Source organism: Corylus avellana, chromosome 3, assembly GCF_965113065.1.
Source record: "Corylus avellana chromosome 3, dhCorAvel1.hap1.2, whole genome shotgun sequence".
In the NCBI taxonomy this organism is placed as follows: domain Eukaryota; kingdom Viridiplantae; phylum Streptophyta; class Magnoliopsida; order Fagales; family Betulaceae; genus Corylus; species Corylus avellana.
The window spans coordinates 19093729-19165817 of NC_142492.1; the positions used below are offsets into that span (position 1 = coordinate 19093729).

At 35.3% G+C, this 72089-nt stretch overlaps 2 protein-coding genes and 1 pseudogene across 3 annotated transcripts; 1 reads left to right on the plus strand and 2 right to left on the minus strand.

Moving 5' to 3' along the window:
* Positions 1 to 11802: 11802 nt before the first annotated feature.
* LOC148586884 (uncharacterized) lies at positions 11803 to 13121 on the minus strand (annotated as a pseudogene).
* Positions 13122 to 26551: 13430 nt separating this feature from the next.
* RECA1 (recA DNA recombination family protein) lies at positions 26552 to 42104 on the plus strand. 2 transcript variants are annotated; one of them, XM_059587885.2, is made up of 13 exons: positions 26552 to 26907; positions 28685 to 28776; positions 28960 to 29035; positions 34293 to 34355; positions 34474 to 34603; positions 34742 to 34827; positions 34910 to 35035; positions 35260 to 35364; positions 35469 to 35525; positions 36100 to 36162; positions 36242 to 36318; positions 40389 to 40461; positions 41412 to 42104. In XM_059587885.2, exons 1-13 carry the CDS (start codon positions 26665 to 26667, stop codon positions 41550 to 41552), a joined length of 1332 nt encoding a protein of 443 aa, XP_059443868.2. In that variant the 5' UTR covers positions 26552 to 26664; the 3' UTR covers positions 41553 to 42104. The 2 variants fall into 2 exon arrangements, with proteins under 2 accessions (XP_059443868.2, XP_059443869.2); XM_059587886.2 differs by having other exon boundaries at positions 41445 to 42104.
* Positions 42105 to 43656: 1552 nt separating this feature from the next.
* PSBR (photosystem II subunit R) lies at positions 43657 to 45808 on the minus strand. The gene is made up of 5 exons (XM_059586912.2): positions 45604 to 45808; positions 45411 to 45469; positions 44794 to 44849; positions 44005 to 44057; positions 43657 to 43910 (listed from the first exon to the last, which is right to left on the minus strand). The coding sequence occupies exons 1-5, from the start codon at positions 45758 to 45760 to the stop codon at positions 43816 to 43818; spliced, it is 420 nt and encodes a 139-aa protein (XP_059442895.1). The 5' UTR covers positions 45761 to 45808; the 3' UTR covers positions 43657 to 43815.
* Positions 45809 to 72089: the final 26281 nt, after the last annotated feature.

Sequence of the window (72089 nt, forward strand, 5' to 3'; positions counted from 1 at the left end):
TATTTTTATTTTTATTTTTAGTTCTTTTTGTTTTTCGTTGTTATTTTAGTATTTTGTTTTGCAGGGACAAGTGTGCTTAAATTCAGGTTTGGGGGTATGCTATAAGCCATGCTATTCCAGACAGTTTCGTCCATCTCCTGGGTAAGATCATTCCATGTTATACACAGATTGGGGACAATGTGCAATTTAATTTTAGGGGTATGGAAGATACTTTACACACACCTTGTCCCATTAAAAAAAAAGAAAAAAAAAAGAGAAAAAAATATATGCATGTTCATGTTTGTCTTAAAATTTTTGTTGATCTTAAAAATTGTGATTTGATTCTCATTGGTGAGCTTAAAATTTTGAACACATGATCTAATGATAGGATTTTTCAGTTTGGTTACTTGCTTTTGGCAATTGAGAATTCACATGTTTGATCTGATCTTACATAAGCACATTAGCACATAATTTGTGGGGTATGACATGAAAGTCTGATGTGTGTGTTTCTATGTCTTGGGTGAAACTGGATAACTTATTAGATAGATACTTTGGCATATATATATGATAAAAAGAAAAAAAAAATCATTGATAGGCTTTTCACTAAGTAACTGGACTTCTTGTCTCAAAGCGAGTGTTCATGTCAAAAGGTGAAGAATTTTGATTTGGTTGATGTCATGGTTAGTTGGTTTTGTAGCTTTTTTGGCTCGAGTTAGTAAGTCCTTAGCAGTGTTTTACACGTAATGCCCTAAAACCACTTGGTTTGGGAGTCATTGACCTAACACTCGCTACATGGGTCAATTAGAAAGCTTAAGGAAACCAAACATTACACAGCCTGACCAAAAGAAAAAAAAAGTTATGCCATAGATATTCATTCTAATAGGGATTTCAGTGGACTTTGAGATATTGAGTCATTGTACATTGGAAATAATTGGAAGATTCATATTTATGTGCTAGTTCACTTTACACTGTTTTGAACTTATGATGCCTTAGCTTGTCTTTTGTAAATAATTAGACTTTAAAATTCTGAATTTATTGTGAAGATGGAGTTTATCCTTTTAAGCTTGCTAATGAATGAAAATCATGATCTTGAGTGATACCTTAATTTTGGATAACATGAATTTGTGCATAATGTTTGTGGGAAACATTTCTGGAAAACTCTCACGAAACTTCACTCGTCCTCTAGGAAATTCATAGGGGTTTAAAAGGCATGTTGCATATGCTAAATGCAATCATACATCCCACGAAAAATATATTTATCTTTTTGTTTTCCATTTTTCCATTTTGTTTTTAGTTTCATATTGCTAAGGGACTAGCAAGATGTAAGTTTGGGGGTGCGTTAAGTGCCAAAATATTCATATTTTAGCCCTTAAACTTATATGTGTTAATTCCTTAGTGTTGTTAGTGTGTGCTATTTTACTTCCTTTTTGTATTTTCTTTGTTTTATAGGTTTTTGGAAGAAAAGAAAGCATTCCTGGAAGTATTAGGCTTAAAGGATAAAATTGGGAAAAAACTAGAAGACTTGAAACAAGCAAAAGCATTTTTGTAGTGCGATCGATCGTAGGAGACCTGCGATCGAGCACACTTCCATAGAGGTCCAGACGAGCGAGTGCAAGGCATGCGCTCATGCACACCAGAGAAGACTCGATCGCATTGCGATCGAGCGCAGAAGACATACGATCGATCATAGAGGTGCGATCGAGCGCACACGGGATGCGATCGAGCGCACCCGTGCGCTGGAGAATTCCAGAAGCTGCGGCCAGACTCTCTTTGCTTTCCATATTATGGTTTTTCTAGTCGTAGTTGCACTAGGACTAAATCCTACGAGCTTACTAGGGTTTCTAGGTTTTCTAGAGTATTCCTAAGTCTATAAATAGGCCTCTAAACCTTGAGAATAATCTTCTTTGAATAGACACAACTTTGGGGAGAGGAATTGGAGGCTACTTCTAGGAGCGGTTTTCGGTTCTTTTTTTACCTTTTCTTTTTAGTTTTATTTTAATTATGTGTAACTAACTCTTAAGGAGGGCTAGATTAAAGCCCTAATTATGTTTATTTAATATTTCAATATTGGCGCCTTTGTGATAATCATATTGTGTTGCTTAACTTGATTAATTCATATTTTATTGAATTCCTCATATGTATGTGATTGGCCATTATATGCATGTGGTATGGATTAGTTAATTAAATCAATTTGGATGATCAAGTCCTAGGTTTAATTAGAGTAACAAAAGAAATTCACACCGGGTTCTTGGGTTAATCAACATGGGAAACTGGGAGTAGACACTCATGTCCTAGGCCTCATGTGTTTGTCGATTTTCACAGATTTATGCTTTCTTAAAGAACAACTTAGTAGACAGTCATGCTAAATCCTTTAAGAAATAAAAGAATTAGAGTAGACACCCTTGCCTAATTCGTTGCTTAGGAAAATCAATAGCTTAAGGAGTAGACACCCATACCCTTAGGTTGGCAAACATTAAGTATTCATGATATGATTGGATCATTGGCATAGTGTTATATTATTTAAGTATGATTAGTGGTGGATATCAAAGCCCTACCTTTAGCTTATCTTTATCTTTATTTCTTTTCCTTAGTATCAATATCAATCTCGTGAAAATTTTGGTATTTTAATTACTTCTAAAACAAAATCAACAATCTCCGTGGGATCGATCTCGTACTTGATGCACTATACTGTCGTTTGATCTTGTGCACTTGCGAGTAAAATGTACTAAATATTATCTATTAATTTAGGTAGTATTTGGCACAACAGGAAGCCAAAGTCTTTTATGATATTCAAAATTGCATTCCGCAAGATATGTTCTAAGAACCGTCCAAGTGAGCAGAATGGCATTGTTGCACCTCAACAATTCCTCCCTCAACATGACAGTCCCGCGACTCGAACCCATGACCCTGGTTTTGATACCATTTGTTGGATCGAGCCTTGGACCATTTCATCTAAAAACCAATTGGTGTTCAGTGAGAGAAGCCAAAGCCTTTTACGGCATTAGAAATTGCACCCCGCAAGGCATGTTCTAAGAATCGTCTCAGTGAGCAGAGTGGAATTGTTGCACCTCAACAAAAGCATTACCTTTTTGCATTAAAATTTATAAGCGATTGTCGCTGGGATTACACCTACACATCTTTGAAACCAAAATTATGTTTTCACGGTGTAATAACAGAGGCAACACCTCAATTACTTACCAAAATAAATACATGGCTATTACTGCTTATAAATTGGAGCTCATTGCATAATCAATTGTAGGATTTACTTTCTAAGTTTTAGACTTACGCAGTGTTTTTGGCTTGTCATGTTATCTATTTTAAGAGGGCTTTTAAATGAAGGAAGGCTTGAGACTCTACCATGTTTGAGTATTTCAATTAGTAGCTCCCAGTCTGTGATTGATGATAGTATATACATGCCTTGTGATTATTTATTTAGATATTTCAGATCTGTCATTTTCATCTTCTGTTACAATTACTCTAAGTATGCTTGATGGCGATTCCTTCAGTTAGTTACTAGTTAACTAAGCTGGAAGAATTGCCAATAACCCTACTAAAATGGTCAATGCCAATTTTGGGGGCGTAACAATTTGAAGTACTTTCTAATAGGATTACAGGATTGACTGAGGAGGTCAGGGTGAGCACGCTCATCAGTGGGCTTATGGAGGAAGTTAGGATCATTGTTACTATGTTGAAACCCACAACCCTGCTAGCAGCTTTTGGGCTTGCTAGATTGCATGAAGAAGAACTAATGAGAAGAAGTCGAAGCCCAAGGGCCCTCCCTAGTCTTCTAATTCAAATTAACCAACCCATACGCCCTCATACACAAAGCTTGCTACCCCATCCACCATTTCCAACCCACCAAGTCCCAATTTTCCATCAAACACTCATGACACTACTCCCAACTATGCCAACTCTTACCTCAACCTAAACACTAATCACCTTATCTAAAAAATGTTACCCAAAGACCCAACCTACCAATTAAGAGCTTTTCTCTAGGCCAAATGAAAGAACAAAGGGAGAAGGGTCTATGTTACTACAGTGATGAAAATTTTCACCCATGTCATCGGCGCAACTACCCCAAAATCTATTTGCTTGAGGGATTGGAAGTGGAGGAAGCTGCCGCACCAAATGGGCAGGAGGTTCAGACTCAAGAAGTGGAAGAACTGGAAGCAAGAAGGGGAGAAGGAGAGTTGTTGGATATTTTTCTTCATACAAGGAGCACCAACACCTAGAATTATAAGATTGATTGGTTCAATAGACAACCAAATGGCAGTGATCCTTATTGACATAAGACTTACTCATAGTTTCCTAGATCCAAATGTAGCTAGGAAAACAAATTGGCAATACATGAAACAAGTAAACTAACATTTAAGGTGGCTAATGGAGATTCAGTCCCTTGCCAAAGTTGCTATTTGGTGTTCCAAGTATTCCTACAAGGTCACATTGTTACTCCTTCCCTTTATTTGCTAACCTTAGTGGTTGTGACATGGTGTTGGTGGTTTATTGGTTAAGCCTTTTGGATCCTATACTATGAGACTTTGTTGATCTTTCCATGAGATTCCAACACAAGGAGAAGGAAGTGGAACTTAAAAGGTCAAGACCGACTAAATCTACTATAGGCAACACTTGTTGGGATTATGCCTCAAATCCCAATGATTTTATATCCATGATGACATTCAATGTTTGTAATGAATATATGTTTATTCATTGATTAAATTATTTTGAGCATATGACATATAAAATGTATTTTACTATTGGAAATGGTGGCCAAAACTCCAATTAATTGGATAATCTTTTGATTAGAACAACATTCATAGACACTTAATCTTACATGGCATATATGTGTGATTGTGTATTGTCTGATTTGAGTGCTAGTAGCAGATACCCTATAGCCCATTCTCTTCTCTATATTTAGAGAAAATCTAAAAAAAAAAAAGAAATCATAAAAATCCATTCACATCAGATTCCCTAAGTTCAACCTACGCCCTTGGGTAGCTACAGTGTTTCCCAATGCATTGGGAAACATTGTAGCTTCTCAATGGAATATTGTACTCCAAGAGATGCATGACGCCAACATCATTAGACCCAGCGTCAGCCTTTATTCTTCCCCTGTGTCAATCGTCCAAAAGAAAAATGGGACTTAGCGAATGTGCGTGGATTATCGAGCTTTAAACGGCATCACTATTATAGAAAAGTATCTCATTCCTGTAATAGATTAATTACTTGATGAATTGGTCAGAGCACAACAGTTTTCTAAATTAGATCTTCGCTTGGGCTACCATCAAATTCGAGTCCATGATGAAGATATACCGAAGATAGCCTTTCGGACTCATGATGGCCACTATAAATTCCTGGTGATGCCCTTTGGCTTGACCAAAACACCATCAACATTCCAGAGTCTTATGAATGACATATGTCGGCCTTATTTATGTAAGTTTGTTTTAATATTTTTTGATGATATACTCATTTATAGTTCTTCTCTTGAGGATCATCTATGTCATCTACGAGCTGTACTTTCCTTGCTTCGGCAACATTCCCTTTTTGTGAAGAAGTCTAAGTGCAGTTTTGCAAGCTACGTAGTAGAATACCTTGGCCACATTGTGTCCAAAGACGGTGTACTGGTAGATCCCTCTAAGATTCAAGCCATGGTAGCATGGCCCATTCTGAAGACAATTAAAGCTCTACGGGGTTTCTTGGGTTTAACCGGTTATTACCGAAAGTTTGTTAGAGATTACGACAAGATTAGTGCCCCATTAACAACCTTGCTTAAGAAGGAGGCTTTCCAATGGTTTCCTGAGGCTAGTGATGCTTTTCCAAGCTCAAGCATGCCATGACAACGACACCAGTGCTTGCCTTGCCAGATTTCACTAAAACCTTCTTCATTTAGAGTGATGCTTCTGGTGTTGGCATAAGCGCAATACTTATGCAAGAGGGCCAACCATTAGCCTTTACTAGCAAGGCGTTGTCACCATTACACCTCAGCATGTCTGTCTATGACAAGGAGATGCTAGCTATCATCCATGATGTTACCAAATGGAGACCTTACATAATTGACTGTCGGTTCCAATTACGAACTAATCACCACAGCCTCGTATATTTGTTGGAACAACAGATCTCCTCTATGGAGCAACATAAGTGGGTAACCTAATGAGCTGTAACAACCCCGATGGGCAAATCAATTAACTAGTAATTGACCCCATGGTTCGTCTCCCAGCCCTATCCCTCGTGGGACAAGACTTAGGGATTTCAACCTTTCTCGTCGAAACGAGAAAATCTCAGTGGAAGACTTTCAAAAACTATAGGAAACAGAGAGCAGTAAATTTAACATCCACACAACATGCACCAGAGTAAATATAAAATCTCATAATATATAGATAACCATCAAATGTACCGGTCATCAGACAGTCACCAAAATAGGAATTACTAGCCAACATAACATCATAACATTGTTCTAACAAAAGATCATACAGATCAAACACTAAGCTTAAGAAGAGCTAAAGAGATTAAGATCTCTATTATATTAGCACGAGTGGTTCCTCTATCATCCCACATAGACTTCAACCATACCGGGTTCATGTCCTTAAAAATGACCCGAATCAGATCCTGCACAATCACCCAAGTCTACTCCGACGGCATCCTCTTCTAGGATAGCTAAATTGTGCAGATATTTCTAATGATTGGGGAAAACATAAATAAAAAGGGGGATAAGTCTAAGACTTAGTGAATATTAACACAAATAATGCCCATGTCAGTTTAGTGATGAACTCTAATTTTTAGTAAAACAATAGTTCCATCATGACAGTTTTACATGGCTGTGATATTGATATATAATACATGCATATGATATAGCGTGATAGTCATAGTTCAACAGTATGGTCTACCCGAGATATTACCCCTTCCCAGCAGGGTTGGCACTGTCCCAAGGGATCTGTAATACGACACCAGTTCCTCGGATATTGTATGCTACTGTACATAACACTAGTACCACGACCGAGTCCGACCTCGGGTGACCCACACCGCTAATGATATCCGTCCTGTAATGACCGCCTGTTAAGGCTGCGCCAGCCATAAAATAACCATTGGATCCAAGGCCCATATAACACACACACATTTGACTATAAAGTTAACATATATAGTAAGCCTATGGCCGTTATCCCACATATACCGATGTACCATGTCATACGATGCAAAATTATTTTGTCTGTATTTTACATGCATGCTTTTACAAGTCTCACTTTCTTAATATATTCAGCACAATGTTTTTCTCAAAAATGCTAGAGTTCATGTGTAGCAAGTATAAATTGTGAGAGTTGAAAACATGCATGTTTTTTGTACACAAAATAGTCGTGTAGTGCATGGAAAATAACAACGAGCATTATGTGAATTAAAACTCACCTGGGCCATATAACGTCTCCGAGTATTCCAAATGATCCAGGTTCCCCAAATCTGTGGAAAACCTTCTATTAGTCCTATGGCCAATCCTGATGGACACTACATGGTGGATGAGAGTACTTCTTATCATGAGCAAGCTATCACCACACTGAGGAGTAAAGAAGTGGTCAAAAACCATGTGGAAGAGAGGAAGGATGAGCAAATTGAGGCCCCACAAGATCTACATCGGGAAAAAGGCAAGGAAGTGAGCATTGAGGCTTCTTCACCATCAACTCCTATTCCTGAGACGCCATATGAACCCTAAGCACCTATTCCAGATAACCTAAAATCTTCATTTTTAGGAACATATGACACTCTCCCGATTATTATTGCTTATGACTTACCAAGAGGCTAGAAGAGTAGTTTGGAAGAGCAAAAATAAACCATCGAGGTAGAAACATTCCCTAACTATTCTCCTCATTTTATTCCAGTTTATGATTCCCTTCTGAATGAGAAACTGTTTGAGAATACTCAGAGGGATTTACCTCGATTTGTGGACATTAGGAAGTACACATCTATAGGTAAAATTCATTCTCTTCGGTCCAAGAGAAGAAAAGATTGGTGCTTCAAATTTAAACTTAAGGATCAGAGAGCATTGAGCGCATCAAGGATGAGGATTCTGTTGGCTTGGCAGATTCCATATATTTTGACTATATGAGTCAGCTTCATAGGTTCGAGCGTATACCCTATGCACTCGAGTCCTCCATCAGGCCAGGGCACTTGATCTCCTTCCAGGTTTTATCTTCTCCATTGTTGTTCCATTTTCATTCTTTGATTATATTTTTACAACAATGTATTGCACTTGATTGGTATTTGGTTGGAGTATCACTTATTTTTTCAGGACATGTGTTTTTGCATACAAGTTCGGGATATGATATGCCCCACATTTGCTCATTCAGGTATTCCTTCCCTCTTGCTCTTGTTTTTCGATTCTATATACACATTGGGGACAATGTATGATTCAAGTTTGGGGGTAGGGAAGAATAAAACACTGTCCAAAATTCTTGCTATGTTATTCTTGAGCATGCAATTGATTTTAAAATTCTAATTTGTATTTCTTTGGTGAGCGTAACATGATGAACACATGACCAATTGACTAGGAGATTTATAGTTTTGTTACTTTCTTTGGCAACATGAGATATTACTTGTTTCAATTTAATTCTCACAAGCACACTAGCACGTAGTCTATGGAGTATGAAATCTGAGATCAGTTATGTTTATTGTCAATGTCTTTGAATGTAGTTGGATAACTTGTTGGAGGAGTAACCTTGGCATGATAATTTAAAAAAAAAATAATAATAATAATAATAATATTGATCACTTTGAGCTTTTCATTGAGTAACCGGACATCTTGCCTCATTAAGCAATGAGTGTTCGCGTCAAAAGGTTGGAAGTTTGATTTAATTAATAACATGGCTAGTTTAACTTCGTAGCCTTTTTGACTCGAGTTAGTAAGCCCTTAGGGGTGTTTACACCTAATGCCCTAGAGCCATCTGGTTTGGGAGTCATTTGCTTAACGCTCGATACATGGATCAATTGGAAAGCTTAAGGGACCTAAGCACTGCACTGCATGCATATTAAATTGATCGTTCATTGTATTTTTCATCCAATTATTTGATGTCCATTAGTGTTATATCAACATTTTTATCACATCACATTAAACTAACTTCTTTAAAAGCTTTATTTTTAAGGATGAGACACTGACCAGATGTTACAAATTTGAACTGAAATATATGGAAGGATCCATTTTAAATCAGAGAAAAAATCAAGTTGTCAAAGTTAATTTTAAAAAATTGGAAGTGATCACAAAATGTGTGTTTATTTAAAGATTTATCATACATTTAAGTGAAAATTTAAAGCAATTTTTGGATTTTAATGTAATTTAAAATTGCTACCTTGACTTCTAAAAAAAACAAATTGCGCTTGTAATTAGACTTGTTGAGATTAGGTCATTAACCGACATAATCCCGATTTTGAATATAGTTAGTGCCACGTCAACATTTTTAACTTTTATTTTTAAGTAACGAGCTTGAAACCCGTGCAATGCACTAGTTCGTTTTTAAAAATGATTGGAATGAAAATAATAATAATAATAATAATAATAATAATAATAATAATTAGTGGATGAATAAATGACAAGAAGAAAAAAAAAGTTTCAAGTCGGAAGCAAAAAAAAAAAAAGGAATGCCAAAGGGAAAAAATTTAGCACTTGGAGTATGGCCAGAACATAATCATAAAAAATAAATAGACCCAGATACCCAAATTCTATTCAAAAAAGAGATACAAGTTAAATTAAAAAAATTAAAGAAACCGATAGTTAGTGTAGTTTCACTAGTTGGTGTAATTTCATTAGAAACTCAAATAAAGATTAAAAATATAAGATTTCTGAATTTTTAAATAATCATAATGAATCCCAAAACCGCCCACTCCCAAAGCCGCTTTTGTAGGTGTAATTTCACTTTCAATTCTTTTTGCAACATGACTAAAGAAAAAGAAATTAATATTACCTTCATAAATCAAAGCAACATATAAGAAAAATAACCGCTCGAGAAATCAATTCCTATTCTTTCCTACGTATACAAAGCTCAAGATCAAATAAGAAAATTAAAATAATCAACATCTAACCACCTCTTAATACTAATTTAGATATTAATTATATCAACAAAAATAGATTCGCTTTGATAGCCTAATTCATCTGCGTGCTTTGTCAAGCAAACTTCATTGACAAACACAATTAATAACCCCAAGAGTTGTTTCACAACATCACGTAACTTTGACGCAAGAAATATAACAGAGAGAGATAGATAAAACCTGTGCGTTTCGTCGTCAATGGGAGAGAGGGAAGATGGATTTTGACAGTGGGTTGGGGTTTTGAAATTTGGGGGATTTTGATGGGGGTAACTCGTCACTGGAGATGTGGGTGGCTCATCGTCAGCGGTGCTTGGCATTCGTGGTCTCCGGTGGCCAGTTGTCAGTGAGGGGAGAGGGAAGAGGGAAGAGGAAAGAGAGAGATTTGTCTGAAAATGTTGGAAGAGTGTTTATAACCTGGGAAGAGAGAGAGAGAGTCACGACTCACGCGTGCCGCGGCGTGCGTTTTCTAACCTAAAAAGTTTCAATTTTTAATTTTTTTTAAGTAAAAAATTAAAAATTCATGTATGGGGTTTGGTGTTAAAAATACAATTCACGTGAATGGGGTTTGGTGTTACAGTTAAAAAAATAATAATAGAACTGCTTTTTTAAAAAAAAAAAAAAAAAAAAAAAAGTGAGAAATATGAGGGTCACTAGTTGGGATGGCACATGCTTGGTTCCCTGTGTTATGTATCACTATAATTGTGATAGAAAAACATATGGCATCTTTTTATTCTATTAACAACTCACCAAACTAAGATTTTCGACATTTTAAAATGGACATGTTAGCAGCTAGGAGAGCACATTATTACTCAGCACCAAGCTGGAAATCATTTTGAAATTGCAATAAGGTAGCTCGTCTCGGGAATAAGAAAAACCAGTAGCTAAGAGATTACCATCATTCAACACTAAAATTATTCCATGATGGCCGCAAAGAGCCAACAGGTCTTTCTATTTATGGACATTCTATAATAAGATAATAATACTCTACACAAATACCAAATCAAATCCTAAATTAAAAGTCTAACGAAACAAAATAAGCACAATGGATAAGCCAAGTCATTAGCAAAAATCAGCTACATGTATTCTCCTACTTTGAGTTCTCGTATATTTAGAGCCTGTTTGGAATTGTGGTGGAAAATAGAGCTTTTGAATATAGAACTTTTGCTTGTGAGCTTTTGTCAAAAGTGCTATTACTGAAAAGCTGTTACATATTTGGTAACCGCATGTCTTAAGTGCTTTTTTGTTGTTACTGATGTTTGGTGACAAAACAAAAAAAAAGTGCTTTTAGTTGCAAAAATTACAATAAAGGACATGTAATGATTTTTTTTTTTTTTTTAATATAGGCTGAAAAAAAAATCATTATGTGACACCAAATATATGTCATTTTACGTGAAATCATTACATGTTTTTCAATAAAGGCCTAAGGTTGGTAACGGTTTTTTTTTTTTTTTTTTTTTTCATTTTATACGAACCTTTTTATATAAAAATGGTTAATGTTAGCTTTCACAAGTAAAAATTATTTTGTAATGGTTTATGTAATAAAACTTCAACATTTTCTTTCTTTTGTACGTACTTATATGTAATAAAAAGTGATGTCAATCATTTTCTTTCTTTCTTTTTTTAAATTATTCAAATTATTTAACACACTTTTTAACACCACAACACTTCAAAGTATTTAACACATAAAAAAGAACATTCAAGGAGATCCTTACAACATTTTAAGTACTTTATAAAAAGAATAATAATAAATAAAAAAAAACATTAATGGGTTATAAGTAGATTAGTAATATGATCATGCTCAATGTTCATAGAATTTTCACATGATGTCTCTAATTGTTGTATGCTTGACTCATCTTGTGCTTCGTCATCGCCTATACTGTCAGTAGGTAGTAAATCCTCATCATCATCATATGGTTGGAACTCAGTATCATTTATTGCATGCTTCCTAATGGAGTTATGAAGAGCCATAGACGCCTTCATGATTTTCACTTGTTTATCATAAGGAAAACTCGGCATGCAATGCAATAACGTCCACTTATTTTTCCAAACTCCAAATGTTCTTTCAGTAGTGCATCTAAGTGATGAATGTGCATGATTAAAAATTTCATGCATACCCCTCGGTTGGCTTCCTCGACGAAAGTCTGGTAGATGATACCGCTCTCCTTTGTATGGCCCCATGTATCCCTTCATATGAGAATATCCTGCGTCTACCAAGTAATACTTTCCTACAAAAAATATACGAATAACAGTCATTTTTTTTTTTTTTTGCATGTATAATTCATAATTGTTATTTTTATTAAATACAAACCACTAGGTGGGTGTGGAAATCACAATTCTTCCTTTCGAATAGCTTCCAAAAAAATACGTGTATCATGTGCAGTTCCTTCCCATCCAACTCAAACAAAGGTGAAACACATTCGAAAATCACAAACAGCCATAACATTCTGAGTATGAGTCCCTTTTCGACCAATATATGGTATTTGTTTTGATGGAGAAATTTTAACTAGCACATGGGTTCCATTAATGGCTCCAATACAATCTTTGAAGTATGGCCAATATCGCTCATCATCATGAATTTTGCTTGGAACATCCCTAAACTCCCTATCAATAGGATTAATAATGTTAATCGCCATTCTTGAAACGGCCATTAAAACATGAGTAAAATGTCTACTAACTGTTTGTCCTGAATGTTGAAACCTTTTTTGAACTATTCTATTCCAAAACCCATGGCCTAAAGTATTCAAAAATATAGCTACCAACTCTTCAACAGTTAATTTCCTAGTACCTCTTAAATGATATATTTCCTTCAACTCTTTACACAAGTAAAGGAATACATGTATTTCCATTCTGAAATTTTGTTTGCACCTATCAAGATTACCTTGTACAATCTCCATAACCCACTTATAACCTATTTGAGAAGATGTCCTACAAGGTTCCTTTGCAATATATGGCATATAATAGTTCTCAACAAATTCTACTGCTGCAGCTGCTAGAATAAAAACATCATTTTCATTTTCCTCTTCAACATAATCACTATCACTTGTATCATCTTGAGTACTACTATAATCACTATTGTCCATATCAGTAAGGAAAACAAATAAAGAAATAAACACAAAATAAATATATAAGCACCCATAAAAATAAGAAAAAGTGATATCTACGTAGTTATGAAATATTATAATATACTCACCTTAGTACACAAATCAACACATATAAAAAAATAACATTCAAATAGATCCTTAAAACTTTTCAAATAGTTCATAACAAACCAACATTAAAGAATAACAACATTATTCCATGCTACGATGATTAATTTTGCTATTTCTCATTCGCTTGATAAAGTCAATCTGCAACCATGACTCTTTAATAGTCATAAATATCGTTCTATGTGATCTCTTAAGAAATATCTCTGCTGCAAACTTAAGGATGTCAATATCATTTTATCTTTCAACAATCCCCCGAACAACATCCATAACCTCTTCAATATTACATCCAGGTTTATCGTAGCTCTTAGATGTCACTGTAGTCTTACTTTCTATTACATCACAAATACGGCTCAAATGTTGACTAACGATTTGAACTCCTTTTTTTTTTTTTTTTTTCTTACATTGAACCATAAGACCCAACTTCTTATTTCCTTTATCCCGCGTATCTCAATCAGCAGGAATATCATCAATGCCATGTGTATTTAGATTTGGTTCATCATCCAAAACATCTTCACCTTCTAGAACATTGCCATCTTCATCAAAGTTGACATCTACATCATCTACGACACCAATATCATTAGGAACCAACCCTACGGATGGTGCCCAAGATCCCTCCCCGGTGGCAGTTATATCTCTAAACAATATTTCCACCTTTATAGCATAAGCCAAACTTGCCGTACGAAACTTGGTTGCTTCTGGAACTTCATGTAGTTAGGTATATGTAAAAATCAATAATAGTCATTTTATAAACCATTTAAACAAAAACAACTAAGTAAAAATATAATACCTGCAATTTTTTTTCCCACCAATCATCAGGCGCATCAATTGTCTTTTTCACCGGATCGCATCTAGGGCTAGTTTCCTTACCTATCAATCTCTTCCAAATGTTCCACTCTTTTTTCAAACTATCCCACTTGTACTTTAGTTGTTTATAACAATATTGTTTTCCAGTTTTTTCATTAAATCTATTTATCACATTTTTTTCATCCTGTCTTATTGAAATGTGTTCCTGGGCAGTTGTCAGCATGAATCTCAGTAATACATATATCAAGATAATCTTCTAAATTTTTTCAGTCCAAACTACTTTCTTTATATGAGTATCTGCAGTAACAGCAGCAATGTTGCTTTGACCTTTTTTACTCATATTTGTCACACAATAAATAAGTTGATAAAATTATAAATGAAAAAGTATGTTAAACACTATTAAAAATTAATAATTTTTTTTAAGTGCTGGCTTTGATAAAATGCAAAAAAAAAAAAAAAAAAAAAAAAAAAAAAAAAAAAAAAACATATTGACATGAAAAACATGCATGTCCACAAACAAAAGGGCAACAATAAGCAATATTATCTCAAAACAAGTAACTACTATTATTAACTAATATTACTTTTTGGAGAACTCAATTAAAAAAGTATAGATCAAAAGAGTCAACAATGGTATAAAAATCCACAGTAAAGTAAAAAAAAGAAAGAAAAAAAAAAGTTGAAGGAAAAAATGACAAATTCGTATCTACCCCACGTGGGAGCTCTTCACAATGCAGATACCACACATTGCCCAAGACCAGCTACACCATGCGTGCTTACTGCTCACTTGTTCTCTTTACCCAACTGAAAAAATTGAATGGCTGATCATTCATTGTATGAAGTTTTTAAGACCTCACTAATCAGCCTTACACCAGCATCTGAGTCAGCAGAATCTAAGCTATAAGCGGGTGGGATAGGGGCAACAAAGGCATAAGAAGCAAAGACATAGGCTGTGTGGGCACTAGTCATATTAGCGGTCAATATGGTATGGGAAGCTAGGATGGTATGGGCTGCACCATAATAAGCTACGACCCTAGTTCCTACGTAAGAATACCACTAGCACCTCTTAGATCTAGCCCTCTCTTTCCTGCTGAAACTAGATGTACTTCTGGTGCTTTTGTTCCCAACAATTATTACCTTAACACCCCAAAGCCATCTTCTTTATCTTCTTTTCCCTTTTACCCTCTGTATTTTTTCTTCTCTGCAGGTCCCTCTCTTATTTTTTATTCTCTTTATTTTTTCTAATACTCTTTGCTACGGGTCTCTCTCTTATGTTTAGTTCTTTCATCCTACATCTTGTAAAGCCATCTTCTTTATCTTCTTTTCCCTTTTATCCTCTGTATTTTTTCTTCTCTTTATTTGTTCTAATACTCTTCTCTGTAGGTCTCTCTCTTATGTTTAGTTTTTTCAATTTACATCTTGCAAACTTCTTTTATATATATCAAGATTTGAACAAAAGAGATGAAAATAATCAAAAATCAAACGACCTCACTGGAACGAGATGAACTTCTACTTGATCCTCTCTCCTCGTAGCGGCTCTTAACTACGGCAGAATGATACCTTTAGTTCAAGGTGATGCTTATATATGGGTATGGTTGTCATTTGTTGAAATTGGTATGGGTATTTTTGTCGGTTCATAAATTTCATTGAGTGTAAACTGCGGCGCGCCTTTCTTTCCAGAAGTCCGTTTCACCAAAGCCTCATTTTTGAGCTTCGGCCTAAACGTGGTTTTGAGCGTTTCTATTCTGAAAAGTGCTGGGTCAATATTTTACCAAACAACCGTTTTTTCCTGAAACGGGATTCTTAGGCCTCAAAAGCTCGTTTTGGCTCTGCAACCGCAGAGCCAAACATGCTCTTAATCGAAATAATAATCAAGCCTACGCTTTCAATTCAAGCTAGATCCTAAGATTCACAATCACATTACAATAATCACATGTGAGAGAGAAATAAATTTGCAACATACATTAGGGCTCACAAATTATTGCAAATTTCACTGTGGATCTGCTCCAATTGAGGGCTCATAAGCAAGTCGCTCTCCTTTGTCGCTCAAGACTACCAAAACGATCATAGATTTACATTTCACACTAAAGAGAAAGAAAAAGAAAAAGAAAATCAAACAGAGATCATAGCATAGATAAAATGATTTGTAGAAAATTCAAGTTCAAACTAAAACGGCAAAAACAAGGATTACTAATTATAAAAGAGGTTTTAAGTAAATTTACCTTAAAAGGTAACAAAGCCAATGGAGATGATATGGCCGATAATGATTGGAGACTTAAAAATTTTATGTGAACCTAGGAAAAAAAAAAGAGTAGAATAAAACATATAAATAATACATTTATTTATGATAAGGAGACTAAAAAATGATTATTATACATGAGAATTGCTAAAGATAGTCTAATGGTAGGAAACAACCAAAAATCAAAATCCAAATAGCACAGACACAATTTGAACTCAACCACTAACAAATAATTATAAGAGAAATTAATAATAAAGAAACGCAACTGAGTAAGAGCGAATATTTAACACAAATGATTTTTTATGATTGATATTGTTTTAATACTTACATTAAAATTTCAACAAGGACAGAAAATATTCGATTTTCTAAATCAAAATCAGTCCATATCAAAATACCATAGCTCACACGGACCATGAGGACAACTCATCTACAACTAAGATATCAAACCAATGTGGGAAAGAATCAAGCCTAGCAAGGAAATTGAAGCTAATAAGTCAACATTCCAACAATTCATGAAGAAATTCACTTACAAATAGAAACAAATTGAACAAATTGCATTTATCAAGCCACACACAAGTCAATGCGCTATGACAATATAATTAAGAAATGAGTTACTTAATAGGAGTGCTTAACAAAGATAATAAAGTACATGCCATTGCAATGCAAAATGTCTATGAACATTACATTCTTTTAAACCTGCCTAGTGCATCATTGGTTATATTATTTATATATATATTTTTTTGATAAGTTCATCATTGGTTATATTAATAGGCTCAAAAACTCCATGATAGTGTACCATCACCATGACATAAACCAAAACTAAATCATATATGGCGTCAAACATATCCAAGTCAAATAAGAAGGCTATAAAATGACGGCTATGTTTGTTAAACAATTTCTCCCCCCCTCAATACTACTCACTTCCTTTTTTCAAAAAAATCAACATCAAAACATTCTCACTTTTTTTCACTTTTTATATCACAACATTCACTTTTTACTACTTTTCAAATAAAAAAATTACTACAAAACAAAACTTTTCTACTTTTCAATATCACTTTTTCACTTTTCTATACCAAACATTATTCTCATTCTTTTTCACATAAATCATGACCGGGGGAAAGGGGAGGGGGTTAACAAACAAAGCTGATGTGTCTTGTGTTGACATAGAAATCAATTATTAACAACAGAAACAAGGACCCATATGAGAAACTCAAAATCCCCAACAAAACAAATGTGAATAGAGGAATTGCCAATAAAAACAAAAGAAGCATACACCAATTCATTTAGATTGAAAACCTCCATCCCTCATAACATGCATCAGAAAAACATAATTACATGAGCAGAACAAGTCTGAAAATGATGTCCTCACGAGACCCAGATCAACAAAAACATTTCTTTCAGATAAATTTACAACAAATCACACCAATTACAACCAAATTGCTAAAAGATCCAATCTTACATACCAAAATCAAAACACATTGTGCCAAAGAAAATAGAAATAAATAAATAAAAACAGAACCAACGATTTGTGATGTTCAAAACCTTATTTGCATACCCAACAAATCAAACCCAAAACAAAATTGAAATACAAAAAGATGAAACTTGAACTCTGGAGAATAAAAAAAGTTTCACATATGTTTTATACTTAACATTATATAACACAAAACAAATCATTCTAACTAAATCATATCTAATTGTTCTTCTCCTCTATCGGCTAATCTCTTTCTCACTAAGCTTGAGCTAAACAAGGGATAACTGTGGGGAAAGAGTTGTAATTAACAACTCCACAAAGTATGGAATTGCAAAAAATTCCACCATAAACTCTAAAAAACTAATCAAGGGAATCAAAAACCCAAAGACCAAAATCAACAAGACAATAAATTACTCAAAAACAGAGGCCAAAAATTGAAATATTAAGCAAGAAAAAGCGTGAACTATGGAGAAAAAATGTAACATTTTCTTAAACACCTCGTTGATACCAATAATAATCGTCCAACAGCAAACATAACCCCCAAACCTTTATAACTCAACTCAATTTAAACTACATTGTAAATCTCCATATAAACTCTAAATTTACATCTCAAATCAGAACAATTAAAGGGTAAAAAATCCTTACCTTGTCTCGAGCTTTCTTCCTCCACACTGGTTTTCCTTTCACCCGCTACATGGTTCGCATTTTCCCTCTCTTCCAGTTCTTGAGTGCTTTTTAATTTGGTTGTATAGGAAGAAATAGTATATTTCTTGAGATAATTTTTTTTTTTTTACAATTTTCTCAGTTGTTTTGTTTGATTTTTACAAGGTCTTAGCACATTGTAGGTCTTTTGGGAGTGGGTTAATTTTTCAGTATGAAAAATACTAAGCATATTTGCAAAAATTATGTGGAATCTGAACTATGGTTTGGATTTTGTTTTTCAGCCATCTAGCTGCATTACTGTAAATGAAAAATTGTTGTCATGTCTTATTTTTTTTTCTGCAAATTGATAAATGCAAAACTTCTATTGGTTTGCCAATTTGTTACTGGATTGCTTACCCCTGTCAGACTGCTTGTCCCCATGGTTTATTACTATAATGCACTGAATTTGGTTTTTAATATAGAGGAAGATGGACTTGTGTGATGACAATTTGCGTACAAATATTCTCTTGAAAAAGTCACTTTATTAAATTTAATGAGCTAATTTTTAGAAGTTATCAAATAACAAATTATCTATATTTTTTTTTATTTTAATTAAATTTTGTTATTTATTAGTTTGAATGCCAACTACTTTAACTGGCCTGCAATAGTTGTTAAAATTAGTTAAAATTATTGAAGGTTTTTCATTGATTTGGAGAACCCGGAATGTTTGGAGAGATACTCGGAGATCTATACGACCCAGGTGAGTTTTAACTCACATATTGCTCGCCATTTATTTTCCCGTATTGCACAACTATTTTATGTACCAAAAGATACATATTTATAACTCTCACAGTATATACTTTGTTGCAGATGAACTCTAACTTTTTGTGAAAAAGTCATACTTAACAAGATAATGACATTGAGACTTGTAAAAGCATGCATGCAAAATACGGATAAGATTAATTACATTGTATAACATGGTATATCAGTATGTGCGGGATAACAATCATGGGCTTACTATACATGTTAACTTTATAGTCAAATGTGTGTATGATATATGGGCCTTGAATCCAATGATTATTTCATCACTAGCACAGCCTTAACGGGCAGTCACTACAGGATGCACATTATTAATAGCGTGGACCACCCGAGGTCGGACGTAGTCGGGCTACTAGTGTTATGGACAGTAGCGTACAATAGTCGGAATACCAGCATTGTATTATAGGTCCCTCAAGACCCTACTGAGAATGAGTAATATCTCGGGTAGACCATATTGTTGAACTATCACTGTTACTCATGATTATAAGCATGTATTATATTTATATTGCATCCATAAATAACTGTCATGCCTAAGTTGTTGCATTATTTATCAAACGGAGTTCATCAGTAAAATGGCATAGGTATTATATGCATTAATCTTCACTAAGTCTTTGGACTTATCCCTTTATTTTTCTCCCTCCATTATGCATATATTGTGCGGTTTAGCTAGCATAGAGGAGGATGCCTATAGACTAGACTTAGGTGATTGCTCAAGACTTGATTAGAGTCGTTTTTGAAGACATGGATCCGGTGTGACTGAAGTCCATATGAGATGATGGAGGAACCACACAGGTAGTTACTCAAAATTAGGCGTTAATCTTAGTATCTTAATTTTAGACATTAATATTTTGGGATGTAATTTTATGATGATCGGTGTATAACCCGTACATTGATGACCTATTTATATCATGATGCTTTATCGTTATTCTGGTGATTACATTGTGGTATTTCGTTATTACTTTCTATTCTTGTAGTTTAAAATCTTCCGTTGTATTTTCTCATTTATGACAGGTTAAGATCCCTGAGTCTTGTAACGTGAGAAATAGGGTTGGGAAACGAACCATGGAGTCAGTTACCAGTTAATTGATTTCCACGGGGCGTTACAAATGGGCACAAGGGAACACATAAGGACAGGAAAAATTGTAACGCCCTAAAAATTAATTAACTGGTAATTAACTCTACGGTTTGTCTCCTAGCCTTATTTTCCAAGGAACAAGACTCAAGGATCTCTACTCCTCGAAAAGAGGGGATACCAAGCAGCGGAAAACATTAAAATTCTATAAACATTAGTCAATAAAACCAGAGCATCTACCAAGGATCATCAAAGTGGCTGAAATCACGCTATATATATCATCTTTACAAGGGATCCATTCTATACCTTAATATGCAAGCATGCGTCAAAGCTCTTAAGTCTACAACATAACTCAAAAGTACTAGTTATCATGAGTACCCGCCTAAGCTTGCAATAAGTCCTCAAGCATCTCCTGGATCGAATCCTCCACAATAACTGGATGCTTCACGGTATCCATCTTCTGTTAAACTATCTATAACAGCATAGTTGTACATGTGGAGAAAAAATGAAAACATTACAAGGGTAAGTTCGACGACTTGGTGATTACAAATGCGCATGAAGTACCTGTCACTAAGTGGTGAACTCAGTTATTTATAAAGCACATGCAGCATTACGAGGTGACAGTTTATCATGTATGCAATATAGATATAATGTATATGTTGTAATATGAGAATCATGTCATAGTTCAACAATATGGTCTACCCAAAATATTACCCATTCTCAGCAGGGTTGGCGCTGTTCTGAGGAACCTGTAATACAATGTCGGTGCCCCAACCATTGTATGCTACCATCCACCACTAGCAGCCCGATCGAGTCTGACCTTAGGTAGCCCAGACTACTAATGATGTCCGTCCTATAATGACCAACCATTAGGCAATGGCTGTGCCGATCACAAAAACCACTGGATCCAAGGCCCACACACACTTGACCATAAGGTTAACCTGTATAGTAAGCTCAACCTGTATAGTTACCGGTGTACTATGTCATACGATGCAATTAATCTTATCCGTCTTTTACATGCATGCTTTTACAAGTCTCAATATCATTATCTTGTTAATCAACATACGTTTTCACAAAAGAGAGTTCACAGTAGTTGCAAAATGTATTTTATGAGAGTTGTAAATAAGCATGTTTGATATATATATATAATAGACATGCAATGCGAGAAAAGTAACAACAATTATCCATGTGAGCTTGTACTCATTCGGGTCATAAGGCTCCTCCATAAAATCCTCTTGAGCCTCTATAACCTCGAATACTGAGAAAAAACCTATAACTGTGTTCTAAACTCGAGCCAAGATGAACCTAGAATATAAAATAGCGGTTGTTGGGTGCTTGGCCAAAAGGGCCTTTCCTTGAACGACCCTAGTCGAGCGCGCAACCCTAGGGACAAGTGTTCGGCCATTGAGGCTCAGGTAGAACCGCATTTGGTCCAAATGCTTCCCGAGCCTTCCTCCGACTAGTCCTAAGGTTACAAAAGGGTTTCTAACACCTCTAACCAACATGATGCCTTCAAATAAAATGATTACGTCTAATGGAAAAGAACGGCTAAACAAGTTCAAATCTTAAAACTCTCTACAATAACCTACTAAGCTATTAGAAACAAGAATCAAGCTAACGACCTAATAACTTAACAAAAATTTTGATTTGCATATGTATTCCCAACAACACTTGTAAAAGAGTATAGGTGCAGCTAGTTGCAGCAAGAGACTCGAAGGACTCATCCAACCTGCATCCAACAATCCACCAACTCCAATAATATCTTTGAAGTATCAACTATGTTGCCCTTTACTTGGAGTTATGATCACAAAATCAATCTCCTAGAAGGAGCCAAACCAACCTGTGTGAGACCCTATCAGTACCCTTTCTACCAAAAGAGGAAATTGAAAGGCAAGTAAAGGACATGCTGAGATTAGGTGTTGCTAGGCCAAGCCAGAGTCCTTACTCCTTACCATCCTTTTGGTGAGAAAGGCTGATGGCAGCTAGCGTATGTGAATGGATTTCAAGACTCTCAACAAGGTGACAATAAAAGATAAGTATCTTATTGGTAGTATTGACGAATCGTTAGATGAATTGCAAGGGGCTATGATATTTTCCAAATTAGATATAAGGTCAGGATACCAGCAAATTAGGATAGATCCCAAATATATACCTAAGACTATTATTGCCTTTAGGACACATGAGGGTCACTACAAGTTTCTAGTGATGCCATTTGGTCTCACCAACGCCCCTTCCACATTCCAAATCCTTATGAATGATCCGTTTAAACCGTATTTGTGGAAATTTGTGCTGGTTTTCTTTGATGGTATCCTAGTCTATAATAAAAACTTCACAAACCACCTTAAACATTTGAAGGCAATAATGGAAGACTTAAAAACGCACCAGCTCTATGCTAAGTTGTTTAGGAGACCAAAAGTGGAGTATTTAGGACACCTAATTTCAGAAGAAGGGGTCAAAGCAAATCTAGCCAAGATCACAGCCATGACAAATTGACCCACCCCAAAAACCCCTTAAGCCTTTAGACTTGAGAGTTTTGGTTGGTCTTTTTGGCTACTATAGGAATTTTTTTATGGGTTGTGAGGAAATAGTTGCTCCTTTAACTTCCCTACTAAAATAGATTCTTTTAGTTTAGATGATAGGGCCACCGTTGCCTTTAATAGACTCAAAGAAGCTATGACCACTCCCTCAGTCTTGGGCTTGCCTGATTTCTCTAAACCTTTCCTAATTGAGTGTGATGCCTCAGGAGGAAGAATATGAGATGTTTTTATGCAGGGAGGCAAACCTTTAGCTATTGCAATCAGGGACTCAAACAGAAAAACGTGCTCCTCTCCACATATGAAAAGGAGCAACTAGCTATAGTGTTGACACTACAGAAGTGGAGGAACTATCTCCTAAGATACTAGTTTAAAGCAAAGACAGACCAACACGCATTGCAATACCTCATGGAATAGAGGATTATGACCCTCACTCAGCAGAAGTGGGTTTCTAAATTACTGGGTTTTGACTTTGAAGTGGAATACAAATGTGGAAGAGAAAATAAGACAGCTAATGCTTTATCCATAATACAAATAGAGAGTCAATCAGAATTCCCAACATAGTAGGCAATCATTCACAAAGAACGCACAGAAGAACCCCCAGCACACAATCATGCCATCAATGCAATCAACCCAACGTAGAAAATTGAATAAAAGTTATCCTAAAGACAGGATTTACTACAACAGTACCATCAAGGTGAGTTAGACCTTATAAGGTACCATTTTCAGCATGGACTCCTCTTTTACAAAGGAAGGATCCACCTCGGGTCATTGGGACCATTTTAGCAGCAGATCCTACAATAGTTTCACAGCACACCGTTGTTAGGTCATATGGGAACACATAAAATTTTTCATGGAGAAAGGAAGAGTTTTACTGGCCTAGTCTTAGAAGTGACGTTTGCGCTTTCATTCGGGAATGAGATGTCTGCCTGAGGAACAAAACATAAACCCCGCATCCTGCAGGTCTCCTACAACCCTTACCAATCCTAGCCCCAATCTGGATTGGGATTAGTATGAATTTTGTAGAAGGGTTGCCAAGCTCGATGGGTATAAATGTAATCATGGATGTGGTGGACCAATGTGATAGTCCGAATATTTACAACAAAAAGAAATGTATTGATTTGTATTAATCGCTTTTATAATACCTCTGCCTTTAAAATTGTTTAAATCTTTTTTTTTTTTTTTGAAAAACAACCAAAATATCCAATCTTTTGATTCGGGCTGAACGTTCGACCTTGGACCACATGAACGTTCGACATGCAACCCTAGAACCGTTGTATAATAGTACATTGAACGTTCAAAACATAGTACACTGAATGTTCGAGCCCATCAAAAAGAAATTTTAGCCTATTATCCACACCTAACCCTCCTATAAATATCACCCCTACAACCGTCTGACTTCATCCCTCACCCCAACATCACATCAACCCCAACCCTAGAGAGAGAAAGGTTCTAGAGAGAGAAGGAGAAGGTCCTATTGAGGGTGTCTTGCCATCTTCAAGGTAAACCTTGATAAACTAAGCTTGTTTTCATGTTATTTATATTCTGACCATATGATTTTCATATTTTTTACAATTTTTCAATGTGCCATGATAAGTTTATACAATTTTATTTTATTTTTCCTTAAAAACAAATAGGTATTCAAAATATTATAAACCAACACTTATTTTCTGAGATTATTATGTTGTTATAGTTTACTATGTTTTTATTAACCTATTAGGAGCCTAGGATGTGATTTGCTATGTTTTGGGTAAGAAATAGGAAACTTACATGCATTCTAGCACCCATCGAATGTTTGCCACTTTCTAACTGAACATTCAACATCGGGCCCAAACGTTCGAACAGTGTCCATAATAGATAATTATGGTTTTATGATGTTTTAGTAAGTTTAACTCTCAACTATGATTTTACATGTTTGAGATGGGTTCTCTAAGTGCTGTGAGTAACGTTAGAATATATTTCATAGTAGCATGAGTTCAAGATGTTCGAGGATTTGAGTGAGCGGAAGAGGTAAGTAAATAATTACAATTACTTTCAATAAAAACGTGTGATATGTTAGCTGACTGAGCAAACGTATGATATGAGCCTATTACTTCTTATGGAAATGGGAAAATGTTTAATTAAATATATAATGATTTGCATCGTATGAAATAGTACACCGATACTTGTGGTATAATGGCTATGGGCTTATTATATGAGCTTGATTATATGGTAAAAAAAGTAATGATGTTTATATGGGTCTTGGATCCAATGATTGTTCATGATTGGCGCAACTATGTTTGATTAATATATCATGTATTATATATATAATGCATTACCATAATACTCTTTTTATTCAATGAATGACTTCATTTATATTACTACTTATGATTTACAAATTTTTGCTAAATAACTTAGTTCACTACATAATAACTTATGCACTATTTGTTTTATTTACTAGGTCGTGAACTTATGCTTGTATCTTTTCACCTGTAAAACATGTGTTGTTTTGTAGGTTGACTACCTTTGGATATCGGATTCAAGAAGGACCCCAAGGCAATTGCAACCGTTTAGAGTAATGATAGAGATCTAGTTAATGCTTGAGGACTTATTGTAGGATTTTTGCCCACTGCTCATGGTAATTAGTACATATGGGTAATATAGCAAACTTAGATTTTTAAGACATGTTTGTGTATTAATGTTTAGTTTAAACATTTTTTATAGTGATGACATGTACAGTATAATTTCAATTAATGTGATGATTTTTAGTAGATGCTCTGGATGTAATGATTAATATTGATAGAAATATCATATGTTTATGTGCTTATTATTATCTTTTGAGGAGTAGATGATCCATTGGTCTTAATATTTAGGAGAATTAGACAAGAGGAATACTAAGGAGTTAATTACCAATTAGTTAATTTCTCGGAGCATTATAGGATCCCCGAAGTAGATGGTGGTTTTTTGGTGGATTGCTTACTAATAGGTTGGATCAGATGTTAACATGTGGAGGCACTCAACTCATTATTCTACTAGGTAACCGTATCCGCATCATGCAATTACTAGCCGCTATTTGCAGAGTTGCTGTGTTTATTGAATACAGTTATTAACTGCTAGTTGGATATCAAGAAATGAAGCTTTTGGACATATTTTAGTTTTTTTTGGGCATTCTTTATGTTTCTATTATGGTCTATTTTAAACAATTTTGAATATGTTTTGGGCATGTTTTAGTGTTTTTTTAAGTCCTAGTGTTTTAGATGAAATCCATATCTTGATTCCACATTCTAGCTTAAAAATAACAAAGAAAATACAAATATAAAAATTACAAAGTGTGGTTGGTGAATTTGTTTATATATATAAAGGTATGCAAATGCAGTTATTTGCAGTTAATAACCCCATTGCGTACCCTAAAACTGTTATCTGTAACGTATATGTAGTTAGTGATTTAACGTATATGTAGTTAATGATTTTTGTCAACCTGTATATGCACTTAGTAGTAGTTAGTTGTGATTAATAACTGTTAGCATGTAGAGCACTACGAAAATTTATGTGTATTTTTTTTTATTAAAAAAAATTTATCATTTTTGCATTTTTGTCGACCTTATAGAGCATTGAAAATTTTTGAAATTTTAGAGAATATCATCGGAATATATATATATATATATATATATATATATATATATATATTGAGTGATAATTTGAATTGATTGACCTAAACTTTTCCGAGAGTGATTTGGTCCATAACTCATCATGTCCTAAAAAAAAACAAACGTATATGCACCGGACTACAGAAGAGGACATATCCGCAGGAGCAACATAGAGTTGAAGTTGTAGCCAGCAACAGAGCTGCAGTGAGGATAATGGATTTGATTTTCCCTCAAAATCTAAAAGCCAGCACCCTCTCCTCAAAAGCATGCTCTTGGCCATCATCGTCGTCGTCGTCACGCCTCTTCTTTCCTTGTCCTCTGAGGAGCTTCAAATGTTGGCCTTCACGCATCCTAACCCCTGCTTCCAAGCTTAAGCAAGTCAGAATTCGTAGCGAGTTCGAAGGCAAAGTAAATGGCGCTCTCTCCGCCGATTTCGACCCCCGCTTCCTCGACCGGGTATGCTCCACTTTCCATTTCTTCTTCACCTCCGCTTTGCAATTATATCTCATTCATATCATGCACGCATATGGGTATTCTTCCATCGAAGCTTTTCATTTACTCGGACCCAGCTTTTGTTTTTCCCTATCCTTCTCATTTTTGCCTCCTGAAAGGCACTACTGAGAGGCTTACCGGCTTTTGTTTTGATTTGGAGGTGAAAAGTTGCAATTTTTACCACTTCTCGTTTTGCATTTTTGTGCAAGTTAAATTTTTTTTATACCCCATTTCAGTAATAAACCAGAGAGATGTGTTTATGTTCTCCATTGTGTCTGCAGGCATGCATCTCTGTGGTGTGTGCCTTTGTGTGTGAGTGGGTAAACACCTACTTTAATCTTTCTGTTTATGTTCAATGACTTATTTTGAATCAATAATTTATCCAGCTAATTATTCAATTGTATCACATCCAATTGTCTTGTGAGATTTATGATATTGTAAGAGAATGCATTGAATTGATTTTTTAGTTACTGGTTTGTGCATGTCCCCAATGGCCCATATGATAATGATCTTCTTCACATCTTATCCTCGCATAACATGGAAGGAGGTTTCTATAATGGCGTCTAGTCCTTGCATGCTTTACTTTCTGTCTTCTAGTTTTCAACTATCCCAAAGTGCCTGAATCTTGATCTTCTGACGTTCAAGACTTGTATTAGTACGCGTGTAAAACTCTTGGATGCTACTGCTCAACACTTGGATGTATTGTTCATATTCTAGTCTGTCCAAAATTGGTGTTTGTGAACCCTTCGCAATGATCTGATTGCTGCAGACTGTTTGAGGACTGACTCAAGACATAAACTATTTATTAGAAGAAACTATTTGTTAGAAGGGATATTGGTCCTTGGCATGTTTGTTATTAGATGGATGTAATATGGGTTACATGAGTAGGCGCTGAAGCATGCATTATGGGGGAACTGTCAAGGCCCTCTATGCACATACCGTTACAAATTCACAATGCTACTTGGACCCTTCACTTTGCCTTGCTTTATCAGAACTAACACGACATTACAATGAGGGCGTGGCTAGTAGACTCTAGAAAATGGTGGGAAACCTTTTGAGAACAAGTGAATCCAACACTTATGGAAGTACCTGCATTCAAAGTCCGTACTCTAGTCTCTGTAATAAAGTACTACCATATAGAAGTTATAATATGTTTATGGCCCATATTTGAGATTCTTATGCTCTGCTTTTGGGGATTTTGAATTTATTCATCTATTTACTTATTTTGGTTTATGTTTTATGATGGGATGTGTTTTGTTAAATCACCACTCATCCCAAAAGTTTAAGCGGATAGAAAATGATATATTTAATCATTTAATTAATATTTTAACACTTCCACTCACATGTGGGCCCAAATTCCTCCATAAGTGAGGTCCAACATGTGCAATATTTAACTAAATTGATTAAAAAAAATTGTGGAATTGGGGTTTGGGCTCAAAACCTTTGTTTTGATACAATGTTTTTTCTTTCATAAGTAATTCAATCTTATTAGAAATTGCAGAGATACTATGTTAAATCACTACTTATCCCCAAAATAGTAAGGCGATAGAAATTGTATATTTAATTATTTAATTAATGCTTTAACATGTTCTCATTTAAGTTTCTGTCTTTGCCATTTGCTTTTACAAATGTAGTTGAGGAGTTTGACCATGACCCTTGCATTATTTTTAGGATGCTAAACAGCGTTATGGTTGACCACGTTACAGATAGATTAGATCTAATATTGTTACTTCTTATTCAGCAAAAAGCACTGGAAGCAGCAATGAACGATATCAATAGCTCATTCGGAAAAGGAAGTGTTACGAGATTAGGCAGTGCTGGTGGTGCTTTGGTGTATGTGTTCTCTTTCATTAAAATAAAATTTTATAACTCCTCTTTGGCACTTTTTTTTTTTTTTTTCCTTTTTCTTTTTTAATGTGTTAAACTTCTGGAAGCTGCATCATGGGGCATTCACCAGGCCCGCTTGTGGCATTTTGACTAGAGCATAGATTTTGTTACATTTTTTGTGCATTGCAGTGAAACTTTTCCCAGTGGCTGTATGACGTTAGACTTTGCCTTAGGTGGTGGCCTTCCCAAAGGAAGAATCGTAGAGGTATTACCTCTTTTTGTCTTCATGCTTCTCCTTTACTTTGGTGTTTTTGGTTACATTTTCATGAGTCAAACATGCTTTGGTTCCACTGAGAATCTGAATTAACTTCTCGTCTGTAGATAGTTATTTGATTTGTTTGATACAATGTCCTGTATGCCGGTTGAAGAGGGTGGTGAGATAAACCGTTCTACTGCAATAGTTTGCTTGATGGCATTGTATGACAGGATCTCAAAAAGTTGATTTTGCACATGGATAAAGAAGGTGCAGTTCTGTAAATGGAATCGTGCATTGGCATCTCACTTGAAAAACCATACAACCGTTAAAAGAGAACTCAAAATTAAGTATAATAAGCTACTTTTTTTATTTGGTTAGGTAGATCTATTATATTAAACTCTTATATATTCTTCATGTATGTATTTATAATAGCCGTCATACTCTAAATATGGCTTCCTAGGTAAGCAGTGGATATTCTAAAGCTCACTTAGGAAGGCTTTGAGACAGGCAACAGATTTTTATTAAAATACTAAAATTCATAGACTCACTTTCTAGATTGGGTTGTAGTCTATGTTCATTCTTCCTCCTTTTCGAATCTTTTAAACCTTGTAATCTTTTTAGATTTTTGATACCTTTAGTGTGGTTGTCTCTCTTGTATACATTTCATGTATGAGGGGCTGTGCCAATTTTTATTTTCAATAAAATCATGTAACACAAGTTTATTCTTTTGCTCTTTAGAGTGTAGGTCTTAACACCAAATACATTTAGTCTTATTAGGGTTCTTAGATCACCATAAGGTTTCCTAGACAGATCTGGTCTTGGGCCAAAAAGATAGGTTTTTAAGGTCTCAAGGTTCAATTAGTGTGTTTGTGTGTGTGCGCTATAATTCCAGCAACGTGTTAGTGAAGATTATTTCGCTTGGTTTGGATCATTCTAGAGTCAAATTATTGCAAAATATCTTTCTGAAAAAGGCACTACAGTTACCTTTCTTGGTGATTGTAGTTCTGCAGCAACCTAATCTTAATGTATGGTCTCTACAATACAGTGCAACACACTCAATCACTCATACAAAATGTTATGCTAATGTCAAACACTCAGGAAAATCATGCAATCATGCTGTACAAACCATAATCATGTCGTTTAAGAGAAGAAATCAAATCCAACTTGCTTCCTTTAGTGCTGGCAGCATGGATAGGAAGCTCAAATGTCAATTTTAATTCAATTATTAATGCATTAATAGTTTTTTTTTTGTTATGATTCTCACAATCACAAAACTAAACATCAAGGATAAGGCTCATTAGGCTAATACTTACGCAAAATCCGGCCATGAATTAGGAGAAAATGAAAAGAAAAAAAATGTGTTCCTTGGGCAGCAACACTGTTCTGTGCAGAAATCAGTTTCATGCACTGATTTTGCAAGATTTAGGACATAGGGATTAAGAAAAACACAAAAGGGAAAATTTTATAAGGTTTGATGAAAAGAAACTCTCAAACACTGGAAGGAATCATTGAAAATACTTACAAAATACTTGATTAAAAGCTGGACAGCAAGTGGTAGCTTCTAGGAGACAGTTTTAAGGCTTAACTTACCACTAATTTCGTTGCAGCTTTGGGGGATTTTGTTTATAGACTTTTAGGTTTTGCTGGTTTTGCTTGAAGAGAGAGATGCTTTTTCTTTTTTTCTTTTCTTCTTGTTAGAAGAGTTATTAGGATTTGTGGGTATTTTGGTAATTATATTTCTCAAAACCTATATAATAAGATGTGTGACGTAGGTTACGTAACAGTAACGAGCCTCCACCTTCTCTCTGGATCTTTCATGCAAACTACAACATGGTATCAGAGTGTGTTTATGATCTTGGTCTAAACCCCACGTTTGCAGTCTTGGTTTTTCTTCCTTGTGATTGACGTGTTGGTGTTTTATAGTCCTAGTGGTAGCCCACACGGGCAATGCCTTGATAAAGCTTTAAAAGAGTTGTTCTTGGTGACCAGAAAGTCTCCTACAAAAGAAAAGAAAAGAATCCACTGTTTTCAGCTTAGCCCAACCCCCAACCAATATACTTAGGATGTTGGTTTTGGCTGATCGACAGTTTTGGTGGCAATTCTCGGTCGTATATCGGTGCTTTTGTGGTGTCTCTTTGTAGTTTTGGTGGTTGGCGGCATTCTTTGTGGTGCTTGGTAGCTATTCCAGTGAAGTTTGGCGATTATCAATTGTTCTCGTGGTTCCAACGACTTTTATGGTGTTTCATGGTGGTTTTGTTTTTTTTTTTTTTTTTTTTGATAAGTAACGATATATTTATCAAAGGCGCAGAGGGGCGCAACCCTAGTACACCGGGAGTATACAAGAGAGCGACTAAGAAGAAGAAAGAGAGGAAGAAAATCTAATAAGAAAATCTTGGAAGCTGATCACTATAGGCGCAAGCCAACCAGCAGTCCAAGTGAAGAGGGTGTACAAGAAAAAGTTAATAAGCTCCTCTAAATTCCTGGCCGAGTCCTCAAAATTTCTTGCGTTTCTCTCGTTCCAAATGCACCACATGAGGCAAAGAGGGACCATCTTCCACACAACGGCGCTACTAGTTTTACCACCCTTCCACCAAGAATCGAACATCTCCTTAACGCTGCCCGGCATAACCCAACACAAGCCAAACCGAGTGAAAATGGCGTTCCATAAGGTGCGCGCCACCCCACAGTGTAGAAAGAGATGGTCAATGGACTCCCCATTTGATTCACACATGCAACAACGGTTTATCGCCACAATACCCCTTTTCCGAACATTGTCCAAAGTAAGAATTTTTCCAAGCGCGGCCGTCCAAGCAAAAAAAGCCACTTTCGAAGGGGCCTTGGTGCGCCAAATACTTTTCCAAGGGAAAGGAGTGAGGTCTTTTGGTTTTGTTTTCTCTGGCAACGTACGTATGTGGTGTTCTTCAGTGAACGACGGTCTGGTGTTGCCATCGAATCCTTCGCTGGAAATAGTGGCCAGCGGCATCTCTAGTAGTAAGGAAGACCTTGTTTGGTTGTTGTCAGCAGCTCTCCCTATCCTGGATAAGGATAGCCGTGTTCTCGGTTTATTTACTATCATAGCCGGTTTTGTATCCTTTTGGCCAGTTAATCAACTCTTTATCCGGTTCAATATCTTTTCTCCTACAGAGTATTTCTAGTCCGGTTCAATGTAGTTTAAGACCAGTTCAACCCCTTTCTCGTTCGGTTCAGTGTCTTCTTCGACTGGTTCAGTACATTCTTTGGCCAGTTCTTGCTATATTTTGATAGGTTCAAATAGTTTTGCAGCTGGTTCAATTGTTTTTCGGCCTATTCAAGTGGTTTCTTAATCGGCTCATGTGGTTTATCGCTTGACTGGGCTTCATGGAGCCACCATCGGGTTTGTTGCTCAGGGGGATTACTAAAATATTGTTTACAAGTTGTCATTGTAGTTGGTTGACCATTGTTGGTTGTATTGATGATCAGTCCAACATTGTTGTTGGTTGTATTGATCATCAATCAAACGTTGTTGTTGGTTGGCTATTATTGGTAGTATTGATCATCAATCGTGATCATTGTTGGTTGTGGGTGGTATTGATCAATAGAATCATGATCGTTGTAGTTGGTTGTCGAGATCTCACCAGCTTTGGTGTTTTGCGGTGGGTTCTGACCAATTCTTGGTGTTTTACAGTGAGATTCGACTGACCTCGGCGTTTTACTACGAGATCTGATCAAATCTTGGTGTTTTGTGGCAAGATCTGATAAACCTTGGTGTTTTGCAGTGGTTTTCGACCCGTTATTGGTGTTTTTCTGCGAGATTTGACTAGCCTTAGTATTTTGTAGTGAGATTTGATCGTCCGTTGTAGTCTTTCAGCGAGTTTTCGATTGGCGTTGAAGCTTTTGGCGGGTTTTTGTTCGCTGTTGGTTTTTGGTGAAATTTCAGCTTTATTTTTGGTTTAGCGCATTTTCTTATTCGTGTTTTTATTTTATAAGTTTGTCTTTATATTGTTTGCTCCAGCCTGTTCTAGCTTGAGGGAGAGTATTAGAGTATGTTTTTTTGTTTCCTTGTTTCTTCCAAGTAGGGCTTATTTGATATATATGCTCCAACTTGAGGGGGAGTTTTAAAAGAGTTATTAGGGTTTACGGATATTTTGGTCATTGATGTATTTCTCAAAACCTATTTAATAAGATATGTGAGGTAGGCTATGTAATAGTAATGAGCATCCACGTTCTCTCTAAACCTTTCATGCAAACTACAACACGCCTAAACTGACGTGAGGCTTTGGGGGCTAAAATAAGCAGCTGTTTTTGGGTTTTAATTGAGATGTACAAGCTGGTAGTGTAGGTAAACTGATGGTTGCATGGGAATTTAGGGTTTTAGGGTTTTAGGGCAGCTAGGGTTTTAGTGCAACTATAAAAGTCACAAGACTACTTTCCTTACTACCACACAACATTTACAGAAAACTAAAGCAGCAACAATTTAATAAAATTACCCTGGGGGGGGGGGGTTGTGGGTCTAGGATGTTACTTGAAGATTGGTATGTTTTATGAAGAAGGTCCATACAATCCATCTCATGTTTTTATAGTTCAAGTTCTGGACAGCGTCATGCATCTATTCAGCATTGGTTATTTATAACATTTTCACAATTTATAAGATAGGTCAATACATCTTCACTTTCCAGTTTTGTTATATTGGAGCATGTGCCTTAGTGTTATTGGATTTATGCACACAAATAGAACACAACTCAATGAAGACCTGTAGAATTCAAGCATCAGCAGATTATATGAATGATGCTTGAATTTGGTAAATGCGTCTAAATTTGGTACTAAATGCAATAAAAATGGGAAATTAAACAGTTTTGCATTTTTCTCTAAAATATCCTTAAAGTTATTAATAAATAAAATTTAAAAATATATAAAAATAGTCATTGAAAAAAAAGAAAAATTAAGGAGGATAATAAGGAAAGGGCCACCCCTTTTCGGTGTTTTTAGTTTTTTTTGGTTGTTTAATTTTTTCAAATGGTTATTTTTTAATAAATTTAAATTTAAGGGTATTTTAGGGAGAAAAATGTAAAAGTGTCTAATTTGACACGTGGTGGTAGTATGAGAGGCCCTAATGCTAATTTTTAAAATTTGGAGGTGTAAGTGCAAAATGGGTACACTGCTGTCATGTTTTGCAGTGGATCTTTGATGAGCTTTCTTACTCTAAAGAACTTCTCTAGCATTTTTCTTATCAGTTTGGGTAACTTATGCGACAGAAAAGGCTGATATAATCTTCCATATTTCATTCCAGATATTTGGGCCAGAAAGTAGCGGAAAAACCACCTTGGCACTCCACGCAATTGCAGAAGTGCAGGTCTTTTTTCTTTCGTGGCTTCACTTCTGAATTTTTATTTCCTTGGTTATAAGGAGACACTTCTTGTTAAATGTCATTTGTAATGAGGCCAGCATGAAGCTTTTCAATGAATATGCAGAAGCTGGGAGGCAATGCAATGCTTGTTGATGCAGAGCATGCTTTTGATCCAACATATTCTAAAGCATTGGGAGTGGACGTAGAAAATTTGATAGTCTGCCAACCTGATCATGGCGAGATGGCACTTGAGAGTAATATATTTTTCTGTCTATGTGGTTGTTTGAAAATTGTTGTGAAGAGTCTGGCACTATTCAATATGGAACTATGATGCTTATGAAATTCTTTACACTTGTGCTTGATACATATTGATTTTGAGTTCATCATCACAGTTGCAGATCGTATGTGCAGATCTGGTGCCATAGATCTTATCTGTGTTGATTCTGTCTCAGCTCTCACTCCACGGGCTGAGATTGAAGTAAGCTATCTTCTCTTTGTGGCTCTTTTAGATTTTGAATTGATAAGGTTGCCCATGTCTGACTTACGTTTTCATTATATAGGGTGAGATTGGGATGCAGCAAATGGGTTTGCAAGCACGCCTTATGAGCCAAGCTCTGCGTAAGATGTCAGGGAATGCCTCGAAAGCTGGTTGTACTTTGATTTTTTTGAATCAAATAAGATATAAGGTACTTTTGATTTATTAGTTATAAGTTTACTGTTTCAGTAGACTACTCTTTGGATGATTGCAGATATTTTTCATTTGTAGGGTCTAACTCCATTTGATAGAACTGAGTCTAGTTCTTGCGTGTATATTTGAATATTAATTTTTACTGCACCTTTTGTTTTCTGTGACAATTTTCTCATGTCCAACTGCAGAGACTAATATTATCGTTATTGTGGGTTTTGTAAGATTGGTGTATATTATGGGAACCCAGAAGTGACTAGTGGAGGAATTGCATTAAAGTTCTTTGCATCTCTTCGGCTTGAGATACGTTCTACCGGGAAGATAAAGTCTGTAAGTACAGTAGCTGTTTAAATCACTACTATATTTAGGGAGATCATTTCATCGAACTTTATATGTAAGGAACCTTCATCATGCATCCCTCTTTATTGCTATAGGTCAAAGGAGATGAAGACATTGGGCTTCGGGTTCGTGTAAGAGTACAAAAGAGCAAGGTAAATTAGATTGGCGTCAAGATTGTGTGAGGATCATATTCCACTAATATGTTCACTTGATATATAAGATTTTATTTTTGCCATTAACATAAAGATAACGAATTTCTTTTCCACTTTTTATTAATTATTTATCATTTCTTGAAGTTCTTTAAATTGAATTAACACCAGTCTCACTGAAAATATCTATAATGTGACATTCAATTTCAGTATTCAAATTTTTATATAATCATTTTCACTAGATTGCTTTAGAATACCTTGTTGAAGCCAGGGTTTGCCAAGCAAAGCTATTGCTCTCTTGTAAGTTGCAACATCATTTATAGATGTAATCTAAACTTCTCGCGCATTTTTAATTTAATGAGTACTTCTTTTAGGATACTTGACTATGTCCTTGAAGGCGGATTAAGTTAGTTTGTTACAATTGCTACTTCACAAACTTTGCCAACATTTTAGTTGATGTTATTTAATTAACTTAGTTGTAATTGTCATCTTAATTTATTTGATCTGCCACCATTTTGTGCTTTTGATTTATGTCTGCATATGTACAGAAAGATTTCATTTCAACTTATTGTCATAGGTGTCAAGGCCATACAAGCAAGCTGAATTTGAAATTATGTTTGGAGAGGGAGTGAGCAAATTGGTCAGTGAATGCAACAGAAAAGCTTGTTCCCCCCAAAAGGTGCAAATTGCACTCTTCTTGACATTGCTTTCTCTTGCAGGGTTGCATTTTAGACTGTGCTGAGATGATGGATATTGTGGTAAAGAAGGGCTCTTGGTATAGCTATGGGGATCACAGGTTCGTCTCTGGCTTCTCTTTGCAGCTCGTAGTGTTCATTTCTCTCTATCCTCTTTTTCTATAGTTCCTTTTTAATCTTGAAAGTAAAATTTACGAGAGTTGATATCCTCAAATCATCATTTATGCATCTGATTTCTTGCACGGCTGTGCGGATTCACTATTCATAAATCATATTTTACACTTGAGGAAATTATATCTAGTCCATCATTCAGTCAATGTTTTGTCGGAAGTCAATTTAGTGGGCCATGAGTTCGGTCATCAAAAACCCATGCTTGGTACTTATATTACCAGTACTGGATGCTACCAAAGTATGATTATGAATTATTAGTAACAATTTGTTGTCTATCTACTTTCAGTATGCATTAGGGGTAGGGTTGCTTAGTAGTATCTGTAATTAAACTAAACATTGTATTTTGTTTTTAAGTTAATCAAGCAAATCTCATTAAAAAGCGTAAGGCATCCCTAAGTACACAGGAAGTATACAAAATGAACACCAAAAAGAAAAAATAGAACAGAAAAAACAGAAAACAAGCCGCTTGCGGAAACCCAAAGCACCGCAACAACAACAAGCCACCCATAGAGGATTACAACATCATATTGAGAGAACCTCTTGCCTCACCTCTAACATCAAAGTCAATAGAGCACTCAAAGTTTTTAAGCTCCTTCCTCCCTTTCGACTTAGAAACATAGGCCACAACCTCATGACATTGTCCCTCGTCAAGGACTGTGAAAAGATCCTGAAGCCTTTTCTCATTACCTCGACAGGAGATCCCCAATAAGGGATATATCTCCATCGCACTTTGCACAACCTTAGAGAAGCCGACATCCCCACCTTTCCATTCTCTCCAACACCAGCCCCATCCAGATCATCCCCTTTTGAAGATTCACCCACCTCTAAGACAGTTAGAGGGGGAACAACCACCGGCATCAACGGGTGTTGAGAAAGGGGGGGGGGGGGGGGGGGGCAACAAAAGACACCCTCATAGAATGGAGAGGGTATATAGAAGACATACCTGGAAAAAACTGGGGGAAGCACCGAGATGCCATCGATAACACTGGCCTTGGCAGGAACAAAGGAAGAGCTTTGGCATTACTAGACCTCGCCGAAACATACCCATCCGATGAGACTAAAGGAAAAGAAAGTGAGGAAAAGATCTTAGACAGCCACTCACCCTCAAGAAGGCTAACATCCAGCTCCAAAGCCCTTCTGGCTTCGGACTTGCGATTATAAAACTTCAGAGGCTTAGCCAATTTTTAGGTATAATGCCTTACTGCCCCATGATAGTACTCCTTTCCCTTGAAGGAGTATTTTGCTGAATAAGGCTCCCTTCATAGAATGGAGAGGGTATATGGAAGACATACCAGGAAAAAACTTGGGGAAGCACCAAGATGCCATCGATAACAGCGGCCTTGGTGGGAACAAAGGAAGAGCTTCAGCATCACTAGACCTCGCCGAAACATACCCATCCGACGAGACCAAAGGCAAAGAAAGCGAGGCAAAGATCTTAGACAACCACTCACCCTCAAGAAGGCTAACATCCAGCTTCGAAGCCCTCCTGGCCTTGGACTTGTGATTATAAAACTTCAAAGGCTTAGCCAATTTCTGGGTATAATGCCTTACTGCACAATGATAGTATTTATTTCCCTTGGAGGAGTATTTGGCTGAATAAGGCTCCCTTGGGAGTGGTTTTCTTTGCTTGAACAATCGCTTTAGGGAAAATCCTCATTGTGAATAATTTAAGGAAACAATGTATAACAATGGTAGATTAGTGTTGCATGTGTAAAAAGAGTGGGAAAACCGTGATCTATCTTTTCCTCCATTTTGATATAGCTAGTGCCGTAAGGAACCCTATTTTCGGTCTTTTTGGGTTAGAGTTAATCATGCCTCAACGAGTGGTGGATCTCTTGGCTTGTTGGAGAAGGCAGTTTGGTAGACATCATAGTATAGCAGTGTGGAAGATGATTGCCTTCCTTAATGTGGTTTATTTGGAAAGAACAAAATGATATAAGTTTTGAATATTGTGAGAATACGGTGATGGAATTAACTGCGTTTTTCTTCAAAACCCTTTATCATTAAATGGTTGCCTATAATTGTTTTCATTTTTTTAGTTCTCATAATTTTCTGTCTTTTATCTTTTTCTTATTAGGTGTCTCTCTTGTATACTTTCTATATACTTGAGTTGTGCCCCTTTGCATTTTAATGAAATTTGATTACTTATTAAAACGAAGGATTTGGAAGACAATTTTACTTTTAGGAAATTCAGGGTTTCCCAATATGGAAAGTTTCTATTTCAAGAAACTTACTATTTTGGGAATTGGCTGTAGGGCCTGAATTGAGCCTGTAAAATGGGTTCTGAGAGTTGGGTGTCAGAACCAGAAAATTCTAAAATTGGTCCTAATGAGTGTATGTTCTCAAATTTTGTTTAAAAGGCCCATTAAAGAAAAACAAATTCTTGAGACTTTCATGAGAAAAAATTAAATGCTAGGGTCTGAGCAGATTATTGCTCCTGAAAATTGTGTGCAAGTGAAAGACCATAGGGTGGACATGGGATATTTAAGGCTAGGGTTTCCGTTATTTTATTTTTCCCTAATTAGTCTATCTAATGAAAAAGGCCTATTTGGCAGTAATTGGCTTCTTTTTATATTTTTCTTTTGTTTTTTTTTTAAGGGGCGGTTGCGGTTTTCTTGAATGAACATATTTTCTTTTTTTTTTTTTGAAAATAAAGTTATTTAATTGAAAAAATATTATTTTTTTCCTTTGATGGGCCTTTTAAATAAAATTTGAGAACATACATTCTTTAGGAACAATTTCAGAATTTTCTGATACTAATGACTAGCTTAGGCCTAACTCTCACAACGAACTATACAAGCCCTTCTCAGGCCCATTCCGAAAATAGTAAGTTTCCTGAAATAAAAAATTTCCAAATTGGGAAACCCCGAATTTCCTAAGAGGAAAATTTTCTACCAGTCGTAAGCTACCACTAAACCTATTAATAACAATCATGATATGCCATCAACAAATCGCAAGTTTATTTTGGCGGTAAGCACCATGATCATACATCGGCTTAAGGTGTTGTAATTCTCACCAATCAATTGTTGAGAAACAAGCACCAAACCTGAGCTATCACCATTATGTAAGAAGAAAGGGGTCTAAGTATTATCAGTGAGGAAATTGAAGGAAGAAGAAGAATAAACAAATGGAATGGCTTCAGGAACGAAAGGAATTGAGGATGTTGTCATTGATGAACTTTCACCAAATAGTGAAGAGCTTTGATATATCAAATCTAGTGTAAACAAGATGAAGTTGGGAGAAAATCAACGTATTCTCATTAGAATGAATGAATGAACATCAGTTACATTATATACTCTATTACAATACAGTGAACATAGAGTAGGTTGAAATACACACACTGTTAGCTAAGTTTCATAATAAACTTAACTACTTAACTACAATAACAACTTCAGTCCACGTCACTTTGTACAGTCAGCATCATAATTAGGTAGCAGTTGTGATCTGCTGTTACCCACGGGGTCTAGGTGAGGGGTGTTACATGCCATTTGCAAAAATTGAGTCACTATAACACAGACAAAGCATGTAGCCAAAGAGTTCCCCTTTGTCTCATCAATTCAGTTGCAAAGTGTTTTTTATCAACTAAAGAAGCACCATTGGAGTGCTAATATCCCAGACTGGTGGTTTTTAGCTCCATTTCAATTGTTCGTTTGGTATTAATTGGTTGCCATCTGTCATTTACATGTCTAAATAACTTGATTTATTGAAATCTAAAGTATAACCCATTTTAGTTGCCACTTTATTTAATATCCGAATATTTTATTTTAGCTTTGAGACAGCTCTATGATCTCCTATTATGTACAATTTTTTTATTTTTTTATTTTTTGGGTTCTGTTTTGTTTTCACTAATCTCCTTTTTGAGCAAAAGTTGCTTTTTCGTGGTAGCACCTCTGGATTTTCGTAAAGCTACAAAACATTAGGATTTTGGTGAATAGCTGCATATGATTGGACTTCAGCCTTAATTTCCCCCTAATACTCTCTTGTTCTCTGGTGTTCAAAGGTTGGGACAGGGAAGAGACAGAGCATTGCAGTACTTGAAAGAGAACCCTATTATTCATGATGAAATAGAAAAGGTTTGGATGCATAGCCTTTTAATGCTCTTGGTTGAATCTCATTCATTATTCTTTATCTTTATATCGAGCAATAAATCTTCTGTTTTAATGCCTAGTTGGTAGTGGCCTGTCCCACTTGTCTGGTGTATACCCTTCTATCTAAGAATGTCATAATATGATTATGATTTACCCTACTTCACTCAACTTAATGAAGCCCTTTTCCAATTAGATTATGTTGAAAATGGGCTTTAGTCAATTATTTTGTCTTAAGCATCATACACTTTTAAAATCATTATTACAGCTCTATTCTTGTGACCATTTATTGTGACGCATTATAAGTGCACATAATGTGAAACCCTGGTTACCAATCAGTTTGATGTTTGCAGTACTGAGGAATAATGATTGTTGAAGAAATCATTAATATTGATTATCTATATGACTCTGAAGCCTGAGTATACTTGAAGAGTTTAACTTGGATAAAAAAAAAAAAGGTCACAATGTTCTTTTTATTTTTATTTTATTTATATATGTGTGATATGTACTTATTTTATTGGGGTTAATATTAAATACCTTGTTCTGATTGATAAACTGAATTAACAGAAAATAAGAGGGAGTATTCTACAATTATTTTAAATTTTAAAGTTGAAAATGCGTTTGCCCATGAAAATTTCATCGAGCGTCTTTCTTATTCAATGGACTAACTTATGTCTGGCTACTAATATATTATAATTCTACAATAAGAATCAGAATGCATGTTATGTATTATTAGTTAAGCACCTATGATCAAATCAATAATTAGAAATAACAGTAGTAGTGATGGTGATGATGATGATGATTACTGTGTGTGCGCACACGTGCACATGCATCTTTATCCTTAAGAGAAAAGGATAGAGACACTCTTCTTGAAATATTGAGAATTTGCAATCTCCATTTTGCCTTTTTATTGAATTTTATGTGCTGTATTTGCATAGACTTTGAAAATCAAAGTGAAAATGCATTTGCAGATTGTTAGGTCGAAAATGGCGGATGGAACTGGACATGTAACTTCTCCACTTTCAAGGGACTTGTTATTACCACATCAAGATGAAGAGACCTATGAGGAGATACAATGAGGATGAGCAAATACTGCTAATGATTGATGTTTTTCTACACCAGATGAGGGAAGGGGTAGTGGTCGAAGTCAAATGCTCAATCAATTGCTTGCTCATCATGTGCGTTGAGTGTGAGGCCACTAAGGTTTAACGAGTAGACATCATTGCCCGGACATCCACTCAGCAGGGGTGAAAATACAAAATACTCTGATTCTGGTGGAAATTGAAATTGGAATCTCTAATGGTATATTATGGTGAAAGAAGATAGAAAATGGCGGGTTTTTGCGGATGCCCGCCGTTATTACTTTTGTTTTTTTGCTGGGGTGATTGGGTGTTGTATTTTCAATATTCCAACAGTTGAAGATAACCTAATTATTCCCATTGCATTTAGTAAGGTGTTCAAAGTTTTTCTTATTTCACAAGATACAGGGTCCAGAATTATGCTCTACATTTAAGTTGCTACCATTACCAACATGCTGTTAAACAAAAGAGTGGATTTATGTATAAAACGGAAAGAAAAATAACGATTTCTTTTTCTTCGATAACTGTGGTATCGGATCCCCGGGACACCGTGCCCTCTTTCACACGTCCTGGGTTTAGTTTGGATTTTCGCCTGTAATTGTGGCCTCAATAGATTGTTTGTATTCAAGGCGGTCAAATCTTTAGACTTGATGCTACATGAGGCATCAGGACTACTCCTTGGGGTTGACAATTAATTATTAACTGAGCTTAGTATGCCCCGACAAGATGACATAATTAAGTGCCATTTACTCGTGCAACCTAAACAACAAAGAGGGATGGAGTTAGGACCGGAGTAATCCTAAGCAAACATTGGTATGTTTTGCTTTTCTTCTTGCATATGCTAATCTATGTAGAGTATATAAGCATATAAGAGCATCACGGCAGATGCTCTAAAAGACTGATAATAATATAGCTATTATCAGCCTTTTTCTGTCTCCAACAGTGTAGTTATTCTTAAAATTTAGATATAGTAAACTTTCAAATTTCTACAATTATTTTAATTATTTCTCTCACCTTTCTCTCTCTCCCTGTCCCTCAACAAACAATAAAAATAATAATATTTAAATAAAGTAAAGCGTTGAATAAATAATATGTTGGAATTTGTATTGAAAAACTAGTAGCTAAAGTAAAAGAGAGCAACTTCTATAACGGATGTTGCATAAACAATGCACTTTGTGCCATCCAATGGAAGAGACAAATCATCATGAAACACAAAAGCTACCTAAGATGAAAACACCGGATTTTTAGCTTCTCTCTTCAGTAGATCGACAAAATCCCTGTTCTCGCCGACGCCCTCTTCTCCGCCCAACACCGCCTCCCCCGTTCCTCCCCCTAACGCCACCACCGAACAATCCTTAAGACTCCGCCGCTACTCCAGCATCCGTAAGTCCTTGGGATTTCTTTTTTTTTTCATTCACCCCCTTCTTGCATTTCCAAAACAGAGAGTAGAACTTGAGGGAGAATCTTGAGGGAGAATAAAAGATAGGAAGAGAAGAAAACGTCAGGGGTCACTTAAAGAAGGGAGCAAAATAGAAGGAAGATATTGATAAAGAAGGTGAGCCTGCAGAAGAATCAGAAGACGTTGCAGACGAACAGAGGTGGTGTCATTTAGCAAAGAAGAGGGCACTGGCGTTCGATTCAGAGAAGGGGAGATTTTGTCGATTTGTTGAAGCTAAAAATTTAGTTTTTTTGTCATAGATCATTTTTGTGCTCCATGCTAACATGTCGTCCTTCCATTGGAGGGCACAAAGTTCCTTGTTTATGCAACATCCACATAGAAGTTAAGCTCAAAGTAAAAACATGTGTATTTTGAATAGTTAAAATAGCCATCATTGCAGAAAATGCTCCCGTCATTTATTTGTCACCTAAGTTGATTGAAGGCTCGTAAGATGGATGCATGGAGTAATTGTCCAATGTCATACACTCGGGTGGAAGGGCATAGAGCAGGCAAAACAAATAATAGTTTCGCCCCCAATTCATGTAAATAATAGTTTGGAATCTCTAACAATTAGATGTTCAATCCTAACAACGAATCATTGTATTCTGCAACTCAACATGAAATAGTCAAAAAATAAAAAATAAAATAAAAAGAAAGAAGAAGAAAGAAGAAAAGTAATTGATGAATAATTCACATTGAAGAGTATTTACTACAGGCATCAATGATGTTCCATGCCAAAGCATAAGACATAAGATTGGACTCTAGTATTTCATGAGTTACAACTAGGTACAGGCTACAGTAGACCAAAGATGACAACAATGGATTCTACTGAGCCAAAGCACTTGTGTTGTACACAAGAAGCGCGCCTCCTGCAAGAATGCCAAGTAAGGTAACAGCCCATATGGCCAACCCAGTTGTACCTGCAATTTCATGTTACTTTGTTCTAATTAAAATCACCCCAAAAAAAAAATAAAAAAAAAAATAAAAAAATAAAAAAATAAAATACTTTCTTACCGCCGACATAGACATCACCACTTGGGGACCAATCATTAGTATCGTAGATAGGACTGCAAATCAAATAATCGAATTAAATCAGAAAGATAATTGCCTTTTATTAATTAAATTTATATTCACATTTTCGATCCTCTTAACTCTTATGATGGTATTAATTCTATATTTATATTATATGTTATTGTTAATATTCAAAATTCTAAAATATTCTTAATTGCATGTCACAAATGATAAATATACTAACGTGGCAAACTTTGAACCCTCTAATTTTTAAATAATAATTATGATTTAAAGAAGTAAATAAGATTATGATCAAAAAATTACTTCTAACCGGGTCTGTACGGCATTGCGATTTCGAAGACCAAATATCTGAAAATGTATTGTTTGGGTATGCATTTATAAAAAAATTGTAATTTAAAAACATTACAAAAAAAAAAAAAAAAAAAGGCATTGTTTAATCGAAGCAAGGTGGTGCATTTTTAAAAACACATGATTTTAAAAATCAAACTATGATTTTGAAATCACAAACCTGATCAGACTCTAAGTCAATAAGTTTAAACATATTCAATAATTTGTAAATAATAATAATAATAATTTTTTTTTTTTTTTGCACCTATATAATATATACAACAAATTTCAAGAGTATAACTCTACAAATTCTCTTAATTAGTAAGGTTCAAACACTTTGCCTAACACAACAAGTTCATGAATATTTATCCATACATATTTGTAGAGATAAAAGAATCGATCATATAAAAAAAAAAAAAATTCAAAAGATGATAAATTAATTACCTGTACCCATCGACATTAGCGCCATATTTGTCTACAAATTGGTATACACCCTTTCCCTGAATAGTGTCAAGAGGTAATGTCGATGAATTATCCATACATATTTAAAATATCTTTATTTCCTTGTACTATATATACATATATTGCATTCAAGCATTTCTAGAGATTATTTTTAAAACATATATATTGGTCTGAAATATATTGAAATCTGTGATTATATCCATTTGGACGAAAATTACATTGATTTTTTCCTAGTGGAATATAGTTACTAGACATAGTGAAGGTACAATATAAGTGTATATATATTTAATTTCTTGGAATTTATAAAAATTCAGCCTTGATTGCTTAAAAAGAAAAAAAAAAAAAAAAATAGTTCTTGACAATCTGGAGATGTTTTTAGACAAACATGTGGTCCCTATTTTTTAAAGAAAACTGAAATTTTGATGTAATTAAAACCAAAAAAAAAAAAAAAAAAGAAAAAAAAAAGTAGCTACAAAATCTGATGTAATTAAAAATTCGTAAAATGATTAAAAGAAAAAGAAAAAGACTAAAAGCTACTTCATGAGTTTGAAAATATTGAAAAACAATATGAGGGCCGAGGTGAGTAAATGGATACCAACCTTTGGCTTCCTACCGGATGCGTCAAGGCCATCCCTCAATTTCATGCCACCGCCAGTTCCTACAAACATATATTGCATTTTCAGAACAAATCAAAGCATGCATGCATGTATTATTAGTGCATAAATAGGTATGTATGTATGTAATTGGAAACATGCATACATACATACTAAGTATACATACATACATACATACCATAAGGCGTACTAGTCTTGATCTTCTTGCCACCGCTGGCCTGGACTCTGAAAGAAGACGCCCTTGCAAGAGAGGGGAGGCCTCTCGCTGCCGCCTTCTCAACAGAGAAGGGAGATGGTTTCAGGCTCACTGAAGCCGCCATAACTGATGCTGCCATTTGCAGGTTGCTTTGTCTCTTCGCCTTTTGCCTTTGCCTTCTACTGCCTTCCTACCTCCCATAATAATAATAGTGGACCAGTGAGATTGCTGATATATGACACGTGGCGTTTCTTGTGTGGCTGAATCCTGATATGATATTGCGAACATTATCAACATCCCAAAGCTCTTTCAGCCAGTTATGTCACATCCTCGATCAAACAACCCCATCCTTTCACATGACACGTGGGATGAGGCCACTGGATAGGAATATGCATTCTTGAGTAAATTAACAGAGACCCATTATTGGATTGATTCATTGTTTACGAAGAGGATGATAGTCAAATATTCAATATTATTATCTGTAAACTTATTTTGTGGCCGCTGACTGCTGTGTATATATATACTAAGAAGAGTGTGTTTGGTAGTGTGGTTTTATAGACAAAAAAAAAAAAAAATGTAATTTTAAACTAAAATTCTAGAAAATGGATTGTTTGAGATGGCCTTTTTAAAAAATTGCGATTTAATAAAATTTGTGTTTTCAAATTGCATGCAGGTAAAGATGAATTTTTTTGAAAACGCATAATTTTAAAAGTCAAATCGCGATTTTTCTAAACGTGTAAATTGTATTTTTTAAAATCATGTTTTAAAATCGCATATTTTAAAATCGCTATTTTGAAATCGCATTTTTTGAAATTGTAATCCCAAACTATAACGTTCTACATTGCCTGGATGTGGAAAAAGATAATGTGTTTATATAGAATATGTTTTCTTTAAAATGGTATGAGACCTTTCGGGGTAAACCCAATAATAAAACTGTGCGGGCTTGACCTAAAGTGAATAATATCATAACATTTAGGGCGGGGTGTTACATATGGTATAAGAAAGGGGATGTGCTTATATGGAATATACTCTCTTTAAATGATGACTGTTGTGAGTTTTAAATGATACTCGCAAGTACAAGAGTCGTTTGCAATATAGCTTTTACAAGTGCGAGGTCGAATCTACAGGGAATTGTATTCATATAAATATACTTCTATCTAAACTAATTATATTTTATTCTAGTTCCGAAATTTTGAGGTTTTGTAAATTGAAAATAAACAAACATAAATTGAAACAAAATGAAATTAATCAACGGATAAAATACTAAGGTATTGGAATCAACTATCACAAACTCATAGCAACAACTTTCACGTTCATCAATATTTTTCTACGTTTCAAACGACACATTTTATGTATGTTCTATTTTTGCAAAAAAAATATATCAAAACAACCAAAGTAACTGTTCTTTGTACAAATTACAAAGGATATTCGATTTAGTTTAAATCATCCAATATATCCATGCTTTGCACAAATCACAAGGGATATCCAAATTAAACCAAAAGATTCAATGTATCTGTTGAACAAAAAACAATGGATATCCAATATTTAAGCAAATAAACCAAGCAATCAATTAAAAATGATCAACAATTAATTGAATATAAACAAAACAATGAGAAATATAATTCATATAAATGGAAAAGTGTCAATTTACATGAAAGTTATTAGTTGCTAATCATTTGTGAGGCTTCATCCTAAACCTTAGTTGGGGGTTTAGCCTCTCATACATGAAAGTGAAAGAAAATAAAACAATGTAGGAATTCATAGAGGTTTAGAGGTTTACAAAGAGACAAACCCAATTGAAAACCACCAAAAACACTAGAAAACCCTAGCCTTTTCTCTACTATTCTCTCCAAAATTCGTCCCTAGTCGCCCCCCTGGACGGCCTTCGTATGATGGCTCCCCGTTTCCTATAAAAATATGATATTTGTAATGTTAATTAGGGTTTCGGCGCTGCCAGGTCAGCCAAGTGCGCTCAATCGCACTCGGGCATCAGGTCTACTGCGGCGCAGCGCACCGGAGAGTGCTTGGGCACTGCTGGCATGATGTTGGGCACGAGTGTGCTCGACCCCAAGACGGGTGCGCTCGAGCGCACTCGTGCATGAGTTCCTCTAAAGTGGCGCAGTTGCGCTCGTGCGCTGCTATGCCCATGCTTGAATGCATATGTGCTCGAGCGCCAATGCGTGTGCTCCATCGTGCCCTTCCAGAAATGCTATTTTCTCAAATTCTTCGCATATTTCATATTAAGACCACAATTTTTCCTTAGCAACCTGTAAAACACTAAAACTAACACAAAACATCACACTGAGACACAACTAAAGGTTTAACAAATGTAAATTAAGGGGCTCAAATATGCAGTATTTGACACTCATCAAATACCCCCAAATTTACATTTTGTTAGTCCCTCAGTAAAACAAAACGAAAAACAAAATGAAAGCAAGAAACATAAATCCATTATCGTAGGAGAGACGATTGCATTTAGCAAATGTAACAAGCCTTTTAAACCCCTAGGCATCCCAAGAGGATGAGTGAAATCTCACGAGGGTTTAATAGAAATGATACCCACAAACATTTTTCAGCCCTATGTTATTGACAAGAATCCATTTCCACACAGACAAATGGTTTTTACTCATGAGCATGCTTAACAAGATCAACACCACAATCACATCATGAGGACATAAAAAATCAATTCACTCATAAGTTGGCATTTGAGACAACACATGCTCCTTTAAGTGAAAAGTGAGATTAATATACAATCATGGGGCTTCAATTTATTCAAAGTTTTGTATACCTCAAAATTCATAGGAATTCTATTAGATGAAAACAACCAAGGCTTAAATCAAGATATGCATTTTTTTTTTTTTTTTTTTTTTTTTGTGTAGGCTGTACAATGCTCGGCTCCCTTAAACTTTCTAATTGACCTATGTAACAAGTGTTGGGCCAATGACTCCCAAACCAGATGGTTTTAGGGCACTAGATGTAAAAACATCCAGAGCATCTCCAAAGCCTTGGCTAAAAGACCAATATTGCTATATTTAGCTATTATTGCTCTTTTTTTAGCTCCAACAGAGTAGCTTGCCATTAGCTAAAATAACTACACTGCTACAATGAATAGCAATTTGGAGCTATTCATTCACTATAGCACACTAGATGAATAAAATATTGTTTATTTTTCTTTCATTTATTGTTTCTTTATTTCACCTCTTTTCACCCAACATCTTCTATTTCTTCTGAACACCTCTTCACATCTGCTACGTCTCTCTCTCAAAACAAAATTTCTTTACACAAAATTTATCTCTCCCACTCACAAAATTTTTTCACACAGTTGGATAAAAAAATTGAATGCAGAAAAAAATTATTTCATGGAAACACACGGATGGAAACAAATCAATTGTAGTTGGATGAAAAAATTTATTGCATGGAAACACACGGATGGAAACAAATCATTTGCAGTTGGATGAAAAAATTTATTTATGTTATTAATTTTAAGAATTAGTACTTGCATGTGAGATGAATATTCCTCATATGTGTTTATTTTTGTTTTTATGAATGATTTCTATATATGTGTTTGTTTTTCCTTTTAATTAAGTGTTGGCAATAACATAATAAAAAAAGAATGAGAAATAATATTTTAAAGCAAGTAGAGAATGGAATAGAGAATTTGTTGGAGTGTGTAGTGAAAAAACAATAGCTAAAGTAAATAATTGTACTTTTCACTATGTAAAATACCTAATGCTGTTGGAGATGCTCTAAGAGCTTAATGACTCAAGTCAAAAAAGCTACGAAGCCAAACTAGCCGTACAATCAACCAACTTGAATTTCACACATTTTTACGCAAACACTCAATACTTAATGAGGCAAGAGGTCCGGTTAGTGAAAAATTCAAAATGATGATGATTTTTTTTTTTTTTTTTTAATTTTCATTTGAAGCCAAGGTTAGTTCATCAACAAGTCATCCAACACATCTCAAGATAACACACAATTCAATTCAAATTTCATACCTCATAGACTCTATGCTAATGTGCTTGTGATGATTAACTCAAAACATGTGAAGTCTCTCTAGCCAAAAATGAGTCAAAGGACTTAGATTCCTATTGATGATGATGTATTCAAGATATTAAATAAACCAATGAAATGCAAACCACAGTTACAGTGTAACTCATGCTTAATCAACAACACAACACAGATTTGTTGTTGTTGTTGTTGTTTTTTTTTTGTTTTTTTTGTTTTTTTTATTATTATTATTATTATTTTTTTTTTTGTTTTGAAATGAAATAAACACAAACAACAAAAGATAAACAGAAATAGACAGTAATGTCTTTCCCACCCCCAAACTTAAATGACACATTGTCCCTAATGTGGCAAGAGATACAATATCGTGAGATGAGGAAACTGGAGTGTACAAAGGCTAGGGTGTCTTTCCAAATAAAGACAAACAAATAAAAACAAACAAAAGATAGAGTGTCTTTCCATACCCCCAACTTGAATTACACATTGCCCTCAATGTGTAGTAAAGAAATACATTATCAAAAGTATGGAACATCAAGGTGTGAAAAAGGCCAGGGTGTCCCCCAAACTTGAATACCAAAACACCTGTCAACAAAGCTAACAACAATATTTTTTTTTTACAGGAACAAACATCAAAAGATTAATTGCTGTTAGAAACAAAAATAAAATGACACTAAATAAAATGAAAAAGGAAAGAAAGAAAATGTGCAGAAACTAAAATGGAAAAGAAATTTTATAGTGCTTTCCCCGATCATTTGGATGTCCAACCAACGCCTTACACCCTTTCTTCTTTAAAATTTAATAGCCCTTTGGAAGGATGTTTCGCCATCTTAGGTAGCCAACTTGCTTGCTTCGAAGGATTTTCTTAGGACGACGATTCCTAGATTTTCGCGCTTGTTTGCATAAATCCTTGAGAATTCTGGCACACGATGGATCGTTGAGACATTGAGGAATTGAAGCTTGAGGTTCATGATGTGTCTCAAGAGGGATTGTGATGAAAGAATGAGCTTCAGTACTCACTTCCTTGTCATTGCATAGATTTGGAGTTGACATGGGCTCAATTTGCTCATCTTTTTCTTCCACCTTGTTGTCAACGTTTTCCTCACTCCCAAGTATGGCGGTGGCTTGGACATGCTCAAAATAACTGGAATCATTCTCCTCAATCATGTAATGCCCTCTAGCCATCAGTTGGCTTTGAAACTCTTCTTCCTCTATTCTATTGAGTTCAGCAACTAGATGACGAATCTGTCCTTCCAACTTTTCAATTGCTTGAGTGTTGGCCATGGCTACATCCTTGATTTCTTGTATGGATTGGGAGCTGACCATGGTGGCATCATTAAGCTTTTGCAAGGTTTGGTTATTAGACTGTATGAATGCTTTGATTGTGTCATCCATGATAAATCTTGTGGAGGATAATTGCAGGGTGAAAGGGTAGATGATTGGTTCTCAAACTATGGATATTCAGGATGGTGCAGTTCATCAACTTGGGGAGTGTAATTTCCCGAAGTATGAGCTTGCCACGAGTAATCAGAGTGGTTGCTCCAGTCCAGGGTGGAAAAATTGGAATTTGATTCAAATCCCGGGCTGGAGAAATTGGTGTTCATCTGCTCATACGAAAAATTGGAAAATTGTTCCCAGAATGGACAATTACTATAACTATGATAAGGATTGGAGCAATGTGAACATGGTCCATGTGGGTAAAAATTGTGAGGGTAGTTCGTAGGAGCTGGTGTCCTACAACTAGGGGAAGCATTAAAATTACCAAATGGAAAATTCATGCTTCACCCTCACTCTTTAGCATGCAATTATCCCACATCAAACAGTAACCAATTTTTTTTTTTTTTTAAACAAAAAAAAGAAAAGCAAAGAAAATTAAAATAAAAATTAAAACTAACAAAAAATACCAAAAAGGAAAACTCAAAAACTCACAAAACGGACCAAAATTAAATTTTGGCAAGAATTCAGTTGTTGATCCATTTTGGCGCAGTCTGTGGAGGTGCGCTCGAGTGCAAAAGGGGAGGGATCGAGCGCAGTAGCGCTGATCCCTCAGTGATGTTGCGGTTGCATGCATGCGCTCCTCTGCTGGTGTTGTCTGTTGTGTGGGTGTGCTCGAGCGCAAGGTAAATGGTGTCAAGCGTAGGCGCACTGATCTGTCTGGTGCTGCTGGTGCGCTCAAGCTTGTACAGAGGGTTGTCGAGCACAAGCACACACAACTAAACTAGCTACTGCCTTGGCCGCGGGTGCGCTCGAGCATAGTAGGACTGTGCTCGATTGCACTTGCGTTATGTGCAGAGAGTGCTATGACAGAAACTGCAAAGCAGGAAAAAAAACACAAAACAAAAACAAAGAAAATCTGTTATTTATTCTTTTTTATTTTTTATTAAAACAAGAATAAAAGAAACAACTTGAAATCCTAATTATAACTAGTAGAAGGATAAAATCAATTCAGACATAAATTGAATTAAAAAATCAAACAATTCCTTGGCAACAGCGCCAAAAACTGGTTGTGAGTTTCAATGTTACTCTCAAGTGCATGAGTCGTTTGCAATATAGCTTTTGCAAGTGCGAGGTCGAATCCACATGAATTGCGTTTTTTAAAACTAAATATATCTAAACTAATTTAATCCTAACCTAGTTCCAAAGAATTTTGATCTTGAATAAAAGAAAACATAAACTAAATAACAATGACAAAAATCAAAAGAGATAAATACTAAAGTTGTGGAATCCACACTCACCAAGTTGGAACAACACATTCCATGTTCATCAATACCATCTGAAGTTCTCACAAATAAACTTCTATGTATGTTTTACTATGCTTCACAAATTAATTAAATCATCTAATGTATCCATCTATTGCTCAAATCACAACAGATATCCGGATTAAACCAAATCATCAGTTGTATCCGTAAGACAAATCACAAATAGATATCCAATTTTATGTTAATTGATAAAGATATGAGCAAACAATTAAATGAAACTCTCCTAAATCATCACATGTATCTGGGAATCACAATAGATATCCAAAGTAATCTCAATAATTGAATTAAAGCAAAACAATTGAATCCTTAAAAACCCATAAAACCAGATCATATTGACTTCCATGAAAATGTGTAATTCTTCATTAGTGTGGCTTCATCCTCAACCTTAGTTAAGGATTTAGCTCCACATGATTATTACAAAATAAAACCTAAACCTAAAAACTAAACTAAAGAGAGAGAAAACTGTAGAAAATCGGACTTTGTCATCAGCCTCCATTTCTTGAGGCTTAGCCGTCATTTTATAGGGGTTTCTAGGGTTAGAAACCCTAAAAACGGTGCTGAAGCACGTCTGGCAGACGAGTGCGCTCGATCGCACTCGGGCATGTAGCTCCTCTTGCGGCGTAGCACTTGGGCGCTGATGTGGCTTGCTGGTGAGCATGGGTGCGCTCGAGCGCAACCCAGCTGGGATCGAGCGCATATGCACTTGAGCGCAGGATGGTGTGCTCGATCCTACTTTGATGGCACCTTTTCCAGCTTTCTTCCAAACTCCGTATTTTTCACTTTAAATGCCCAGTTTTTCCTTAGCTACCTACAAAACACTAGAAACAAAGAACTAACACAAAATATCAGAAAATAATAAAGGTAAAGGCTTAGCAAGTGCAAATTAAGGGGCCCAAATATGCAATATTTGGCACTCATCAAATGCCCCCAAACTTACATTTTACTAGTCCCTTAGCAAAACAAAATGAAAAAAAAAAAAAATTAAAGCATGAAACATAAATCCGCTGTCATGAGAGAGACGATTGCATTTAGCATATGCAACAAGCCTTTTAAACCCCTAGGCATCCCTAGTGGACGAGTGAAGTCTCATGAGGGTTTAATAGGAATGATATCCACAAACATTGTCAATGCTATATTATTGAAAAGAATAAAGTTTCACACACACCTGGTTCTTATTCATAAGCAAGCTTAAAAAGATAAACACCATCATCACACTCATTAGGGCATCCAAAATCAAAGAACTCATAAATCGGCAATTGAGACATCAAATGTTCCGATAGGTGCAAGGTGAAATTAGCGTACAATCATGAGGCTTCAATTTACTCACAACATAAATACCTAAGAATTCGTTGGAATCCCTCTCAAATGAAACAACCGAGGTAAGATATGCATTTTTATTTTTTATTTTTTTATGTAGGCTGTGCAATGCTTAGCTCCTTTAAGCTTTCTAATTGACTCATGTAATGAGTGTTAGGCCAATGACTCTCAAACCAGATGGTTTTAGGGCACTAGATGTAAAAACATCCTTAAGGGCTTAATAGCTCAAGTCAAAAAGGCTACGAAGCCAAACTAGCCATGCAATCAACCAATCTAGAGTTTAACATCTTTTTACGCGAACACTCAATGCTTAATGTGGCAAGAGGTTCGGTTACTCAATAAGAAACTCAAATATATATATATATATATATATATATATATATATATATATATATATATATATATATATATATATATATATATATATTTTCAAGCCAAGGTTATTCATCAACAAATCATCCAACAAATCTCAAGATACACATAATTTAGTTCAAATTTCTTACCTCACAGACTCTATGCTAATGTGCTTGTTGTGCAAATTTATTTAACTCGCAAGTGCACGAATCGATTGTGGCTTAATGGATTGCAAGTGCGAGGTCGATCCCACAGAGAATTGTATTCTTGAAAGAGCAATTTAAATCTAAACTAATTAAATTCTAACCTAGTTCCAAAAAGGTTTTGAATTTTGACTTTTGAAATTAAAAGACAAACATAAACTAAGAGATAAAATACTAAGGTTTGAGAATTCACACTCACCGAATCATAACAACATACTTCTATGTTTATTAATATTAATTTGAAGTTCTCACAAGTAAAATCTTAGATATGTTTTACTATGCTTCAATAGTTAATCAAAACCATCCCATGTATCCATTCATTGCACAAATCACAAGAGGAATCCAATATCAATTAAATCATTAGATGTATCCATAAATCACAAGAGATATCCAATCTTAATTGAAACACCAAATGTATCCGTAGAACAAATTACAAGGGATATCCAATTATTTAGGCAAATAAAATCAAGCAATCAATTATGTGAAATTATCTTAAATCATCAAGTGTATCCTTGAATCACAAATGATATCCAAGAATCACTCCATACATTGAAAAGAAGTAAAACAATTGAAATATTAAACCCAATAAAATCAAATAGATAAAGACTTACATGAAAGTATTGATGTTCTTCATCGGTGAGGCTTTATCCCCAACCTTAGTTGGGAATTTAGCTCCATATAAAAATAAAACCTAAATCTAAAGAAAACCTAAACTAAAAAGAGAAAAACTATAGAATTTTGCTCTCTGGAATTCTATCTCTTTTCTTGAATGCAAAGAAGTCTATTTATAGGCTTAGGAAAGTCTTAGAAGCCCTATTAAACCTAGATAATTCGGAGGTCTGTCTCCCAGTCAAAATAGAAGTTTGAAATCGGAATAGGATTCGTCCAGATTTGTGTCCTTTAATTGTGGGGCGATTTTGGCATAGTAACTGTCCGAATTAGGAAAATCTTATTTCACAACGAATTGTATTATTTTGAGTTAGATTTACAATGCCGTTTAAATCACTTCAATCCGATATTTGAACAGAAAGTTATGGTCAAAATACTGAGACGTGTGCAGAATCTGAATTTGAATCAAGTCCAAAATTTTATCCGATCTTTAATCCAATATGATCTTTGATCCAATTTAACATTTTCTTAGATTTGGTTAGACTTAACCACATCATCTAGGTCTTATCAAGGTATGCTTTCTTCCAAACTTTGCATTTTTTTTCTTTAAAGCTGTAGTTTTTCTTTATTGACCTACAAAACATTAAAAACACAAAACTAATACAAAATATTAAATAACGACACAACTAAATGATTAACTAATGTAAATAAAGGGGTCCAAGTATGCAATATTTGACACTTATCAAACACCCTCAAACTTACATTTTGCTAGACTCTTAGCAAAACAAAACGAAAAATATAATGAAAGCAAGAGACATAAATCCTCTTTCGTGGGAGAGACGATTGCATTTAGCATATGCAAGGGCATCCCTAGTGGATGAGTGAAGTATTGTGAGGGCTTAACAGAAATGATACCCACAAACATTGTAGCACTATGTTGTTAACAAGAAAGAAGTTTCACATAAACCATGGTTCTTATTCATGAGCAAACTTAAAAAGACAAACACCATCATAAGAGTCAAAAGGAAATCCAAAATCAAATCACTCATAAATGGACAATTGAGACCTCATATGTTTTGAAATGTGTAAAGTGTAATTAACATACAATCATGAAGCTTTCAGTTTAGACTAAAGACAAGTTCCATAAAATTTGTAAAAATCTCTATAAAATGAAACAACCAAAGCAAGATATGCTTTTTTTATTTTTTTATTTTTTTATTTTTTTTTATAGGCTCTGCAATGTCTAACTCCCTTAAGCTTTCTAATTGACCCATGTAACAAGTGTTAAGCCAATGACTCCCAAGCCAGGTAGCTTTAGGGCACTAGATGTAGAACATCCCTAAGGGCTTATTAACTTAAGTCAAAAAGGCTACGAAGCCAGACTAGCCATATCATAAATCAACACTGAACTTCACACATTTGACGCAAAACACTCAATGCTTAATGAGGCAAGAGGTCCGGTTAGTCAGCGGAAAACTCAATATGATCTTTCTTTTCTTTTTCCTTCTCTTTTTTATTTATTTATTTATTTTTTTTTTTTTTTTATATCTTGCAAGCCAATGGTTATTCATCAATAGGTCATCCAACAAATCTCAAAGAGAACAACCTTATGCTCAAACATCATACCTCACAGAAAACATACTAATGTGCTCATAAAAGTTTATTTCAAAACAAGTGAAATCTCTTTTACCCAAAAATAAGTCAAGGGACTCAGACTCCTAATGACATAATAATGTGTTCAACCCTTTAAGCAATCCAATTAAATGCAAACCATAGTCACAATTTAACTCAATCTTGACAAAAACATAGCACAAATTTTTTTTATTTTTTTTTTCAAAATTTTTTGACACAAAAGGACAAATAAAAATAAACAAATAAGAACAAAAATAAACAGACAAAGTGTTTTTTTCATACCCCTAAACTTGAATTACACATTGCCATCAATGTGTAGTATATAAATACAATACCAGAAGTAAGGAAATTTGAGTGTGAACAAGGCCAAGGCGTCCCCCAAACTTAAACACCAAAACACCTGTCAACAAAAACTAATAGCAATATTTTTTTTACAGAAACAAAACATCAAAAGATTAATTGCTGTTAGAAACAAAAACAAATAAAAAGAAATGCAATATAATGAAAAAGGAAAGAAAGAATTTGTGGAGTGAAGTGTAGAAAATAAACTTCCCCCTATCATGTGGATGTCCAACTAATCCCTTCCACCCATTCTTCTTCAAAACTTCATACCCCTCTGCAAGGATATTTCACCATCTTATGTAGAATTTGTTGCTTCAAAGGATCTTCTTAGGAAAGTGGTTCCTAGATTTGTGTGTTAGTGCGCACAAGTTCTTGAGTATCTTGACATAAGATGGCTCTTTGAGACATTCAGGCGATGAAGCTTTGGGCTCTTGATATGTCTCAAGAGGGATAGTGATGCAGGCAGGAGCTTCAGTACTCACTTCCATGTCACTAGGTAGATTAGGATCCATTGGGGGCTCACTATTCTCATGGTGCTCAACTTGCTCAGGGTGCTCAACTTGCTCCTCTTTCTCTTCCTCCTCTTTGTTATCCACAATTTCCTCACTCACTAGTGTGATGGTGACTTGGGCATGCTCATGATAAGAAATTTTCGGAATCATCCTCATCAATCATGTAGTGCCTTCCAGCCATCAGCTGACTTTGAAGCTCTTCTTCCTTTATTCTGTTGAAATCAGCAACTAGATGATTGATCTGTCCTTTTATCTTGGTCATGGCCTGCTTAAGTTCTTGTATGTCTTGTATGGCTCGGGAGTTGAAATTCTTGAGCTCTTATATAGCTTGATTATTGCTCAAGTTAGTATTCTTCATATCATGCTTTATCTCTTGTATGTTTTTATCCATTGATTGCATGAATGCTTTCATCATGTCTTTTAGTGATGACTGTAGTGCAGGCTGTGGCATTTGAGTAATGGATTGATCCACAGGTGGTTGAGCTTGGTGATCGAATTGCGGGTATTTTGAATGGTGCAATTCATAAAATCGGTGAGCATAATTTCCTGTTGCCTGAGCTGACCATGAGAAATTAGATTAGTTGCTCCAGTCTGGGTTGTAATAATTGGAATTTGAATCAAACCCTGGACTAGGGAAATTTCTGTTCATTTGTTTACATGAAAAATTAGATCTAGCTGCTCTGATTTGATCTAATTTGTCCCATAAGTCGTTGATCTCAGCTCCCAGATCTGGACAATTGTTTTCCTCATGATAAGGATTGAAACAATATGAACATGGTTTATGTGCGTAAAATTTTTTAGGGTAGTTGGTAGGAGCTTGTGTCCTATAACTAGGAGAGACATTAAAATCATTAAAAATGAAAATTCATGCTTTCTCCTCACTTTTTAGCATGCAGATATCCCACATAACACATCAACCATTTTTTTTTAAAAAAAAAAAAAAAAAAAAAAAAAAAAATTCAAAACTCCCTGGCAACGGTGCCAAAAACTTGTTGTGCAAATTTATTTAACTTGCAAGTGCACGAATCAATTGTAGTTTAATGGATTGCAAGTGTGAGGTCAATCCCACAGAGAATTGTATTTTTGAAAGAGCAATTTAAATTTAAACTAATTAAATCCTAACCTAGTTCCAAAAAGGTTTTGAATTTTGATTTTTGAAATTAAAAGACAAACATAAACTAATTAAAATGAACTAAGAGATAAAATACTAAGGTTTGGGAATTCACACTCACTGAATCATAACAAAATACTTCCATGTTTATCAAAATTAATCTGAAGTTCTCACAATTAAAATCTTAAATATGTTGTACTATGCTTCAACAGTTAATCAAAATCATCCCATGTATCCATTCATTGCACAAATCACAAGAGGAATCCAATATCAATTAAATCATCAGATGTATCCGTAAATCACAAAAGATATCCAATCTTAATTGAAACACCAAATGTATCCGTAGAACAAATCACAAGGGATATCCAATTATTTAGGCAAATAAAATCAAGCAATCAATTATGTGAAATTATCTTAAATCATCAAGTGTATCCTTGAATCACAAAAGATATCCAAGAATCACTCCACACATTGAAAAGAAGTAAAACAATTGAAATATTAAATCCAATAAAATCAGATAAATAAAGACTTACATGAAAGTATTGATGTTCTTCATCGGTGAGGCGTTCTCCCCAACCTTAGTTGGAAATTTAGCTACACATAAAAATAAAACCTAAATCTAAAGAAAACCTAAACTAAAAAGAGAAAAACTGTAGAATTTTGCTCTCTGGAATTCTATCTCTTTTCTTGAATGCAAAGAAGTCTATTTATAGGCTTAGGAAAGTCCTAGAAGCCCTGTTAAACCTAGATAATTCGGAGGTCTGTCTCCCAGTCAAAATAGAAGTCTGAAATCAAAATAGGATTCGTCCAGATTTGTGTCCTTTAATTGCGGGGTGATTTTAGCATAGTAACCGTCCGAATCAAGAAAATTTTATTTCACAGTGAATTGTAGTATTTTGAGTTAGCTTTCTAATTCCATTTGAATCACTTCAATCTGATATTTGAACAGAAAGTTATAGTCAAAATATTGAGACATATGCAGAATCTAAATTTGGATCAAATCCGAAATTTTATCCAATCTGATCTTTAATCCAATCTGATCTTTAATCCGATTTAACATTTCTTGGATTTGGTTAGACTTAACTACATCATCTAAGTCTTCTCAAAGTATGCTTTCTTCCAAACTTTGCATTTTTCCCTTTAAAGCTGTAGTTTTTCTTTATTTACATACAAAACATTAAAAACACAAAACTAACACAAAATATTAAATAACGACACAGCTAAAGGATTAACTAATGTAAATAAAGGGGTCCAAGTATGCAATATTTGGCACTTATCAGTGCTCATGATAATCAACTCAAAACAAATGAAGTCTCTCTAATCCAAAAATGAGTCAAATGATTCAGATTTCTAATGACATGATGATATGTTCAAAATGTTAAGCAAGCCAATGAAAATCAAACCACAGGTATAGCTAACTCATGCTTAACAACAACATAGCAATTTTTTTTTTTTTTGACAGATAAAGACAAACAAATAAAAACAAATAAAAGACAGAGTGTCTTTCCATACCAGTTGCGCTCGTGGGCTGCTCTGCCCATGCTTGAGCACATATGCTCTCGAGCGCTAGTGCGTGCGCTCGATCGTGCCCTTCCAGAAATGCTTTTTTCTCAAATTCTTTGCATCTTTCACATTAGGACCACAGTTTTCCCTTAGCAACATGCAAAACACTAAAACACCAAAACTAACATAAAACATCAGACTAAGACACAGCTAAGGCTTAACAAATGTAAATTAAAGGGTTGAAATATGCAATATTTGGCACTCATCAATGACGCCTTTGGGGTAAACCTAATAATAAAACTGTGCAAGCTTGGTCGAAAGCGAACAATATCATATCATTTAGGTCGGGGTGTTACATATGGTATCAGAGCCATAAACTCGCCTGAGATGGGAAGAGTGTGCACAAGCCCATAAGGGTCACCAGCGAGGACGCTGGGTCCCAAGAGGAGGTGATTATGACGTCCCACATTTCCTAGCTGTAAAAAAGATGATATATTTATATGGAATATATTCTCTCTAAAAGGTATGAGGTCTTTTGGGGTAAAGCCAATAATAAAATTGCAGGGGCTTGGTCCAAGCGAATAATATCATATCATTTAGGGCGGAGAGTTACACAAAGAAGAATTAATCCTTAAGAATTTACGTGCTTTTGAGGGATTGTCAAACCATCCTCAATGGCTTTGAAGTGATTAAGTCATCTCTAGATATGATTTTAGAGAATGGCTGATCTCTTATAATCTCTCTTTTCTTTTCTTTTCTTTTTTTTTTTAATTTTTTTTTTTTAATTTTTTATAAAAAAAGTTTTAGTTTTATTTTTTATTTTTGAAAAAGTAGTAAGAGTATTTTTGTTATTTGGAGTATATTGCAATTTTTTTTTTTAAAGTAATATTGATGCAATCTTAAATCCAGAGTGGTAATTTGAAAAAAAGTATGTGCACTTTTTGCTTTAAATTTAGTTGTAAATTGTTGGGAAGAGAAACACCGAGGGAGTCAAACAATAATAAGTTAATATACATATTAGGAACTACTTCAAGCCAAAAGCCTAAGTTAATGGGCTTGGGTATATTAACCACTCTTATTCTTTATGCTTTCTCAATGTGGGACATAAATCTCACAAGTTCATGTACAACAAATCTCCCATCACTTGTGAGTATCTTCCACATTGACCAAACTCCTCCACACACAAGAGTGTCATGTGTACTCCAAGAAAAACCACTCTTTTTACTGGAGTCAAACCAAACATGTCAAACCGAGACACTTGTATCAGCAGCAACGAAAGCTAATCATGGGCTCTGATACCAATTGTTAGGGAGAGAAACACCAAGGGAGTCAAACAAGAGTAAGTTAATATACATATTAGGACACCACTTCTAACCCCAAAGCCTAAGCTACTAGGGTTGAGTCCATTTAGGTATATTAACCACTCTTATTCTTTATACTTTCTCAATGTGGGATACAAATCTCACAAGTACATGCACAACAATTTGAGATCTTGAATTTTAGTTCCGTGCACAACAAGTGATATCAGAGCCTAGGTTCTTTATTTTGCGTGATGGCTACTGCAAAATTTGAAGTAGAAACGTTTGATGGTGAGAATGGTTTCAGTTTTTGGCATATCAAGATGTGTGCTTTGTCACGACAACAAGGTTTCGTAAAGATTTTGGATGGCAAGGTCCCATCATCAAGGAAGGAATTCATGTCGCATTTTAGTGCTTTTGGGAGCATCATATATGCTATGGAGTTTCTTTTTCTAGATGTTTCACATGCAGTTAGTGTTGTTAATCCTAGCAAAGTTTACTAGCAGGCAGTGAATCTAATATTCGGTTATTTACAGGGCACTACAGATTTTGGTTTAGTCTTTAACAGAGGTAGTGGCATCGGGTCTAGTGTCATTAGGTTTGTCGATTCAGATTATGCTGATGATCTAGTTGTGGCACGATTGGATATCGCATTATAGCAAATTGTCTCTGAGGATAATCCAGTGGATATGTTGACTAAGCCACTTATCGTTCTCAAGTTCAAGAGTTCCTTGGACTTGATTATTGTTTGTAGTTTGTGATTGTTCGTGTGGGTGTTGGAAGAGATGTCATGATGAGATTTTCATTGAGGACTTGATGGAATTCAAGTCAAGGTGGAGTTTGTTGTGTGGTGCCTTGAATATCTCAAGTCTTTCAAGTGGGGGCCAGCCTATTGGTTTAGTATCTTTACGTGGTGGTTTGTTTTCTTTTACTACTTGGTTTTGGAGTTCACATTTTAGCTGGCACAAAAGTATTCTCGAAGCATTATTAGGACTTGCTAGCCGACTACCAATACTTCTCTAATTGGGAGAAGTTTTTTGACTGACTTTGCTCCTTATAAAAGGAGTGTTGCTCAACGTGAAGAGGTGTGACAGGGAGAAAAATTAGAAGCCACACGTCTCATTAGGTCTTTTTTTTTTTTTTTTTTTTTTTTTTTTTCACTTTGTTGTGCCTTGTGGCACTTAAAGAAAAAGAGAGTTTTCTTTGTTGATTTTTTTCTCTCTTTTGTACTTTTCTCTTCCATGTGAAAGTGAGATTTTGGTGCATTGGGACTTTGAGTTTTGAGTGATTTTCTCCCCGTTATCTTTGTATTCCAACTTTTGATAGTGAATTTCCTCTGAGTCATCTCCGCTAGTAGATGTAGGCTTGTTAAGCCGAATCACTTAAATCTTTATGTTTTATGTGATTGATCTATTTTCTATTATGTTCTTTTCTGCTTATTTGGGATTCTGAATTTTAGTTCCATGCACAAAATACATAACAAGTTTTACCAGAACCCATCATGGCCAAGTAATGACTTTAACACCTTAAGCCAGAAGTAGTATCGTTGAGCTCATAATAAAACAGATTGATGAAATATATGAAGAAGATGCTATATCATCTCGAAAATAAAAACTCTTTTTAAAATACAAACACGTAGATTTTAAAACAGAGTGTATTAACTATATTTCTATATAATATTCTTGTGATTTTTCTAAACAAAAAAAAAAAAAAAATCTTAGGATCAATCCCAGCTTTAGGGGATCAATGCCATCATGTTAGAAACTTTTTGAATGACCAAAACCCTAAAAATTTAACTTTCATGGTATCAACATTATTATCAGAATAATGTCCACATACCCCCCTCCTCAAACTATCAACTTATTGATAATGTCTTATGAAAGTATTAAAAATTTATCACTGTCCCAAGATTAGCAAAAAAAAAAAAAAAATGACCATAAATTTTTTCTAATAGGACAAAAAATACTCCTATAAATTCCGAAAAACTAAAAATCTAACAAATTTTTAACAAGAGTTTTATAAGGAAACTATCAAAACAAATATCTAACAATTTTTTCGTGATTATCTACACTCTAATATATTTAACTTCTTAGAGCACTAGCAGCAGCTGTCTTAAATCTCATTTTCTTTTATAATGTAGGAAAAACTCATCAAAATTACCTAAAATAGACTTGATGTTCTCTAAAAGCGAAAGTGCTACCCTAGGTTTAGGGAACACCAAGGTAAGCAAAAATGCTATTCAAAATTTAGGGTAGCACTTTTGGTTCTCTTCACATTATTTTAATAATAAAAAGGCTTTCTTTTTCCTCTAGCATTTATTTGAAACAATATTTAAATAGTTTATCTTTCCTCTCTCTTTGTCCTAACATTTAATTTTAAAAAATATTTAAATGATATAGGGAAATGATAAAGGATTCTATTGTAGAGTTTACTTAAATAGAGAAGTAAAAAGTAGTTTGGTTCCCTACATTTAAGGAAAATCTAAGAGAAGTAGGTACTAGTGCTCTTAGGAAAGCGAGTGTTCTAAGTCTTTGAAATGATGATATGTCTCATCAAAGATCTTCGCCTACACAATGCCAAATTGATGTGAGCGGCCATTTATGAGAAATTGTTGAAACAAAATAACAATATTGGAAATTAAGAAAAAAAAAATCACTTGTACATGCAAAAGCTCTTCAATGACATCTTTCATAGTAATTACTCCAACAACTTCTTCTTCATATAGGAGCTCAGCCAAACCCTTGATATTCTCTCCTTTTTTTTTTTTCTTAAAAAAAATTTATTTTTATTCTACTAAGGATATTTTCGTCATTCAAAAAAACATTGACAATTCAACTCTTTGAAGCAAAACCTCCAAGAAATCTCTCATTCTCCTTCAAGAACTCTCACAAATCACAAAAATAACACAAGCAAGGGTTCTAGAGGGCAACATGGATAGAATGAAGCTTAAGGGTCAAGTGGGGAGAGATATTTATAGGGTAGGAAAAGCTATGGGCATTGCTGTGACAGTTTTGAAAAGTAGCGAATGTTCGGTACTTGATAAGTGCCGAATGTTGCACATTCAAGTCCATTGAGGAAATTAGGTGGTTAAGTTTAATCAAATCAAGGAAATTATTAAATCGAAATTTCTCTAATTGGAGTTAAAATCAGATTGGATTAAATTTCAGATTTTGCACATGTCTTAATAGTTTGACCATAACTTTTATATTATGATTGGTTAGGCTTAACCACATCTTCTATGTCTTCTTAAAGTGTGCTTTAAGCCCAAAATCAATGAAATTTCTTGCATCCTTATTAAAAACCTGAAAACAATAAAACAAATAACAAAATCAAACAAATAGCAATGCTAAAGAATTAACATATACAAGTTAAGGGACTTGAATGTGCAATATTTAACGCTTATCAATATTACACTGTCTCCTATATCTGATGTGGTTTGATCATATAGTGGAGACTTTGGTATCCTGTGTATGTTCCTTGTTGATGAAATTCGTTTGTTTTTCAACAATACTTCCCCTGCAACAACCACTTCACAGTGGTTGCTACCTTTACCATTTAGGGCTCCTCACCAGGCTCATTTTCCATTTGTGGTCACTGCGTGCGGCCCTTAGAAAGGCCCATATCATTTATGGTTCCATTGCCTACTATTTGTTTTCTTCCTTGGATTGCACTTTCGTTTGGGTTTTGTTGATGAGGAGCCCACTTTGTTTTAATTGTTAGCTCCCTTGTAACTCTTTGCCCATTATTGAATAAAAAAATAGATGATCTTGCAACAGAGCATATGCAGCAATCCTACCTTAAATAGCTAGTCAAAAAGTACAAATTTTTATTTTAACTATTACTTTGTTTACCCACACTCCAACAGATTCGCTATTATAATCTTTATTTTATTAAAATATTATTTTCAAAGTCTTTTTAATTGTTCCCTTCCTCTCTCTAGTCTTTCGTTTCTCTCTCACTCTCTCCAAAAGCTTAATCCCAATTTTACCCCTTGCAGTGCGCTTGTCACTTCCACCCAAAAACCACTAAAAAGTGGTCATGCTCGAAGCCACAACACCAGCTGCCCCAAAATACCATAATCCCATCCATAAAAGCATGAATGTGCTCAGCTTGTGTTTGTAATTTGAAGTGGGTTTGAGGCATATGTGTCGGTCTTGAATGGATGAGAAAAGAAGAAAAAAGGGAGATAAACAAAAATTTTGATTAGAAGAAGAGAAAAATTTGGGTGTGGTGAGGAATCAGTGAAGATGAGAGAAGAAGAGAAAGAGGGAGAGAAGTGAGAGAAAAAAAAAAATTATTGGTAGATAAGAACAGAAAATTGTTTTTTGGTGGTAAGTGTGTTTCGGTGAAGATAAGAGAAGAGAGAGATACATGAAAATCAATTAAAAAAAAGGAAAACAAACCGTTGGGAAATGTTATCATATTAGTTGAAGTTGCTACAACAAACTTTAATATGTGAAAGTTTACTGTAAAACATTTATGGGAATGCTTTATTTTAAAGGATCTACTAGAGTGATAAAGTAGCACATAATAACTAAATATAACTTGACTCACCTATAAGAAAGGTCTGCTAGAGATGCACTTATAATTTTTTACATGCTCATGATTCGCTTTAATGTCAAAAATTCAAGAAAGAGAAATGGATACACTATTGGAATCTTGCAAGCGATTACCCAATCGATGACGTGTCTTCTTGCAAGCCGTTTTTTTAAAATGGATTGCCTCAATTGTATAATTGTGGATCCCATCATTGACTTGTCTTCTTGAAATTGCAGGATATCATGCACACATTACCTATGGATCTCCTCTAAACTGTATAAATTTCTCATTCACGCCATTCGATCCATTCCCACACACATTACCTCTAGTTCCAAATCATAAACCCACACATTTCATGGCTCGCCAGTGTCATTGTCCACAGGAGCGTCAAGAGCACTATGTCAGCTTCAGCTTTAAAAACCAAATAGATGCTATATTTTTTTTTATCAAGCAACGTGATCTATACACCATCGACATAATTCCTTTCATCATGAATAACCACTACTCTCGAGAAAGTCTTGCCCTGCCGTTTCAAATAGACTAATTGCTCAAATTGCTTAAGATTTTCCACGATAAAGCCTTGCATGCCCCTCAAATTTTGTTGTAATCCTTCATATCATTTCATTGCATTTCCTCTAAACTCTTGCAAGCATTGCATCGGCTTCAGCTCACTCAAGTTCCTTAGAGAGCTTTGTAGCCTACGCCATAGCCATTGGAAGCCGACACAGTACTTGCGAGAGTTCAAAGGCCATCCAATGAAATAATTTGTAGGATTATAGTTTTCATACAAGGTTTGAGTGGCATGAGAGGCTTTGTCATATAAAACCTAAAGTAATTTGAGCAATTAGTCTATCTGAAACGGTTGGGCAAGACTTTCTTAAGAGCCGTGGTTGCTCTTGGCCAAAGGGATTTCGTCGAAGGTTTATAGACCACATTGCTTGCTAAAAAATATTGCATCTATTTGGTTTTTAGTTGAGTTGATTATATTTCACTTAGATTTGATTGATTTTACTTATAGTTGTTTCGATTAGATCAGGTTTGGTGTAACAAGTCTATTATTGATTTAGTGTTTTACAATTGATTTGTAATAAAAACTGGTTGAAAAGATGTAAATGGAAGAATGGTCGATTGAGTGTTTATTGAATTGAAATAAGAAAGATTACAGATAACATATTATTTTCAGGGTGATTGACCTCCATTACATAATCTCATTGTTTATCTATGAGCTACAAAACTAAGCTAAACTAAGAATAAACTTCATAATACAAAAGTTTTGAATGAATGCCCCCTGTAATACCCCGATAAAACACAAGTTCTTAAAAAGGCTAGTAATTTACTACAAATCGACTAATATTTTCTTAAAGCAAGATTTCATAACCCAAGGTCCAAACCCCTTATGAGTAGCCCAACTCCTTGAACCCTTTTAAGCAAAACCATAGACGCCCACTCCCTGGCTGAACATACGCTAGGGGTACCACCCGGACGTACACTCTTGACCTAATTGTGAGCATACGCTAAGGGGACCACCATGAGCATTTGTTGACCAGTCCTTGAGCCAGGGATAGTACCCAAAGATACGCCTAAACCCTTTTATCCATTGGGTAATAGTATGCAAACGTTCGCTCCATACTACCCGAACGTTTGTTGACAAATCTAAAAAGTAATTTTAACCCATTCTCCACCTTTTGAGGGGAGAGCACACCCCAAGGCCCTATATAAACCCTTCCCTTTGACCCTCAGCCCCTCTTCACACCAAGAACTCTAACCCTAGAAGTGAGGAGTGAATTTGGAGAAGAAGGAGGAAGCCTTGGTTGAGTTTTGCCATCATCAAGGTAGTTTCTTGTTCATTCCCTTATCATTCATGTTGTCCTTACTACTTTCTTAGTACTACAAGTTTTAAAGATACCTTGACTAATACGTGTATCCATTTTCTTTAAAGGACCAAGAATGTTTTAAAGAGTTGTTTAAACCGCCTTTGATTTCTCTAAAGTTTGCATGCCAACATGTTATGTACTGTTCATGTGCCCATTAGGAGCCTAGGATGAGATTTACCACACCCTAGAAGCATAAGACCATGTTTGGGACTTCTAGCTGAGAGTTTCCACTTTCTGGCCGAACGTATGCTCATATGGTTGAGCATTCGTCCAGGGAGCAGAACGTACACCTAGTGACCCAATTATGTGAGCTTAGGGGGACTTCTAGCTGAGAGTTTCCACTTTCTGGCCGAACGTATGCTCATATGGTTGAGCGTTCGTCCAGGGAGTAGAACGTACACCTAGTGACCCAATTATGTGAGCTTAGGGTTTTGGCAACCACTTTTCATTAGGTAGAACTTATTGTGTCACTCGGAGAGTTCTCTAGTACTACATATAAAGATGTGTCGTATTTCGTTATAGCAGAGATTTGTGATGTTGGAGGACTCAAGTGAGTGCACGAGGTAAGTAAACACTTACGAATTGTTTTTTACTATATGAACTTGTTGAGATATAAGGGCCTTGCATCCAATTGTTTTTTCATGACCAGCGTAGCCTTAAGTGGCGGGTCACTACAAAACATACATCATTAGTAGCGCGGGCCACCCGAGGTAAGACTCGGTTGGGCTGCTAGTGTTATGGACGGTAACATACAGTCGTCAGGGCACCGACACTATATTACAGGTCCCACGGGACAAGGCCAATCCTGCTGAGAAGGGGTAATATCTCGGGTAGACCATATAAGATAGTTATGATGTAGTAAAAGCAGTAATTTTTTGCATTAAAACTATTAGGCGACTGCCGCTGGAAGTACACCCCATTCCTTCAACAAAATGATATTTTTAAGGTGTACTAATAGATACAACACCTCTTTCAAACCTTTGTCAAATTGCACGTTTATTTCTGCTCAATAAAAACTAGCTTATCTTATACCCAATTGTGAGGTTTACTTACTAAGTCGTTAGATTTACGAGGTTATTACATCTTGTATGAAACCTATTTCTAGGAAGAGAAGAGTGGCAATGTTACCACTTTGCTTAAGATTAAGATCTTCACATTATTATCAGGTTTGATTAACTCAATGTTTCTACTAGTTGCTCCGTGTCTTTTTTTTTTTAGGTTAATATATATTTGTTTATAGTTATTAGACTTCTCAGATTTATTTTACCTTCTTATGCATTAACTTTGATGATGCTTAGAGGGGCGGTTCCCCATTTAGGTACCAGTTAGCTAAACTAAGGTAATTGCCAGTAACCCTTCTAAGCTGGTCGAGGCCAGATTTGGGGGCGTTATAGTATGGTATTAGAGCATAGGTCTTACCAATCGAAGCAAACAATCTGAGACTAGGCTGCTATACACTAGGTATAAATCTTGAAGGACCGAAGCATAGGATAGACCTAGGTTTTCTGATTTGTTGATTGATTGACATGCGGGCTAAGGTAATAACCCTTTTGATTGCTTAGTACTAGGTTGAACATGATCACCAACTCTGCGTTACAGGCACTTGATCCTACTTTACACCCATATGCGTGATGAATGCCAACGCTGAGCAAATGTAAGTGATTGGTCGGAGGAGTACGGACCTTATGCACAGGGATATATGCTTCGCGCCACAAAATGCAAGGTCTCAACTTGACCCTTTAGGAACCAGCATGTTCTACCATATGCGCCGACCTGAGAAAGAGAAGTGCAACCGGACTCCGAGGGTAGGAGGACAATGGCTAGATGGAAGCGTCACTGCGTATTGGTGGTACGGGATTTCCCACCTATCCCTAGGAGATATAACCCTTTGTTGGGATTATGCCCTGAATCTCAAATGGTTATATATCTGTGTTGACATTCAAATGTTTATAACGAATATAACTATTATATTCAATGATAAAAAAAAATGATAAAAGAAAAAAAAGAGTTTATAGCATATAAAATGTCTTTTACATGCTTATTACCAATTTTTACTAAAACTGCATGTTTATTTCTGCTTAAATGGGCTTAATCATACCTAATTGTGAGGTTTACTTACTAAGTCGTTAGACTTATGCTGTTATTACCTTTCTAGGAAATTTGTTGCTAGAACCCAAGGGTGGTACCGTTGCCACTACAAACTTTGTTTTAAAGGTTATCAGGTTTTTTTAAGTATTACTATTAGTTGTTCCATGTCTTGATTTCAAGGAATATACTTGTCCATTTTATGATTTAATAGTTTTATCGGATTCATATCACCTTCCTATGCATTAACTCTAATAATGCTTATAGGGGCAATTCATCATTTAGCCACAAGTTGGTTTAACTAGGATAATTGCCAGTAATCCAGCCAGGTTAGCCAAGACTAATTTTGGCGGCGTTACACTCATTGGCCAGCCCCTATTTTTTTTTTTTTTTAAAAAAAAAAAATTAATTAATTTATAAGTTTAATATATTTATATTTTTTGTTTTAATTTTTCATTTGGGGGTATTTTTGTCTTTTAATGAGATTTAACGTCTAAAAGAGAATATTACATTCAATTTAATGAGTTTGACTGATGGAAGGGGGTTTTGGGAAGAAAATGGTAGTCTAATGGGGTCGGGCAGTAAGGTTAGCAGTTCATGGGGATAAATTGACAATGCGTGGTAGCTTATGGGGGAAAAAGGTAATTGCTCCAAAATATTAATTGGAGTTTAATCACAATCATTTAGTGGAATTAATTGTGATTAGAATATTGTGGCGTAATAAATGTCGGGGTGACATGATTACGAACATATTGAAGCCAATAATATTTTTCCCTTTAGGTCCCTCACCAAGCTGATGTAATTTAACCAAAAGCTTTTCTTATTTATTGGGCTAAGTTTTTTTATTAATTTAAAACATGGGTTAAAGAGATTAGATGCAATTGAGCTTGGATAAAACCTAGAGGCCCAATGAGCATAAGTGGAAAAACATAAGGTCATAGTTTATTCACTAGGCCTATGTATTAGAGACAAGGAGAAAGGGCTAGGGTAATACTGGGCCCATTCCAAGGCTATGGGAACGTATGGCCCAAGGAGATTGTCTCCTTGGGCCACACGGGCATGGGAGGAAGTGGAGGCTAGGATTTTAGCCCTAGCCGTCCACTACCTAATAAGAGTCCAAGTTGGACTATGTCTTCTAATGCAACTTGTCCCATATTGCTTAAATCTGATGCTTTGCCTCCCTGCTATGCCTACAAATAAGAGGAGCCTAAGGCTCTCAAATCATTCAATCAAGTTATCTTGATACATAGTTTTCAAAAACTCTCTGAAAACTATATTAGTTCTTTATGTTAACTCACGAACAACAAAATTTTAAGATTTGAAGAGCCAAGTAAGAGCCCACACTCTCTTGGTTATAATCAGTCATTGGTGAGAAGATCTAGAGGTCTCCATATCCCCAAGTTCTTTGTGTTCTTGAAGAAAAGAAGAAGTTGTTCTTCGTGTTTTTGAAGAAAGAAGAATATGTTCTTCGTGTTCTCTAAGAAAGAAGAAATTGTTCTTCGTGTTCTTGAACAATAAAGAATATGTTCTTGGAGAAGCGAATTTTTTTTTTCCCAAACTCAGAAATGGCCATTGATATCCAAGTAAGTGTTCTTCATTCTTGCAATGTAATTTTAAATAGCAATGGTTTTTCATATGTTTTTCATAAAGAATCTTGGCATGGGAATTCGATTCCTTCCGCTATGCAAATACTTTGATTCACAATCCTATTCCCAACACCCTTACCCAAGCATGAAAAGGAAGCAGGGAATGCACAAGCACTTGACCCAGATCGTGGACGAATACATCAAGATGGAGCAAGAAGAGATCCAACTATTGAAGGCAGGAGCCCTGCTAGCTGGGTTTTAACAACAGAAGGCTAGACTTAGAGGTCGGGGAGCTTTTGAATAGGTAGCTACGGGCTAGACAGGCTATGCACTGTACTTAGTAGCACATTTTGTGTCAGATGCTCATGTATTTCAAAATAAATTTTGAAAAGAAAATGAATTTCACTCATGCCCTAAATTTCACAAAATTGATTTTTGTATCAATTCCAAATAGCCTTGTTTTGATACCTTCCCACTTGTTTTGAGAAAATACATTGTCCTCAAATTTGATGATTTCAAAATAAAAGGGAGAATTTTGGCCTCTGCCGAGTGTTGTGTCAATTTATATTAACTCGTAAGTGCACGAATCAATTGTAATTAATGGATTGCAAGTGCAAGGTCGATCCCACAGAGAATTGTATTTTTGAAAGAACAACTTATATCTAAACTAATTTATGCTAACCTAATTCCAAAAAAAGTTTTAATTTTGAGTTTTGAAAATTAAAGGATAAACATAAAC

What these genes read in the sequence shown, in the direction of transcription:
- RECA1 (XM_059587885.2), top strand. Translation starts at nt 26,665, where the DNA reads ATGGATTTGATTTTCCCTCAAAATCTAAAAGCCAGCACCCTCTCCTCA. An exon ending in ACCCCCGCTTCCTCGACCGG is followed by an intron (nt 26,908 to 28,684) that starts GTATGCTCCACT and finishes CTTCTTATTCAG; the next exon opens with CAAAAAGCACTGGAAGCAGC. An exon ending in CTACCGGGAAGATAAAGTCT is followed by an intron (nt 35,365 to 35,468) that starts GTAAGTACAGTA and finishes TTATTGCTATAG; the next exon opens with GTCAAAGGAGATGAAGACAT.
- PSBR (XM_059586912.2), bottom strand. Translation starts at nt 45,760, where the DNA reads ATGGCAGCATCAGTTATGGCGGCTTCAGTGAGCCTGAAACCATCTCCC. An exon ending in GCTAATGTCGATGGGTACAG is followed by an intron (nt 44,058 to 44,793) that starts GTAATTAATTTA and finishes TTTGATTTGCAG; the next exon opens with TCCTATCTACGATACTAATG. An exon ending in TGGTGATGTCTATGTCGGCG is followed by an intron (nt 43,911 to 44,004) that starts GTAAGAAAGTAT and finishes ATGAAATTGCAG; the next exon opens with GTACAACTGGGTTGGCCATA.